This window comes from Schistocerca serialis, chromosome 2 (genome assembly GCF_023864345.2).
Source record: "Schistocerca serialis cubense isolate TAMUIC-IGC-003099 chromosome 2, iqSchSeri2.2, whole genome shotgun sequence".
NCBI classification, from domain to species: domain Eukaryota; kingdom Metazoa; phylum Arthropoda; class Insecta; order Orthoptera; family Acrididae; genus Schistocerca; species Schistocerca serialis.
In genome coordinates, this window is record NC_064639.1 from 824,014,188 (window position 1) to 824,086,276 (window position 72,089).

Consider the following 72,089-nt stretch of genomic DNA (forward strand, 5'->3'; position numbering starts at 1 on the left):
CATGATGCCCACCAATCCTTAAATAAGAATTTCCTAGCTGGAGTATTGCATGAAAGGAAACAGACTGTTGGACAAAAGAATGGACAGCTCCCTGCATTTTGTGTTTCCCATAGCGCCTACTATAACAATCTGGTGTCATATTATGCTTCGGAACCTTAAACTGTCTATTTTTTTACTTCATACTAAAAGAAAAGTTATGAAATGTGATGAGGAAACGACTTATATGCTTCTCAGAAACTTTAGATTTTCGTGTTTATTTTCTCACTTCATACTAAAACAAGGGCGTTAATATGAGAAGAGGAAATGAAATATACGCTTCCAAGACATAATATTTCCTTGTGTGCGTCTGCTGCATACATGAAAACCCTGCAGTTAATCTTTGTATGTTGGATAAATTTTGATACCACCTCACATTCCTCTGTGAGAAGGTTCCTATTTTCTTGGGATTCAAATAGAGTGGACATTTCATTACTGGTTAATATTCTGATGACTAATGACATGATACCCGTTGCAATTGCTCCATGATACCTGTGAGTAGAGTCTCACGTTGGTTACGATAAGAACACGCAGGCAGTGATATCCGCTCACTGCAGTCAGAGCCAAGGTGATATCTTTCTGTTTATGGCGAAGCATCTGCTGCAGTGTCCACGCTCAGCTAATATAAACAAATCGCGGCGGCATTGGGCACTGCTAATCGCTGCACTTGTTGCGAGCATCGACAACAAGAGCGCACTATCTCTGCTAATGATACTATGGAGTTAATACATCCTACTTAACGTAATATGTAGGATGTAGGTTGGGTAAAAATTCAGTTTGTAACTTCCCATCGCAATAAAATACTTTACAGTCATATTTGAAGCAATACTTATTGTTGGCTGATTGTTCGTGAGTACGAACACAGACACACACACACACACACACACACACACACACATACACACACACAAACAGTCGCTGATTCCAGGAGGGTGACAACTATTGTGTGTTGAACGACACATGCACCAATCAATTCCTCAGTTCCCGTCCAATGGATGAGATTTTTCAATTACCTTGCATTGCAAGAATTGTAGGGAGGAGACTGAACGGAAATGAACTTGTATGCTAAAGAGCTGCGACAAAGAAAAGCTTGACCGATTATCAGATAATTGTCCACATGGGTTTTGTGGACGAGTGTCATTTTAGTAACCAACCCACCCACGATCATTACGTAAGATTTCGCGAAGGCGTATGGGAATTGATTTCATTAAGTCGTCGACAGCGTAGCGTGATGGTTTACTTTCCACCATAGGTTTTCTATATTCTTCCAAAGGTCGCTTGCATGTGTAGGTCCACATGACAATGACCTTGTTACCTCTGCCCACATATTCTCTATCTGGTTGATGTTCAGTGATCGTGGAACAAACTGCAACAGCTTTATCGTCTCTTGGCCCTGAAACCAATCTCGCACTGCTCTGCTATAATGGATGGGGCTCTGTTCCTGTAAATAAACTGTTATCTCGTTAGTTCATATATTTATGTTTAAATAACGTATTTGTAATAAGCACATTGGATTATTATTTTACACAGTGTTTAAGAATTCAGGCCCGGTCATAGATAAGAGATCTAGATTCAACAGTCCGATTAAGAATGTGGATTACCCTGTCTATCATATGATGAGAGTCGTAGTCGAATATCCACATTAAAACTGACCGGCTGAATCCGATTAGAACGATCTGGTATCGAAATGAAATTACAGAAAAAAATTACTGAATCGAACAATACACATGTATTTAAGTGGTGGGAAGATACACCATAACGGATTTGCTGATTACATAATGACAATAATAATAATAATAATAATAATAATAATAATAATCCCGTGTGGAGTTGATAGTCTCCCATCGGGCGCCTCCCCAGGTGGCGGATAGGGGAATGCTCTCCAGATATGGAGGGTACCGGGGAAATAAAATACCCGGGGTGGACCAAAACTATCAACCGAAATCCACTAACGTCTGCCTGGTATCCAGCGGTTAGGGGTCAGCGTCTGTTCGCCTAGAAGGTGCGGCTGCAGCAACCTTCTTGATCTCAACAATCAAGTCGTATTCCTCGTGATCTTTCCTCGGAAGGACCACCACCAAGTTAGTTTTCAACTTGAAAACCAAACATGATGATAACACAAGGAATGAATCCACTACCCCGGGCACCAGTCGCAAGGCTGGCTTTACCTGGTCATCGGATTCCGGGGGACCAGGAGCATCATGTTACGCCTAAGGTTGAGAACCAGACGACGTCCAAATTATTACACACAAAACAAAGACACTTCATCGGTACACTTAATACTAATACTCTTTTCAAACTGGGCAAGATCAAACAACTTACAGACGTGCTGCAAAAATTCCAGATCAAAATCCTTGCAATCCAGGAAACACGATTTACGGACGAAACCCATTTTGATACAGACAACTACAGGATCTACAAAGGAAAACCAGCAGTTAAAACTAATGAGAAAGGACTCAAACAGTTTGGCACAGCATTTGCAGTCCACAAATCTATCAGTGACTCTGTCATTGACTTCCAGTCTGCCTCAGAACGTATATCAACGCTCTCCGTCAAATCGGCCAACAAAGCATATACCTTGATCAACGCACACGCACCCACAAATAACTATAACAAAAAGAACTGCCAGAAAGTGGATGACTTCTGGAATGACCTTGAAGAGACGACAAACAAAATTGCCAAACACCATGTAATAATCTTGTTAGGCGACTTTAACGCACAATTAGGTAAAGAGAAAAAATACAGGAAAATCACCGGAATCCATACAGCTCACAAGAGAACTAACAAGAATGGGGAAAGATTGATAAGCTTTTGCGAAAATTTCGGCCTCGTAATTATGTCAACACAATTCAAAAAACCCAACAAGAAACTGTATACTTGGAAGTCGCCCAACACAATGTTGGGTGAATTCCAGATAGACCATGTGGCCATCTCCAAGAGTAACACAGCAGAAATTCTGAATGTGAAAACGAGAAGAGGATTTTTTGACTCAGACCACCATCTTCTACAGATAAAGACCAGATTACAACCCAATAGAAAAAAACCAAAACTAAACAAAGTGCTGAGACCAGACCCCGAATACATAAAACTCAACAAGGAAAACATCTTACAGGAAATTAGTCAGACAAACACCACAAACTGGACAGAACTTGTGGACGTCCTCAAATCCACAATGAAATTGGGTCAACCCCCGAGAAGGAGAAAACACAGGTGGTGGAATATAATATGTGACCAAGCAATAGAAGAAAGGACCAATGCCTGGAAAAACTTCAATAGTCACAAAACATCAGAAAAATGGCAACAATTTCTAGTAATCCGAAAACAAACATCGAAAACTATTCGGAGGGAAAAAAGAAATTATGACAAACGGCGACTAGATGAGATAGAACAAGACTTTAAGAAGAACAACACTAGGAATTTTTATAAGACGTTTAAAGAACATATTGCAGGATACCAGCCACCCAATCTTTGCTTCAAGAAACTGGATGGTTCACTAGAAACTAACACGAAGAATAACTGCCAAATCCTCGCAGACTATTTCAACAAACTTCTCAACTGTGAAAGACCTAGAGAGGACATTCACTACGAGACGTCTACACCAAATCCTGACGCTAAACTGCCAACCATCAACGAAATTGTAGAAATTATCAAGACACTGAAAAACAATAGAGCCCCAGGAGAAGATGGAATTATTGCAGAACTATGGAAACTAAATGATGAAAGATTAACAGGAAAAATTCACAAAATCATATTAAACATTTGGGAAACAGAACAGATCCCTTCTGAATGGAAATGCGCACTCATCCATCCACTCCACAAAAAAGGGGACAAAACTGAACCAAATAATTACAGGGGTATCTCACTCGTACCGGTCACATATAAAATCCTATCAAAAGTTCTCATGAATAGATTAGAAGAACAAGCTGACCCACAAATAGGAGAATACCAGGCTGGTTTTCGCAAGGGACGATCATGCATAGAGCAGATCTGGAATCTGAAAATGATTCTCCAGATGAGAAACACCCGAAACACAGTGGTTACTTTTGTAGATTTTAAAAAGGCCTACGACTCAATAGACAGAGTAGTGCTCTGCAAGACGCTGGAAGAATTCAGCATTGACAGAAAGACAAGAGCAATCATTCAGGAAACATTAACTGACACAGTCTCCAAGGTTAAATTTATGGGGGATATCTCGGAACCATTTGTAATCCAAACTGGAGTGCGACAGGGTGACGGACTTTCACCATTACTCTTTAATATCATTCTTGAAAAAATCATCAGGACATGGGAAAAAGAAGTCAAAGGAATCCAAATTGGCATTAGAAAAGATAATAGATTCAATGTGAAGTGTTTAGCTTTTGCAGATGACCTTGCAATCCTCACAAATAATAGAAAAGAAGCCACTAAAGCCATAGAGAAGTTACACGAAATTGCACAAAGAACTGGCCTGCAAATCTCATATGAGAAAACCCAGTACATAGAAAGAGTGCCACAAGACAAATTGCCTATTGTGACAACCCATGGGAAAATCATACAAGTACCACATTTTAAATACCTGGGAGAAATCATTCAGCCATCAGGGATCAACCTAAAGGCCAATGAGGAAAGAATAAAAAAATTACAGAAAGCATATAAACTCACGTGGAACTATTATAACAAAAAGTCCATATCCACTAACGCAAAATTGAGGCACTACAACACTGTCGTACTTCCGGAGGCACTGTATGCATCTGAAACAACACAAATAGGTGGGCAAACTAAAATCAAAGAAATAGAGAAACAAGAAAGGAAAATTCTCAGGAAAATTTTTGGCCCGATACAAGAGCAAGGAATCTGGAAGAAGAGACCAACATCAGAATTATATAAATACACAGACAAGATTACAGATACAGTAAGGAAAAGAAGAATGCAGTTCTACGGACATATCCACAGGATGAATGAAAACAGAATTTCAAAGCGAATTCTTAAAGTCATCAACTCAGGCAGGGGAAAAACAAAATGGATAAAAGAAGTTGAAGAGGACCTCAGACAAGCACAAATAACAGTAAACGATGCAGAAAACAGAACTGAATTCAGGAACATCATCAAAAAACATAAATTTGACACCACAACACAGAAGAGACCAGGATGCAAATGGACAGCGGAGCGAAAGAAACAACACAGTGAACACATGAAGAAAATTTGGGCTCAGAAAAAACACAAACAATCATCATAAAGGAATTCAAGTTCAAACGCTCTCTTAAATGGGAATAATCGAAAATAATAATAATAATAATAATAATAATAATAATAATCCCGTGTGGCGGATAGGGGAAGCCGTCCCCCATATGGTTGGTACCGAGGAAATCAAATACTTGGGGTGAACCAAATACTAAAACAATCCTGAACGGCTACTCAATCCGTTGAACCCAAAATCCAGACACGTCTGAGTGAAAATCACCGCTACTATGGTCACCGTCTGTTAGCTCAATGAGCTTGGGTGAAAATATTTGCTTCCAAAGGCTTCAACACCCTCTGGTCCTGTCCGGTCCTGATATCACCCAAGCCAAACCAATGAAACACAAGCAAACATGAACCCTGCAAGAAAAGTCAACTTTATCCCAGGTGGTACACAACCCGTCTTTCGACAGACGGCAGTTGGATTTTCGGATTCTGGGGAGTCCAGGTTAGCACGGCAGAGAATACCGAAGATCACTGGTAAATTTCCCTACAGGCAGAAAACATACATTTGAAAACTAAACATCGATACATTGATCCAAACTCGAAAACTATATAATCTCACAAAAGAAATCGACCGACAAAAAATTCTCATCCTTGCTCTTCAAGAACCGCTACTAATTGACTATGAAACCTTGCATTACGGAAACCATTGCATTTTCAAGAGCAAAATATAACAAAAGGTAGCGAAAGAAGTAGAAATCTTCGGCACTGCATTTCTCGAACAGAGACCTATCAACTCTGTCAAAAAAAGTTACACCCATCAACAATCAAAAGGTTCAAATGGCTCTGAGCACTATGGGACTTAACAGCGGAGGTTATCAGTCTCCCAGAACTTAGAACTGCTTAAACCTAACTAACCTAAGGACATCACACACATCCATGCCCGAGCCAGGATTCGAAAACGGGCGACCGTAGCAGTAGCGCGGTTCCGGACTGAAGCGCCTAGAACCGCTCGACCACCGCGGCCGGCCCATCAACAATCGACTTATGACTATGCTCATTCAGAGCCCCAGTAAAAAATAATACTTACCAATGCACATGCCCTCACCAACATCGAAAATAAGAAAAACACCGAAAATGTCGAAAAATTCTGGAACACACTCGAAAATACTATGAGCAAAATTCACCAAGATGACGCGAAAATACTAATGGGAGACTGAACTCTCTATTTGGGACAGAAAAAACCTGTAGAAAAATCATTGGTACAAATTCAACACACCGAAACGCTTAGACCAGCGGCACACGTCTGACTGACATTTACCAACAATTCAACCACAAAAGGATGTCTTCCCACTTTAGGAAAAAAACAGTTCCCAGGTAACATGCTTGGCTACCAGATGCAAGCTGCTTTCGTTCCCCTTTCGAGACTCGCTGAAAGCCAGATTTTTAATTCTTTTGTAGCAGAGCTACAAGCAGGCAGATACAAACTCAATAAGGGAATCGTAAGACAACGCTCCAGCAAAATTCGTCTTGCTACTTTCAGTAACCCTTAGTGTCAGAGCGAAAACCTTACGGTACTGCCAAATTCATAATGCCACTTTTGTTTTCTGCCGACATATTTTTTGTTGTTGTGAATACATAATTTTATCTATGAAATGCCACATTTTCATAATACTTGCGAATGATACAAGAAATGAAGTAAATACAGATCTTTTCGAAGTCAAAAGTCGGTAATATCCTACTAATTCGTGTTAAAATAGGCTCAGTCGTCTTACAGACACTTAATGCTTTATTAAGATAGACTGCCGTCGTGATGTTTCTGTAGTAAGCTGAATTTAATTTGTATTAGTACAGTGAATATTTTAATTGGAATTTGCATTAGTTTACTATACGCAACAGTAATCATCAAAGAGAAATTAATCAGCAGCAGAATTTTCTTTCACGATATCTAAAACGATCTGACACTGCTAAAGTTGTTTACAAATTCTACGCCAGTAAAAACCTACTGGTTCTGACGATGTCATTAAACCAGTGTAGTTTTAAGAGTATTTTCGCCTCGAAATGAACTGCCTTGACGGTTGATCGATCAAGAGCGGGAAAGGTAAAATTTTACGAATATATGACGAAAGGGACAAGTTCTTGAGAGAGGACTTCCCTATCAATGCAAGTGCCAGAGAGACGCCTTTCCTATCAATCTCCTGCATAGTTTTGTTTCTAAAATCAATAGAGTGCGTTGTCATGCAGTAGCTCAGGTTATGTAGTTTAGTTGCTCGATTTTCTTACACTGCGACCGAAAGGTGTCTCAGTTGTTGGCAACAAATTCCAGCTGTGATGCACACACACCATGGGGCAGAATTCGTAGCCCAAAACACACTTTTGGAGCTATCAGATGTAAAATATTATGTTCACACTACTCTTTGCTCGAGGTTACGACTTTTGGTGGGGCTCAGCCTTTCATTTCTTCTTAGAAAGTTAACGATAAAGGCATCATAACACGTCACCAGTAACAGTACTGCGTAGAAATGCTCAGTGAGCGACCTGATGACGTTCAATAATCGTCACTCCGTTGATTTTTGTTCTTTCGAATTAGAGCATGCAGTACTCCTACACAAGACTTCCGAACTTTGCCTGTTGAATGCAAATGTCGCATGATGGTAAAATGTAATCTGTCACATATATCAGTAGTCGAGACTTCCATAATGTGGAAAATCATTCATAAGCACTCGCTCCACACACAGTTCAAATCTTTCTAGCTGCTTCCTCCGCATTCACCCCTCTGTTATACCAAAAGTAAACGTTGTGTTGCAGATGTTACACCTTTTTCCACTTGCGACTCAATTTAATACAGTGCTTAACTGTAGTTCACGATTTTCAAGTATGCAAAATCCACTGCTTAACTGCAAAATGATAACTAGAACTTCAAATTCGAAAATGGCATTGATACATACACTGACAGCGTGGCGCCGCCCTCACATGGGCGGCGCTGGATTTCAGGCGGCGGGTGGCGTCTGGCCGGTGGCCGGTAGTCGCTGCAGCGCGAGGAAACGCTCGAGCGTAAGCTCTTACGATCGCGACGCAGCCACGAGCGGAATTGTTTCTTGAATACTTGTTATTGCTGGTCGGTAGAATGTTAAGCGAATTATCTTCGATGTTCAATCACACTCATAACTTCAGATCGAAATGAGGTAAAAAAAAAAAAACAGTTGGACGCGAACAGGCGACTGTAAGTTCACAATGCACGACGATTACCAATTTTTTAAAATTTTTTTTTTCATTTTTTTTATTTTTTTTAAGAAACCCTTTAATAAAATGGAACTAAAAAAAAGGGCAAGTGCCACCGCCACTTTTCATCCTATGACAAAAAAATCTGGGCCACTTCAGGCGTTGGCTCCTGACTAAACCTACCCCAGAGAGCTGCCTATATACCAGGGGAAATATGGGATATCAAGGTTAGGGCTATCCGTACAAACAAAACAAAATCTTCCTTTTTCTGAATTTTATTTTTATTGTTTATTTTATTTTATTTTATTTTATTTTTGTCGTGTAATTGATCAGAGGCCTTCTGCGCCCCGCTGGTAATATGTTGAGTCACGTCTTCTCGAAATTGATATGTTCCGTTCAGTTGTTCAGAAATGTTCATTGGTTCAAACAGGAAACCTTCTTCTCTCTTGGCTTAACACATTCCAGCTGCGAGGCGGCTCGTGGAAAGCACTCCCAAGGAAGTTCGAGAAAAATTGTCTGTATTTTGGGTGACGGACAACGACATAATGACGGTCATTGAGGTATGTCCAAAAATCGAGTAAAGAGTTTACAGTTTGTCCAAATAAGTAGTGAATGGCATGTCCGCGAATCCAATTCACAACATTGGTCTTTGTCCGAGGAAAATAGTCACGTTCCGGAAATAATAATGAAAGGGGAGTAATCCGATCCGGAATGTCCCGCGTTAGAAAAGCCACAATACGTCGAACCAAGTGCCAAACCTCCGCCGCCGGTCCGCAAACAAACCGATGTTCATCATTGTCTGGCACTCCACACGTGGAGCATAGAGGTGATTGGGCGAGGTGGATACGATGAAGGCGAAATTATTTGATTTGCTTACCATTGACAGTTAGGTACCAGACAGATTGAACATTCGTGTCAAGGTAACAGGCGAACACCGCGCGCCATACATGACGCCAGTCAACCTGGGGGAACTTTTGTTCAATCGGGTTAGGTGGACGACCTAATTGGAGTACATTGTATACTGCCTTCGTCTTGAGTAAAAGCTGTCTTGGTAAGGTGAGGCGTAGATAACTGAGTTCCAGAAAGAAGTACCGTATATAATGGAACTGGGCTGGAACATCCGAGATCATCACTGGGGCTGACAGTGAGACCGGCGAGTATGACGACAGGAGGAGACCAGTGAGCCTCGTTGGGCAACGGGTCCATACCGTCAACTAGGAGCTGACAAATAGGGCGCGAGCTCTATCCGGCACGTGAAACAGACCTATCCCACCTCGTTCACGGGGAAGAGTAAGGGTTGCATAGTTTGAACAACAGACCAGAGCTGACGGAAGATGCCATCGCTGCCAACATGCGACGTGCCACAGTAAGCGGGAAAGGTAGAACTTGTGCTACATGGGGAACTCGGGATGCGATATATATATTGACATATCGTGCTCGTTGGAGAATATCTAGGGATCGAAGGCGATGGTCCATAAGACCTGCTCTGATCATTAAAGGAGGCGTCGGCAGTTGATGGTGGCTGAACTCCGGAGATCAGATGAAAAATCTATTCCCAAACAACGAATGGTATCAACGGTGGTGAGAGGTGTAACGCGCTCCACGGGAAGTCCCGTGCCAATGAACATAACTTGTGACTTACGTACGTTTAAAGAGCTACCCGACGCCTCACCATAAGTCGCTACCCACGTCAAAACCGTTCGAACCTCGTCGGCATTACGTAAACAGATGACTACATCGTCAGCATTGGCCGTGCAACAGAATCGGTAGCGATCTATGGACAACCCTACCAAACGTTGTCTTAGTCCACATAGCAAGAATTCTAAGGAAAAGGTGTACAAAATTGCTGATAGAGGGCAACCTTGACGTACGGATCGACCTATTATTACCGGTGGAGTGAGTCTGCCATTGTACATAATCCTGGATGAGGCACCCCGCAGAAGGCGCATCACTACCGTGATAACGGCGACTGGGAAACCCATATGGTGGAGAACGGCTGTAAGGAACGAATGGTCAACCCTATCAAAAGCTTGACTAAAGTCCAAAGACGCAAGTGCCCCAGAGAGGCGTTGTGCCTGGGTAACGGCTATCATATCCCTGTAGCGGCATAAAGCCGTGCGGATATTATTATCCCCTCCCAAAGATGCTTGGTCTGGCGACACAACATATCGGGCAACGTTTTTAAGTCGTGCTGCCAAAAGGCGAGTGAAGATTTTCATATCACTGTTAAGGAGGGTGAGGGGCCGATAATCACTGATATTGTTGCCACCGTGCGGTTATGTACAGGAATAATAATTCCTTCCATGAAAGCGTCCGGCACAGGTACTTCTGGAGACATCAGTTCCCGACAGATGGAGGTGAAGGTGGACTCTAACAAATCACGGAAGGTGCGATAAAATTCAAGGGGAAGACCGTCGGGTCCTGGGGAGCGATTGATGGTTCCTGCCCAGATCGCATCGCGGACTTCCTCATCAGTCACCTCTGACATCAAGTCAATCGCCGCATCTCCTGGGATACCACCGAAGTTGAACTGTGAGACTTCCTCGATCAACTCTGGGGAATGTGGAATTGCGGCGTAGAGCTGCTGGTAGTGGGCGTGAAGAACATTCCCTATTGCAGATTGGGTTACGTAGCGACGCCCTTCTTGATATGTTAGGACGTGAATCAATTTTCGGCGTCGATTTTGTCGTTCTTGGATGATATGGTACATCGACGGATGTTCATGAGGCATGCGATCAGCAGTACGAGATCGTACTATCGATCCTTCCAAATGCCTTCGCATGAGATTGGAGATTTGGGCCTTAGCTTGGTTCATCCTTGTATGGCGCCCAGGGGAGACTGGCATCGTGGAGCATTCTCGTAGGATCCTGTAGTAAAAGTCCACAGTGCTCTTCCTCCAGGCGACAGCATCTTTGCCATACCGGATTAAAGTTTTTCGAAGAGCAGGTTTTACACACTGGATCCACCAGGATATGGTAGACGGATACGTGGGTCGGCGTCTATTACATGTGATCCAAGTGTCTTCTATTAAAAGTCGACAGTCAGGTGAATTAAGAAGTGCCGTGTTCAGTTTCCATAAACCACGTCCGTGCCATACTGCCCGTCTTGTGAGAACAACATCACAGAAGTAAGCCTCATGATCTGAGAAAGCAACAGGCCAGATTTCAGCCTGTCGGTGTGTTGAATTAGGGATCGCGAGATGTAGATGCGATCCAGTCGGCTAGAGGAGTGCGCAGTGTAGTAGGTAAAGCCCAAAAGATCACCGTGAACATGTCTCCACGTGTCGACAAATTGCAGCCGCGTGACGACTGTTTCCAGAGCTGCGCATGGTGAGTGACGCGGCAATTGATCCTGAGGTCGCTGGGTGCAGTTGAAGTCTCCACCCATGACCCAGTCATCGTGTGGTCCCATAAAAAGGCGTGTAACTTCATTCGCGAAGAAGGCATTGCGTTCACGACGGTAGCTGGAGCCCGACGGCGCATAAACGTTGACGATGCGTACACCAAAGAGAGTAAGGGCCATACCTCTGCCGTTGGGGAGGTATAGGGCATCTTCGGCAGGAAGACCTTCGCGTAAGATGATGGCAACACCACTACCGGTGTCCGAAGCGGGAGAAAGATGCACCGTGAAGCCATGTGGTGGTGAAAAATCGGCGACATGCACTTCCTGAAAAAGCGCAATATCTATGTCCGCATCATAAATCATATCGCGGAGCAGCGCTAGTTTGTGGGGCGCACGAATGGTCGCGAGGTTAATCGTTGCGACACGATAATGCTGGTGTTGGAGTCCCACAGGCACAGTTGTGGCTTCTTCTTCAGGAGCGAGAGGTCGTCGATCTTGCCGGTCTGCTGAAGAGGCTGCTATTGTGGAAAGTTTGCGGGCGCGGGCGCAACCGATAGGGGTGCCCCATCATCAGCAGCGTCCACCCCAGTCCCTTCGATCTCCACGTCGTCTGCCCAGGAGACTGATACTGCGGTAGGGCATCGGCTGTGCACTTCATCCACGTGGAGAGGAGACGTAGTTTTCGTGTCATCGGATAGGCTCTCTTCAACGTCGACCTGTGGGGGCGACGGCGCCAGTAAGGAGGGGTGTTCGTTGCCAGTGGTCGCCTATGGCGGGTCTTTCGCATCAGACTTTTGTTCATCAAAGAGCGGTTTGTCGTCCGTCTCCGGGTCTGCATCCCTGGTATCCATCCGTAGAATGGATTCATCAGGGGGTGTACGGCTACGTTTCTTTCTCTTTCGTGTCGACCCTTGTTTTCGAACAGGTCGTTCAGAGTCCGATTGCGGGTGGCCTTCGTCTGTCTCCGGACCAGTCTGAAGGAAAGCAGAAGTAGGTACCACTCCCGGATCAACGTCCATCTCAGTAGCATTTTCAGTCACAGTGCTGCAATGATTCGGCAGGTCAGGAGCTGGCGTCTGTGGCACCTCAGAAGGAATCTCAGGAGCGGTTGCATCTACCTGATCAGACGACGTCAACGGAGCAGGAAGACCGTGTGGAGGTGCTACCTTCCTGGGCAACCTTGGCGTATGTGACTGGGATCTGAGTCATCAACGCTGGGGACGCTTCCTCGCCGACCGGCGTCTGGATCAGGCGGCGTCTCATGCAGGCGGACCTGACGTGGCCTTCTTGTCCACAACCCGCACATGTTGGGGGTTGGCGGTCGTACATGACAATGGCTCGCACCCCGCCAATGGTCAGGTATGATGGTATATGTTTTTTCAGTTCAATTTTGACCTGACGCACACCATTAAGGACATGGTAGGTCGTGAAGGTTTGCCATTTTTTCTCTACGTAACCGATGACGTTACCGTATGGCTGTAACGCAGAGACAACTTCGTCCTTCGCCACTTCAAAAGGTAGTTCAAACACCCTAATCGTGCGTTGACCGTACTCTGCGAATTCAAGTGTTACAGCTCCGACGTGACCATCAGAGTATTTGAACTTAAGTCCATTGGCATGGCGGCGAATAACATCTTCACACACCTCGGTGTTTGTCATTTTAATATGAACGACACTACTCGTGATCGAAAAATGGATTCCGATAACGTGGTTAGGATCTAAACGAACTTCTTCACGTATGAATGTTTCAACTTCATGTGCACGAGGTCGCGCATGTTCAGCTGGGAAGGAAACTTTAAGGGTCGCACGGCGGTAAGCGCTCGACATGTTGTTCACGGTGGACGGACACAAGCCTTAAAGCTACGACGCGGAAGTAAACAACGCCTGCAGCGGAGCACTGGCCGGCGCGCGGGGCCGTCCGCACGCTGCCACGGCTGAGAGCCGACTGTTAACGGGCTCACACAACCCGAGAACATTTCGGAGGTAGACAACACTTCCTCCTAACACTTCCACATCTTACAGTGTTGCTAGATTGTGCAGATGACCGGACTTAGAGTTGTCAGGGGCGGTCAGTTTTATTGGCCACCTTAAATGAACGACTCGGACTCAGTCTCTGTGGCGTCCGGCCGGCGGTCAGTTTTCATGTCTAAGACTGTACATGAACAGAAGAAACAACGCAAAACTGATAAAAATGACGATCGTACATAATTTATCATAACATGGTCCACGAGTCTTCCATAATCGATTTACTATCGCACGTTCGATATGTATCGTTTGGAGCCCTCCAACTTCGATAGGCAACCATTCTTGGAAATTACCGGCTATTGGTACACCAGTCTTTCTTTGACCACACCCGACGATTCCTTCGCCCGAAGTACGATTGACCACACAGTCTCCTGTCCGAACGCTCACGTAGGCCCCGATGTCGTGCACTCGGCCCAGTACGCCGCTGAAGGCGGTCTCCCAGGTTGTCCGCTGGAAGTCGAGATGGCGCTCTTGTTGCCAGCCGGAGACTTCTTTCTTGACCGCCGTACTGAGCCTCCACTATGCGAGCCCGGTACGATTGTAAAAGGCTCAGAACTCGCCACACGCAAAGCTGTTGCTCGGTAACGGCCCAAAAGCATACCCATGCACGATATACATAATGCCGTAGGCACACGGACCGTGTTGGTTCAAATGGCTCTGAGCACTATGCGACTTAACTTCTGAGGTCATCAGTCGCCTAGAACTTAGAACTACTTAAACCTAACAAACCTAAGGACATCACACACATCCATGCCCGAGGCACGGACCGTGTTGTCGAAAGTCAACATTGAGCGTGATGTGTTCGACGCGCTGCTGAACACTCAGAAACGATGTCACCTGTGCATACGGTACGTCGGCCCTAACGTAGTACACGCGATCGCAACGCGCTCCAGCGGCAGTTGTCGGCTGCATCTGACTCGCAAACCGCACTGTTCGTTTACGAAATCGACGGGCGTAAAAGTCCTGTATTAGTTCCGTTAAAACTGTTTTCCTCCCTTGTCCATATGCTAGGCAGGTTGTTCTGTCTGTACTAAAATAATACACTACTGGCCATTAAAATTGCTACACCACGAAGATGTGGTGCTACAGACGCGAAATTTAACCGACAGGAAGAAGTTGCTGTGATATGCAAATGATTTGCTTTTCAGAGCATTTACACAAGGTTGGCGCTGGTGGTGACACCTACAACGTGCTGACATGAGGAAAGTTTCCAACCGATTTCTCATACTCAAACAGCAGATGACCGGCGTTGCCTGGTGAAACGTTGTTGTGATGCCTCGTGTAAGAAGGAGAAATGCGTACCTTCACGTTTCCGGCTTTGATAAAGGTCAGATTGTAGCCTATCGCGATTTCGGTTTATCGAATCGCGACATTGCTGCTCGCGTTGTTCGAGATCCAATGACTGTTAGCAGAATATGGAATCGGTGGGTTCAGGAGGGTAATACGGAACGCCGTGCTGGATCCCAACGGCCTCGTATCACTAGCAGTCGAGATGACAAGCATCTTATCCGCATGGCTGTAACGGATCCTGCAGCCACGTCTCGATCCCTGAGTCAACAGATGGGGACGTTTGCAAGACAACAACCATCTGCACGAAAAGTTCGACGAAGTTTGCAGCAGCAGGGACTATCAGCTCGGAGACCATGGCTGCGGTTATCCTTGACGCTGGATCACAGACAGGAGCGCCTGCGATGGTGTACTCAACGACGAACCTGGGTGCACGAATGGCAAAACATCATTTTTTCGGATGAATCAAGGTTCTGTTTACAGCATCATGATGGTAGCATCCGTGTTTGCCGACATCGCGGTGAACGCACATTGGAAGCGTGTATTCGTCATCGCCATACTGGCGTATCACCTTGCGTGATGGTATGGGGTGCCTTTGGTTACACGTCTCGGTCACCTCTTGTTCGCAATGACAGGACTTTGAACAGTGGACGTTACATTTCAGATGTGTTACGACCCGTGGCTCTACCCTTCATTCGATCCCTGCGAAACCCTACATTTCAGCAGGATAATGCACGCATGTTGCATGTCCTGTACGGTCCTTTCTGGATACAGAAAATGTTCGACTGCTGCCCTGGCCAGCACATTCTCCAGATCTCTCACCAATTGAAAACGTTTGGTCAATGGTGGCCGAGCAACTGGCTCGTCACAATACGCCAGTCACTACTCTTGATGAACTGTGGTATCGTGTGGAAACTGCATGGGTAGCTTTACCTGTACACGCCATCCAAGCTCTGTTTGACTCAATGCCCAGGCGTATCAAGGCCGCTATTAAGGCTAGGGATGGTTGTTCTGGGTACTGATTTCTCAGGATCTATGCACCCAAATTGCGTGAAAATGTAATCACATGTCAGTTCTAGTATATTTGTCCAATGAATACCCGTTTATCATCTGCATTTCTTCTTGGTGTATCAATTTTAATGGCTAGTAGTGTAAAAGTTCCATTACAAATAATGCGATACAAATTTACAATAGTTCTCCACATAAGATATAAATAATGTCTTCATTCTTACTTTTTAGTAAAACCGTAAGGTCATTCTTACTTGAACACTGCCCCTACTTGTAGCAGAATCTCGACAACATGTGAATTACAGAACTTAAAAGAAAAAAAGGGCAATATAGCTTACTGCATGTAGTGCAAGATGTCCTGTAGACAAAGCCAATCCAACAAACTCACTCCTTAAAAGAGCCCCTAGATTTACATAACATCGAATATTATGGTATGCACTTATATTAAACTAACAAGAAAGTATCAGAACGTAGGAAAAGCCACCGTACACATCATACAGTCTTTTTGGAAATCTGTGTTGCTTTTTTTATATATCTCATCTTGTTGTATGTTGTTCGTTGAATTTGTTCGGGGCGGACGTCCAATGAGACCCTTTCAAGTTCTTCGTTGATTCGTTCACTCAGGTTTTTTTTATTACAGAGGGTAGCTAACCCTCTGATCGAAGACGGCAAAAGCTGAAAATAACGGAACTGACAAGGCATTATGCGCAGAAAACAGACAACTTTTCTAATAATTTCCAACACAATAGAGAAAAGAAAGAATGGAAACAAATTAAATATTGTATATACAAAGGAGCAGTAAAGAGATTTGGGGAAAGTATACTCAAAAACAAGAGACAATGAATAAACCAGATGCTTACTGAAAACACAAGATTATGCAAAAACGCAGTTGACTAACAAGGAATATCTGGAGACAGAAAACTACGGAACTTAGTCAGCAGAGAAGCCACGAAATCAAAAGGAAGATTCCTTGAGGAAATGTGAAGAGAAGCGGAATAAATTTCTAAATGGGAGAACTGATATTATCTACAGAACATCAAACATATTTTCAAACAAATGCAAAACAACAAAATGGTTCAAATGGCTCTTAGCACTATGGGACTTAACTTCTGAGGTCATCAGTCCCCTACAACTTAGAACTACTTAAAGCTAACTAACCTAAGGACATCACACACACACCCATGCCCGAGACAGGATTCGAACCTGCGACCGTATCGGTCGCGCGGTTCCAGACTGTAGCGCCTAGAATCGCTCAGCCACCCCGGCCGGCGCAAAACAACAATTATGGATAGAATAGAAGACAAAGAGGGAGGAATTGGTGAAGACTTAGTGAAGAGACGGAAAGTATACGGTAGGAATTGTATGACGGAACACTGTTATTAGAGGACGTTTAAGAAGAGGAAGCAGACGAAGATGACAAAACAGACGACATCCTGCTTGAAGAATTTGAGAACGCTCTGAAAGTTCTACAGGAGAGATAAGCAACGGGTTCTGATGACATTCCTGTCGAACTAAGCAAGAATGTGGCGACAGCATGAAAATGCTGCTAAAACTGATTTGGTTCAGCTATAGCACAGCAGAAGTACCAACTGACTTTCAGAAATGCACCATAGTTCCCATACCGAAGAAGGTGGCAGCTACAAAATGTGAACAGTACCGAATCTTAAACCTAATATCAAACATATCAAAAATTCTCATTAGGATATTTCTGAGGACGGTTAAAAAAGAGGTGAAGGATATGGTAAGGAAAGATCAGTTTGTATTCAGGAGAGGATTAGGATGACGAAAGGCGATGCTGGCATTGAAGCTTCTTATTGAATAGGAACTATAAAAACAGAAACTAACTTAATGTTGCCTTTGTAGACCTTCTATGAGAATGCAGTGGCTGTGATTAGGAATTTTCATAAGGAACAAGAAACAAAAATCAAGAAAGATGGCCGGCCGAAGTGGCCGTGTGGTTAAAGGCGCTGCAGTCTGGAACCGCAAGACCCCTACGGTCGCAGGTTCGAATCCTGCCTCGGGCATGGATGTTTGTGATGTCCTTAGGTTAGTTAGGTTTAACTAGTTATAAGTTATAGGGGACTAATGACCTCAGCAGTTGAGTCCCATAGTGTTCAGAGCCATTTTCAAGAAAGATGTGAGATGCTCACATCCAGGAAGCTAAAGACTAAGTTCGCGCAGCAAGTGAGGGTGGATCGAAATTAATGGACTAAAGAAAGACTTGCTGCGTTATGCAGATGTTGTTGCTGTGTTCCCGGAGAACGAAAGGAGATGTAGAAATGGTTCTCAGCAAAACGGAAAGGACTTTCTGTAATTAATATGCTATGGTAACACAGGCAAGAGAAATACTACAGTGAGTGGAATGTAAAGACAGTCCAGAAATCTGACACGGACGCTACACCTAGCGGAGGTAGGACTGTCTTACTCCCATAGATTTTTTTTCTCCAGGTACTAAGTCACATTTTTACCAGATTTGGTTGAAACATCTCCAGGCATTCCGGAGCTATGCTTGCTCTTGCATTCCACTTTTCTCCAACACTCATCCCTAAGATTTTCACATATTGAAAATATCTTTTTCCTTGAGTCAAGGCGTATAAGTATTAAATTCGGTTAAACTGCTTCAACCATTTCAGAGTAATGCACTTTCTTTGACTTGTCACTCCCTTCCCTGACGCATCCCCATTCCTAGGGGTGGTAAGAGTTTGTCATACTGCGGGTTGTTTATTTTTCTATTGGTAGTAAGGGAAGTGTGTACCCAGTTTGGTACAAATTACTACAGGCGTCCCCTCCCTCGGTATTATCCATCTTCCAGCGTATCTCAGCCACACAGTATTATTTTCAATACAGCATGTCATTTGCGTAAAAAGTTTCGTTAAAATTGCTCTAAGCATTCAAGAAATTTATGGAAATAAACACACCTACATGAATACGTGTGTAGGGTACAGATCGTCGTTATTATCTCTGTGGAAGTGACTCGTAGGGAAATGGAAAATATTGGTGAGTTCTGACAAGAAATATGCTTCTCCTGATCTCCTTGATAAACGAGGTAACTTTCTCAGAGTATTTGTCAGCCGAGATTTTTCAGGACTTGTCTTACTCTCTGTCGCCAGAAAAGCGGCATGTGGCCCATCCTGCTTCCTGTCTTTATTCGCTGACGGTGATCTCGTTCATCCGTACAATATTCCAATATCAACAAGCGAAGCCTTTAATGTTTTTACGTTTGATGACCCGCACAAATTACGTTTATGCTCAATTTCTGGTGAGTCCTAGGGTTTTCTTTGCTATTGGTCACTTGTGCCTCCGCTGCCAATGATTGTTATTGTGAAAGCCCGAGTTTTTCCAGTGAAACTGTAAGCCCCTTAGTAATTTAGTTTAAAGTTGGGAGGAGCCAACTGCCTAACACTGTGATGTTGACGACAGGTTTATCCTTATTTTAAGAAGTAGTTGATAGTCTTTGCACCGCGGTGATATTTTATCAAGATTGGTTACGATGCTACAGTTGGAGCTTTAACATTTGAACGATGGAAATCCGAAAGGGACCTCTTGCCGAAAAACTGGATTTTGAGCTATTGTAATTATTACGTTCAGTTTTGAATTCTGAAAAATTTGTAAAAAAATACATTTATCCCTCTGAATTTGAATGAGTTATGACAGCCTGAATATTGGTGACGGAAAATAGGTATTTTGAAGTAATATATTTCTGCATATTCAAATGTCTTTTGTCAAACAATACAGATTTTTCTAAGTAAAAATTACATATTAAGTGGTTAAATCCTTCAGACCTGTAGCCCGCTGCGGTGAACAAAAATTTAATACCAAATAAACTGGCCGCAAATTGAGGAAAATTAGAGTAATCTACACAGTTCATTTTATTTTGTATTATGGCATCTTTTAGACCAAACTTTGATTCTGAAGCCATTAATAGGCCCAAAACCACATCAGATTTTGAATTCGGAAAAGTCCCAAATTATATTACTGAGATCCCATATTTTATAGTGGCCAAAGGATTTGATTTTCTACTTCTAAAATACATGTGTGTGAAATGGTTCAAGATCGTTCACAAGCACCGTTTTCTCCTCTTCTTCTATGATTCTGGAATATCTGGAGGGTCAGGCTCGTCTTCGGTATCCTCATTGTCACTAACTTGAAATTCTGGCTCAGGATTTGTTTCTACTTAAGGGCATATACTGTCTTTCTATTTCTCTTTGCAGTAGGTCGTGGTGTTTTTAAAAAGACAAGTTTTTCGTTGTCTTGTCATTCCTGCTGGAATTACTGCGCCAGGAAACCCGACGGGTCTGTTTTCTTAGGGAAAGATGCAGTGCACAAATTAATTTCGCTCAATGTTCATTTTGCCATGTCCACTACATTTGTAGCTAACGATGAACTCAAAGTGGATGTATTTAGTTATGTGAGGCACCATGTTAGTATCACTATTCTTGGAGACATTTAGCCAGTCATATGCATTCACAGCAACATTTCTAGCAGCAACAGCAGAATTAACATATGTTATAGGTGTAACCTTTTTTTTACTACAGTGTCGTCAGCTGTCAGCTGGTGCTTCAGTGCTTCCAACTGCAAATTAATAGCATCTGTAGGCATATATAACTGTCATGTAAAAAGAGAGCACTTCTTTGGCTCTGAGCACTATGTGACTTAACTTCGGAGGTCATCAGTCCCCTAGAACTTGGGACTACTTAAACCTATCTAACCTAAGGACATCACACACATCCATTCCCGAGGGAGTACTCGAACCTGCGACCGTAGCGGTCGCGCGGTTCCAGACTGAAGTGCCTAGAACCCCTCGGCCACTCCGGCCGGCGCATTTGTTTATTCTGGAATTATTGTACTCACAAAACGTTCTTCTTTTCTATACAATTACTCCTAGCTCCTTAAAATATCTATAAATTAGGATTGATACTGTTTTGCGAAGCATTACATAAACAGCTGCGTGATTTAAGAAAGAGGCCTCTTGTCGGACTAATGTGTTTTCCCACAGCGAAAAGAGGCTCGTTTTCGGAAGACTGACAAATTGCCTTTCTTGATATTATTGACTCCTGCTCGATTCAAATAGTTTTTAAATCGATACTAGCGTGTACAGCATGAAATAAATTACTACACTAAACAGTAAAACGAAAGCAAATATTTTACACATTAGCGGAGGTTTGTGCTTGTAACTGTGGCAACAGTTGAAAAGGCTACCACTAAAGCGCCGCGTGCAACGAACGGAGGAAGTCAGAGAGACAGAGGGAATGGAGCAAAGTTGTCGTTGTGTTGAAAGCCATCCGACAGCGACCAGAGTGAGTAGTGTTCCTGGCGGGAAGCCGCTGCATATATCTGTCCACAGAGCACCGGCTGCGAACTCAGCACGGACGTCGCGGTCACCTAGCAACAAGTGGGAGCGATCTCTGACGTCTAGCGTTACTCGCCTCTCCGAACACTTCCGAGTTTACTACTACAAACTAATAACTGCAGCGTCCAGGGAGGATTCCCACTGCTTTGCTGAGTTATTTTCCGACGTTTTGAACACTACTGACCATTCAAACTGCAACATCATGGAGGATAGCAAATAAGGAAATTTTCTTTGTTGCCTGTATGCAGAATAGTGGGGAGCACACATGACTAAATTTTTAGGCCATTTGGGTGTACAAAAAGCTGTCAAAAACGACAGATGGCTGTGCGACAAGCTGCAGGAGGGCGTTCTTGACAACCTTTGATACAGCTGACGTCCTCGTACGTTTCAGCCCTTCTTTAAGGACACTGTCGCACAGCCGAACTGGGAGGTCATGGAGGAACCCTTGAAAGACGATTACAGTTAATGAAGTAAAAGATCCACGCAGTGGACACCAAATGAAAAAGCTACTCCTTATGTTTCTGATCTAGACTGCCATAAAAATGTGAAGGAATTGTTAATCAGAACTCAGGGAGAAGTTGTAGTCTAATTCAAAGTCGAATTATTGATCTTAAACAAGACAAGACAACAAAATTATTAAAGAATCATCACACGAAAAAATATTTATTTAACAAAAGCCTTACTAAAGTGGGATCTATGGTAGACAAAGTGATCTGCTGGGGATCGACATACGACACTAACCAGAACACTACTCACTTTATCTCACTTCATACACGTGAATCCAGGTTATGGCATCAAACTACGCCACCATCAAGCATCTATATTCTACCATACAAAAAAAAAGGAAAAATATGGTTCGAAAGAACAGGGTGCTGAGAAATACATATTATAGCGCTATGTTGCAGCAGCGAATACTTTACCATCCTACTGGTCAAGGCGGCACACTACGATGCGTTCGACGACTGAAGTCATGAACGGCGGAAAACTGTTATTAAATGTGCGTTCCCGAAAAATGCAAGTACGCGGTCTGGCGTTCGGTTAATTCAGAACGTAGGTACTTCCCTAAGAGCCTCTGAAACCCCAACATCTTCCAGTGTGCAGGTGGACCCGTTTGCTGGTCTGCCAAACCAATTTGACTCCATGCCACGACTGTGCGTGTTGGAATATGTCAAATGCTTAGACAGCCGACTCAAGACAAATAAGTACACCCACACGTCACTCGTTGCGACCGTGATGATATAAGCAGTGCCTCTGATGGTTCAGAAGGTGACTGGCACAGGCTCTACGTTGCGCCCTAGCAAAGGACACAAGTCTCACCGTTTAGGTAAAGACCTGCAGTTCTTTACTAGCGAAGCGCCAGTACAAGAGACTTGTACAAGAGTCACGATCTCCGTTATCTGTGTTGCTTCCTCAGCTCGGTTCCAAAAGCACATCTCTCTTTTTTGACTTCTCCCAATTTCGCACAAGCCAATCACGAGCTGGAGCCCGGAGTTCTAAGCTTGGAGAATGGTCTTTGCACTGCAAACCCATTCGACCAATCAGAGACTTTAAAGTTAATTGGCAGAAAACGGAAAAAATTCAGCTTCGCGGCCTCTTTCCCACACGTTTGCGTGTCTTTTGCTAACACAATACAGGGTGGAAGCACAGCTTGTTATCTCCCATGTTGCGTCCACTTCAAAGTTTGCAGGGAATGGCCATAAAATCGCATTGACAAAACATGTTTTGAAACAGAGTCTGCACGTCTGCGTGCCAGTTTTCCTGTCCCACGGACATTTGCAGAACGTTTACATTTCTTTTGGCCGCTTGCTCGCTAACAAGGCTTACAATGCGCTGTCGGCGACTTTTCGGCGATAGGCCATATACCTGGACGTCTGCCCATGTCCATTGCGCCAAGGTTAATGTGTTTCTGCACAATACGACCATGGCACGAGGCCGTCTGGAAATGTTTCTTTAACGTTCTCCAGAAGAAACGCGCTTTGTCACCCCACCAACGCCATGCTTTTACTGCAGTCGTTTAAGTTGGCAACCTGATCCTTTGAATGCATGTAAAGCTTACCGTATTTCTTTCCCTAGAGCACGCAAACAATACCATAAACTGGTGCCCACCATTTTATCACAATGCATGAAGTCAAATCGCCGTAGATCGTATTCCCTACACCAAATCAGAAGTGAGAGTGCCCTGCAATCTCTCACCCTTTACCATTTTATTGATGTACATGTTACTGTTACACTCCCGTGTAATCACGCCACAGGAGTGTGAAAACAGGAGGGATAAAAAGCGTAAATACCCTTTGATGCTTCGAATCATGTTCAGATTTCGTCAAATGGTTTTGAAGGGTCGGTAGTGATTCCAACCTATACATGAAAGCAAAAGCTGTGCTGCACTCCAAAGGAGTTCAACCACGTTCAATGGGGATGTGGCCTCATAATATTCTTAGAGAAGGGTTGAATCTTAGGAGGGTGTCAGCAGTGTCAAAGGTTGCCAGGAACATCTTCCTTTTGCTCATTGCACTGCAAACTGTTGTGGTGTGTATGAAATGTTTCCCTACGCCACCCATAAGAAAACCACATGCTTTAAAATCTGTGTGTCATGGTTCTCACCTCCATCACAGAGATGTCGGAAGAACGGTTGAAACTTTGATAACGGGGACTGCGACGACCTGTACATCGTGTGGCACGTCCACGGCGATGTTGGACAGAATTGTGATGAAATTTCGTGCCAATGTGTCATAGTTAACCCACATCACAGCTCATGTGAACTTTAAAGCTGTGGCCTTCTTACCTTATGTGTCGAGGCTTTTGCTATTTGAACCATCACCAAGACCATGGATGACGTCGCAGGGCTCCATACTTTTTCACTGTTGCAGAGGAAGGTTGTCCACATTTTTCAACCACATTTAGAGTTATGCGTCTTAATAGGAGACAATCACAGGATTTCGAAAAACTGGTTCTCTAATTCTGTTGCACAGTGTATTTCAGTGCTATGCCAGAGTTCGTCAGTAGTAGAGGTAGCCAGCTATCGGCAATCCATGACCAGATGTTTTCAGTGGGTAAGAGATCTGGGGGATGTGCTGATCAGGGCAACAGTCGAAAACTCTGCGTATTGCGGTAGGCAAGGAAATCATGGGCATTATAGGGCTTGCGTTATCTTGTTAAAAGTTAAGGTGACAGAGACCTCTAAGCTAAAGCACAACTACCAGTCTTTAAAAGTCATAGTCTGCCCAAATTACCAGCTATGGGAATCAGAGTTTTATACCAAATGGGGCCCAGTACCATCATGCCAAGCTCTGGGTCCAGAAATGGAATCAGGCAATGTTCGTCCTCCTTGTATAGGTCCACTGTGCAGTACCGGGTCTGTCTTAAAAAGGGGTCGTGGTGCCACCCTGTGTCCTGTGTTGTCGTTGAGTGCATCACCATTGGCCTGCCTCTCTCTGCTGCCGCGTGAAGGAAAATCGGAACATTGTTCATCGTGTTGACAGTCAATCGCTCTCTCCGTGAAGATGCTTGATTTGTGGCAGACAAGCCCATTTCCTGACTCAAGGTACGTGACGTGGCTGTACGATCCTGCACGACTCGGCGAACAATGTCTGTTCTCTCAAGCGCTAGTCCTATGAGGTCGTTAATATCCTGTATGCAGTTGAGTATGGCTCTCCTGAACCCAGATTCCATATTCGCCAAAGTGAGCATATGTCGGAGAACAATAAACCACAGTCTCGATAGGCCACCATCCTGGGCCACTCACGAATTGCCACGCGTTGTTAGCAGATTCTCCTCATACGAGGCATTACACGATCTTCTCACAAACAAACAATCTTCAGATGCGAATTCCGAATGAGAAACGTGCTGTGTAGTCTTTCTTTATATATAATATGGAGATGGCGTTACTCCTACCGATTGGGTGGTTATAATTAAAGGGCAGCTACTGACAGAGGTCCAGTGCGGGCTATTATTATCGTATGGCAGCGAAACTTGGTAGTATTCTAATGCGTTAAAGCGGAACTCACGGGAATAACGATGGGAATAACTCATTTCCAGGTTTGGTCAACAGGTGGAAATCTGGTGCTGTGAATGCAAGGAAGACGCGTAGAAATGAACTGGGAACGGGACATGGGCAGAAAAGGTCAAACAAGTGTGAAAGGCATAACGCTGATTTTGTTATTAACTGCTGCTGGCAAATCTTTCGGAGTATAAGGTAGTGGTCCACGAAACTCTCCTGTCCCTAACGTTTCGTCCAGAACTGCGCTGGACTTCTTCAGAGGCGTTGCTCCTCCGTCGAGTCTTGGCGACTGACGTGTCGGACGTCTGAGGATGTATATACTGTAGACAAAAGGGCTTGGTCGGCGTTACACGTGATGAGCAGAGATGATCCGTGACAAAGATAAAAAAGCTGTTTAGCGATTTTGCAGAGATACTGTCCATACTTGCTAAGTTTCATGGTCTCTGCTTTCCTATTGAAATTATCCCTATGTTTATATATTTCAATGGCTTCTCTAAATACCTGTGAGTAGTAGTTAGTCGTCGCATATAAAATTATTGTTACATGAAACTTCACTTAGTGACTTCCTACCTGAAGAGCATGCTCTGCTACAACCGATTTGGCTATTTTCCCTAGCCGGCAAACTTTTGTGTTCCTTTATCTGTGGCAACACGTTTTGTATTATCGCGAAATATGGGAGAGAGCGTCACAGAAATGATACAGGATTAGGACTGGACATCATTAAAAGAAAGGAGTTTTCCGTTGCAACGGAATCTTCTCACGAAATTCTAATCACCAACTTTCTCCTCCGAATGCGAAAATATTTTTTTGACATCGACATACGTAGGGAGAAACGATCACCACGATAAAATAAGGGAAATCAGAGCTCGTACGGAAACATATAGGTGTTCTTCCTTTCCGCGCGCTATACGAGATTGGAATAATAGAGAATTGTGAAGGGGGTTCGGTGAACCCTCTGCCAGGTACTTAAATGTGATTTGCAGAGTGTCCATGTAGATGTAGATATAGATGTATTCACGCTTCTCTTGTTTGTTCCAATACAAACTTTACACCTACTCAAAAACGGTTTTACTGCTTTAGACTTGGTACCAGGCGATCATGTGATTCGCCTCCGCACTGTACAGAATTTCTGCCAAGCATACTGAAGACAATATCAACACGGAGGTCATGAACATGCACGGAAGCAGCCTTCGAAAAACACTTTCATTCAATGTGATCGATGGATCTCAATCACACACCTTGCTGCTCAACTGGGCATCTCTTTTGGTAGTGCTGACACGCTAATCCACAGTTAGGGTACGCTGGATTCCTCGTCGCCCAAAAGAAGACTATAAAGAGCAACGAGCATCGTCACACGCGATGAAATATGGGTATCTTTTTGGCGTGCTGAACGTGAAGTAAAAGAATAGTGTGAAAATTTATCAATAGGTGGCCCTATATGTGTCAGAATGCGTAAATGAAAACACCCGTTTATCAAAACTAGACATGATTATCTTACTAGGATAGCCGCGATCGTTCTTTGAATAAAAATATGGCATTTCAGTCTCTGATCGCTATTTTTTTATTTTAAATAACCAGTTTCAGGCAAGCTGCCCATCTTCAGATCATACATCGCAGTTACAGAGTAACCTGTCAGTACAGAACGGTAAATTCAATGACTGTACATTCCAAGAAGTAAATTCAAAGTGAAATGTTGTCGTGGACTAGAACAAGGATATAGGGGGCGAGGATAGGAGCTATTCCCAGTTGCAAAGTCACTAAATGTCCAGTAGCAGACTGAAAATAAATATTATATTTATTGTATGTTAGATGTCTCAGTGCTTATGTTCTGTACTAAAAACATGGCTTCGAGATAAGCAAATTAGAATTCACGATCAGAGTCGGAGTGGACCCTTTCCGCAACAAGGGACATCAATAGGAAGCCCACAGCGACTATCAAAAGCGACTCGTCTTATAGGCAGGCACTCCACTAATGGAAGCCATGGCAGTGTTGTGGTGTCAATGTGCCATTGAGTTGTACAGAATCACGGTAATATGGATCGACGTGGAAACGTGAAAGAATGGTAGGAAGGGGTATTGTGTTTGGACATGCCAGTTGCCCCACAGTGAATGATGTTCCCCCATTTGTTGGTAGGTCAATGCGGTCTGTCCAGCGTGCATTCAAGTAATGGTGTACTACTCTCACCCTTGTAACACGACGTAAGAATAGTGGTTGTAGGAAGATACAAACCGACAAGGGTCAGAGACGAGTGACACGCCGTGCAAGTGACAGTCGGTTTCACACTAGACAGAAATTACCGCCGTTATTGAATGCAGGTCGATCTCAACCAGTTTGCAAACAAACATTCCGAAGAGAACCGCATGAAACGGACATTTGGAGTCGAGTACCTCGCAAAATGCCACTGCTCAGAACTGGACATAAAGCTAAGCGTCTTCATCTGACCACATGCTGTGACAATGGTCAAAATCTGACTGCAGGTGTGCAGTCTCATCCGACGAGTCGTTGTTTTGCTTCCTTTCAAATCACGGAAGGCGTCGCTCGCGTTGACGGCCCAATTAAGCGTTTAATCCGTGGTGTATGTAGAGGGTAGTTTCTGTTAGAGATGGTTCGTAGTGTTCTGGACTTTTATTTCGTACCGTAACTTGATCCCACTTACTAATGTTGTCATGAACATGAACTGGTGGTTTATTTGAACTTTCTTGGTGATCAAGTGTTCCCCTTTGTTCTTCATCTTCACGATGGGTATTTGTGCAATTATCGTCCTACATGATGACAACAACCGTGTTTACAGGGCTGTATGCACACTTTCCTGGTTTGACGAATGCTCAGATAACTTATCGCATCTCGACTTGTCCACTAAATAACTCGATCTAAAATGTCTGGAAATACGAGGGCATTCAATAAGTAAGGCAACACCACGCTGTTCCCCGTTCTTTTGGCTACAAAATCCTGTTTTTCAACATAATCTCCGTTCAATGCGGCGGCCATACGCTACTTTACTGGGGGGGGGGGGGGGGGGCCTATATGCCGGCATGGTACCATTCTACTGCCCATCATCCACGTACCGTACCCTGTACACTTACTGCTTCCCGTGGAGTAGATCCTTCATTGGACCAAACTGCTGGAAGTCGGAAGGTGCGGCTTTGAACTTTTCCATCAGAAGAGATGTGTTGTGGCACCACTCCATGGTTTGCCGTTATGTTTCCGGTTCGAAGTGATGAACCCATGTTTCATCGCCTGTGACGATGCTCGTTGCTCTTTATAGTCTTCTCTTAGGCGACGAGGACTCCAGCGTACCCTAACTGTGGATCAGTGTGTCAGCACTACCAAAAGAGATGCCCAGTTGAACAGCGAGGTGTTTGATTGTGATCCATCGATCACCTTGAATGAGAGAGTCTGAACGTTCCAACGGTGTGCGGACATTTGCCACGCCGGACATTTGCCACGATTTTACCTGCTCCAAAGGGTTGGGTCCCTTGTCTCCACCACTTCCTCCTCCTCCTCCTCATCGCTTACTGAGCCTTTCCGCTGGTTTACTTAACATAGAACCAGAATCTCTTTGGATTTTCCGCCACATTTCTAGAGAGAGTTTCATCGTGGAAACTATTAAATGCATCTCGCATTGAAATCGGCACCAAATTTCGAGTCTCAGTAAAACTTCACCAGTCTGGGAGATTTTGCTTTCGTCTAAATTATACTTGCCTTTTTCGGGGCTCCTGTAGCAGCTTTCTGTTGTGTTTTGTGTACTCTGTGGGATCAGTTCCGTCTCTTATTAATTTATTTGGTATGAATCTCTCGTGTGCTGTTGATACTATTTCTATGAATGTAAGCCACATATGGTCTTCACTTACATAGTCTGGGAGAATTGGAGACTCTCTTAGAAAGACGTCAACCGAATTTTTGGTTGCTTTTATAAATAGATATATTCCGCGTTTAGTTTTGGTGAATTTCTTTGTTACGGAATTGAGCCTCGTTACGTCTGTGTATTCACTAATCCCTGTATCCGTCGCGATGCTCAGGATTATTTGTGGCTAAGAGGTCAAGTGTGTTTTCGTAAGCATTTATAATTTTAATGGCCTCGTGAACTAATTGTTCAAAATAATCTTTAAAAAAAGCATTTAGAACAATTACGGAAGTTGTTTTCTATCTACAATAGGATCTGAAAATGTATTTTTGTCAACATACGGAAGGTAGATTGAAGGCACTGCCAACTATAAGTGTATGAGTAAGGTACATATTTGTGATGAAACTCAAGTTTGGTTTGTTTGTTTTTTTTTTACGGTTCAGCAACTGTTTCATCTCAGACCGGGGGGAGGGGGGGGGGTCGGTTATTAATTTATTCCGGTTGTCGAATATAACCTCTGTCCGTACTAAGTCACAGTGCTTCCATGTCGCTTGTGAGCTGTAACACACATTACATTATTTTTCCTTAAATTGTGCTTCTTGTTTCGGTTGTAGTGCAGATCATTACAATTACGGCTTTTCCCTCCAAAACCTAGGATGCTTTCTCTGTGACCCTGTAAATACCAGAGCTAAACAATGTAGAACAACAACGTACGCTACAAGCATAGCGTTCTGTATTACTTCATTTCCTTATTTCTAACATTTTAAAAATGTACGTCGACTTTAGATGACATGTCAGCCATAGATGTTCTTATCTCTATTTAGTGAACGTATTTTCAGTCATGTTTTGAACATTGTCCCCATACACATTATTAGCTAATGTTTCACCGCAAGGGATATCGCATTTTAGAGAGTAAATTAATATGGAGTATGTCGTTCTTCTTTTCAAACATTCACATATCCATTTTTTCTTTCCCTATTGTCTTTTGGGCATGCAGTTGTTGTAATTAAAGTAGGTACAAATGCAGTGATCAAAAAGAAATGATTAGCGTGCATATCAAAAAGAAATGATTAGCGTGCATTTGCATTCTCTTTACATCGATCCTTGCTTGTTGTTCCCATGGCGATGGACTGTTTCTATGGCAATCAGTAAGCGTGAAAGGAATGTACCGTACAGACAGAGGAATCTATATTTATATTTGGCAGAACTAATTACATACTGACATAATCGTCGGTATTGCTTTCGTTTCCCAAAAGTTATAAATATTTCGATTTCGGAAAATAAGCTCTGTATTTGGCCAATATGTCGAAGAAGAAGGTCGCTTACGTACTTGTACTGGTTGTATCGAGTAAGATGTGGAGTCGGCGGTTTGAAAGCGGACAGAAGAAGTACGAGGAATGGCGTCCCTTACCTGAGGGATCGCTACCTGGCGAAGGCGCAAGTGTGGCAAATGTCCGGTGTGGCAAATGTCCGGCATTCGTTCCAACATTGCAGGAGTCACACCCGTGCGTGGCCGACTGGCACGCGGGAAATCAGACAAGTTTGCGCTACCTTGTTGCGATGATAACAGTCACCTCGCCCGATGACTCACCGTGCTTTTGCTCACTGCCAGCTCTCTATAGACATTCTGCAAGCGCTGATACGATGCTCTGGTTTTCCACCAAAAGAATGTCAATGACAGTTCTGTGCCTGGAAGGCACCTCCATTACAGACGCCATTTTGAAAGCTAAGTATGGCGCTGCCACCTATCAGAATTTAGCGTAACTACATGGTGTAAGGGGTCTGTAGGCCCTTACTATCACTTTGCACTCGGCACAGGTCGATAGGGCGAACAATCGATTGTGACGTGTTGCGAGATCGAGTGTTGAGTTGCGCCAGAGTGGTTAGCGGGATTAGTGTGTGCGTGAAGGCCATTGTTGAAATACAGGGCTTTAACGGAGAAGGGTGTCGCCATCGCCGTGGTTAGACCCCTATGTAATAGATTAATACCGGGAAAGTGAAGAAGTATCATTACGAAAGTGATCAGTGACGTTACTAGTGCCGATATTTGGTTTCGCGTCTACCGCGCCGGCCTAACCTTGGATTGCAGTGTTGGATGCGGTGATGGATTAGCGTGTGACGATAATGGAAAATGAAGAAAGCCTGTGCTGAGATTAGCCGTAATTAGATATGTATGGCGGAGGCAGTGGCTGTCTCCTTTTTTATGTTTTGAGAAGAATATAAGTTCGTAATTAGTAAAACTGTGTTGGTGTTCCTCATTACCAGACATTCAGTATTATAGTATTGAGCAGAACGAACTGGAATATAACAACTTCCGCAGCAGTCAATTCCGATTGCCAGCCTCATTAGGTTCACGGTCGTGTTAATAATATATATTGGCCTGCTATTCGATCAGATCAGGTCGGGATAATAAATCGGAGGTGTTACAAGGGGCTGAAGCTGGAATAACAAATTACGCATTTTTTCAACGGAAACCGGCCTAGAAAAAAATGTGATGCATTACTTACTGAGCGCCTCTGTATTTCGAGTATCGGGTGAAATGTAGGAATGAACGTCCCCGCAGTTTGGTAACTCTATGCCATAGGGGATCTAATCACCAATTAGCGGCTTCAGATGGATGTGGCACATCCGAAGTGAGTCCATTATCAAGGTTAGAGGCAGTGTTAGACGCTTTTAGTGCAATACCTCCTCGGAGTGACTAAATTTATTATCCAGCTCGCTTATATCTTTGAATAACAGATTGTTTCCTAACGTGTCTCAGCTGCTCTTAGTCCTCGTAATGCTCAGACACTGAAGGAGCGGAGATCAGCTTTGAACAGAAAAGTTTACTGCAGAGGATTCAAGGCCAGCTCAGAAATTTTGAAACGTATTATACACTCTAAGACAGACAAAACAACGCAGTACGAAGGAATTATCCGAATGAGACGGAAATATGTAGATGTGATGTACCTGTGCAAACAAACAAATGGTTGCAATTTTATAAAATTTATTCAAGAGATAATAGCTTCACAAATCGAGCAAGACAATAACGCATTAGGCCACCTCTGACCCTTTAGCAGACAGGTATTGGATTTGGCACTGATTGATTAAGTTGTTGGTGGTGTTCCTGAAGGATATCGTACTAGACTCTGTCCAATTGGGGCGTCAGATCGTCCATGTCCGTGATGGCTGTATAACCCTGCCCATATTTCTCCATACGTTCTCAGTGGGGAGAGAAATGGAGACCTTGGTGGGCAAGGTAGGGTTTGGCAAATACAAAGACAAACAGCAGAAACTCTCGCTGTGTAAAGGCAGGCATTATCTTGCTGAAATATAAGACCAGTATGGCTCGTCATGAAGGGCAACAAAACAGGGTGCAGAATATCGATGACATACCGCTGTGTACCGCTATGCTATAAGGGTGCCGCAGATGACAACTAAAGGGTTCTTGCTATGAAATGAAAAGGTACCCCACTTTATCAATCTTGGTTGTCGGATCGTATGGCGGGCGACAGTCTGGGGCGTCTCCAGACACAACTTCGCGGGTTATCTGGGCTCGATTCGAAGCGGGACTCATCACTGAAGATCATTCTACTCCAGCAACTTTGCGCATCATCGAGGCTCAGTTCGAAGCGGGACTCATCACTCAAGATCATTCTGCTCCAGCAACTTTGCGCCTCATTGGGGCTCAGTTCGAAGAGGGACTCATCACTGAAGATGATTCGACTCCAGCAACTTTGCGCGTCCTTGGGGCTCAGTTCGAAGTGGGGCTCATAACTGAAGATCATTCTACTCCAGCAACTTTGTGCGTCATTGGGGCTCAGTTCGAGGCGGGACTCATCACTGAAGATCATTCTACTCCAGCAACTTTGTGCGTCATTGGGGCTCAGTTCGAAGCGGGACTCATCACTGAAGATCATTCTACTCCAGCAACTTTGTGCATCATCGGGGCTCAGTTCGAAGCGGGACTCATCACTGAAGATCATTCTACTCCAGCAACTTTGTGCATCATCGGGGCTCAGTTCGAAGCGGGACTCATTACTGAGGATCATTCTACTCCAGCAACTTTGCTCATCATCAGAGCTCAGTTCAAAGAGGGACTCATCAGTGAAGATCATTCTACTTCAGCAACTTTGCGCATCATCCGGGCTCAGTTCGAAGTGGGACTCATCACTGAAGATCATTCTACTCCAGCAAATTTGTGCATCATCGGGGCTCAGTTCGAAGCAGGACTCATTACTGAGGATCATTCTACTCCAGCAACTTTGGGCGTCATCGGGGCTCAGTTCGAAGCGGGACTCATCACTGAAGATCATTCTACTCCAGCAACTTCGCATATCATCGGGGCTCAGTTCGAAGCGGGACTCATCACTGAAGATCATTCTACTCCAGCAACTTTGCGCGTCATCGGGGCTCAGTTCAAAGTGGGACTCATCACTGAAGATCATTCTACTCCAGCAACTTCGCATATCATCGGGGCTCAGTTCGAAGCGCGACTCATCACTGAAGATCATTCTACTCCAGCAACTTTGCTCGTCATCAGAGCTCAGTCCAAAGAGGGACTCATCAGTGAAGATCATTCCAGTCCAGCAACCTTGCGCATCATCGGGGCTCAGTTCGAAGCGGGACTCATCACTCAAGATCATTCTGCTCCAGCAACTTTGCGCCTCATTGGGGCTCAGTTCGAAGAGGGACTCATCACTGAAGATGATTCTACTCCAGCAACTTTGCGCGTCCTTGGGGCTCAGTTCGAAGTGGGACTCATCACTGAAGATCATTCTACTCCAGCAACTTTGTGCGTCATTGGGGCTCAGTTCGAAGCGGGACTCATCACTGAAGATCATTCTACTCCAGCAACTTCGCGTGTCGTCAGGGCTCAGTTCAAAGCGGGACTCAATACTGAAGATCATTCTACTCCAGCAACTTTGTGCATCATCGGGGCTCAGTTCGAAGCGGGACTCATTACTGAGGATCATTCTACTCCAGCAACTTTGCTCATCATCAGAGCTCAGTTCAAAGAGGGACTCATCAGTGAAGATCATTCTACTTGAGCAACTTTGCGCATCATCCGGGCTCAGTTCGAAGTGGGACACATCACTGAAGATCATTCTACTCCAACAACTTTGTGCATCATCGGGACTCAGTTCGAAGCAGGACTCATTACTGAGGATCATTCTACTCCAGCAACTTTGCTCATCATCAGAGCTCAGTTCAAAGAGGGACTCATCAGTGAAGATCATTCTACTTCAGCAACTTTGCGCATCATCCGGGCTCAGTTCGAAGTGGGACTCATCACTGAAGATGATTCTACTCCAGCAACTTTGTGCGTCATCGGGACTCAGTTCGAAGCAGGACTCATTACTGAGGTTCATTCTACTCCAACTTTGGGCGACATCGGGGCTCAGTTCGAAGCGGGACTCATCACTGAAGATCATTCTACTCCAGCAACTTCGCATATCATCGGGGCTCAGTTCGAAGCGGGACTCATCACTGAAGATCATTCTACTCCAGCAACTTTGCGCGTCATCGGGGTTCAGTTCAAAGTGGGACTCATCACTGAAGGTCATTCTACTCCAGCAACTTCGCATATCATCGGGGCTCAGTTCGAAGCGCGACTCATCACTGAAGATCATTCTACTCCAGCAACTTTGCTCGTCATCAGAGCTCAGTCCAAAGAGGGACTCATCAGTGAAGATCATTCCAGTCCAGCAACCTTGCGCATCATCGGGGCTCAGTTCGAAGCGGGACTCATCACTCAAGATCATTCTGCTCCAGCAACTTTGCGCCTCATTGGGGCTCAGTTCGAAGAGGGACTCATCACTGAAGATGATCTTACTCCAGCAACTTTGCGCGTCCTTGGGCCTCAGTTCGAAGTGGGACTCATCACTGAAGATCATTCTACTCCAGCAACCTTGTGCGTCATTGGGGCTCAGTTCGAAGCGGGACTCATCACTGAAGATCATTCTACTCCAGCAACTTCGCGTGTCGTCAGGGCTCAGTTCAAAGCGGGACTCATCACTGAAGATCATTCTACTCCAGCAACTTTGTGCATCATCGGGGCTCAGTTCGAAGCGGGACTCATTACTGAGGATCATTCTACTCCAGCAACTTTGCTCATCATCAGAGCTCAGTTCAAAGAGGGACTCATCAGTGAAGATCATTCTACTTCAGCAACTTTGCGCATCATCCGGGCTCAGTTCGAAGTGGGACACATCACTGAAGATCATTCTACTCCAGCAACTTTGTGCATCATCGGGACTCAGTTCGAAGCAGGACTCATTACTGAGGATCATTCTACTCCAGCAACTTTGCTCATCATCGGAGCTCAGTTCAAAGAGGGACTCATCAGTGAAGATCATTCTACTTCAGCAACTTTGCGCATCATCCGGGCTCAGTTCGAAGTGGGACTCATCACTGAAGATCATTCTACTCCAGCAACTTTGTGCGTCATTGGGGCTCAGTTCGAGGCGGGACTCATCACTGAAGATCATTCTACTCCAGCAACTTTGTGCGTCATTGGGGCTCAGTTCGAAGCGGGACTCATCACTGAAGATCATTCTACTCCAGCAACTTTGTGCATCATCGGGGCTCAGTTCGAAGCGGGACTCATCACTGAAGATCATTCTACTCCAGCAACTTTGTGCATCATCGGGGCTCAGTTCGAAGCGGGACTCATTACTGAGGATCATTCTACTCCAGCAACTTTGCTCATCATCAGAGCTCAGTTCAAAGAGGGACTCATCAGTGAAGATCATTCTACTTCAGCAACTTTGCGCATCATCCGGGCTCAGTTCGAAGTGGGACTCATCACTGAAGATCATTCTACTCCAGCAAATTTGTGCATCATCGGGGCTCAGTTCGAAGCAGGACTCATTACTGAGGATCATTCTACTCCAGCAACTTTGGGCGTCATCGGGGCTCAGTTCGAAGCGGGACTCATCACTGAAGATCATTCTACTCCAGCAACTTCGCATATCATCGGGGCTCAGTTCGAAGCGGGACTCATCACTGAAGATCATTCTACTCCAGCAACTTTGCGCGTCATCGGGGCTCAGTTCAAAGTGGGACTCATCACTGAAGATCATTCTACTCCAGCAACTTCGCATATCATCGGGGCTCAGTTCGAAGCGCGACTCATCACTGAAGATCATTCTACTCCAGCAACTTTGCTCGTCATCAGAGCTCAGTCCAAAGAGGGACTCATCAGTGAAGATCATTCCAGTCCAGCAACCTTGCGCATCATCGGGGCTCAGTTCGAAGCGGGACTCATCACTCAAGATCATTCTGCTCCAGCAACTTTGCGCCTCATTGGGGCTCAGTTCGAAGAGGGACTCATCACTGAAGATGATTCTACTCCAGCAACTTTGCGCGTCCTTGGGGCTCAGTTCGAAGTGGGACTCATCACTGAAGATCATTCTACTCCAGCAACTTTGTGCGTCATTGGGGCTCAGTTCGAAGCGGGACTCATCACTGAAGATCATTCTACTCCAGCAACTTCGCGTGTCGTCAGGGCTCAGTTCAAAGCGGGACTCAATACTGAAGATCATTCTACTCCAGCAACTTTGTGCATCATCGGGGCTCAGTTCGAAGCGGGACTCATTACTGAGGATCATTCTACTCCAGCAACTTTGCTCATCATCAGAGCTCAGTTCAAAGAGGGACTCATCAGTGAAGATCATTCTACTTGAGCAACTTTGCGCATCATCCGGGCTCAGTTCGAAGTGGGACACATCACTGAAGATCATTCTACTCCAACAACTTTGTGCATCATCGGGACTCAGTTCGAAGCAGGACTCATTACTGAGGATCATTCTACTCCAGCAACTTTGCTCATCATCAGAGCTCAGTTCAAAGAGGGACTCATCAGTGAAGATCATTCTACTTCAGCAACTTTGCGCATCATCCGGGCTCAGTTCGAAGTGGGACTCATCACTGAAGATGATTCTACTCCAGCAACTTTGTGCGTCATCGGGACTCAGTTCGAAGCAGGACTCATTACTGAGGTTCATTCTACTCCAACTTTGGGCGACATCGGGGCTCAGTTCGAAGCGGGACTCATCACTGAAGATCATTCTACTCCAGCAACTTCGCATATCATCGGGGCTCAGTTCGAAGCGGGACTCATCACTGAAGATCATTCTACTCCAGCAACTTTGCGCGTCATCGGGGTTCAGTTCAAAGTGGGACTCATCACTGAAGGTCATTCTACTCCAGCAACTTCGCATATCATCGGGGCTCAGTTCGAAGCGCGACTCATCACTGAAGATCATTCTACTCCAGCAACTTTGCTCGTCATCAGAGCTCAGTCCAAAGAGGGACTCATCAGTGAAGATCATTCCAGTCCAGCAACCTTGCGCATCATCGGGGCTCAGTTCGAAGCGGGACTCATCACTCAAGATCATTCTGCTCCAGCAACTTTGCGCCTCATTGGGGCTCAGTTCGAAGAGGGACTCATCACTGAAGATGATCTTACTCCAGCAACTTTGCGCGTCCTTGGGCCTCAGTTCGAAGTGGGACTCATCACTGAAGATCATTCTACTCCAGCAACCTTGTGCGTCATTGGGGCTCAGTTCGAAGCGGGACTCATCACTGAAGATCATTCTACTCCAGCAACTTCGCGTGTCGTCAGGGCTCAGTTCAAAGCGGGACTCATCACTGAAGATCATTCTACTCCAGCAACTTTGTGCATCATCGGGGCTCAGTTCGAAGCGGGACTCATTACTGAGGATCATTCTACTCCAGCAACTTTGCTCATCATCAGAGCTCAGTTCAAAGAGGGACTCATCAGTGAAGATCATTCTACTTCAGCAACTTTGCGCATCATCCGGGCTCAGTTCGAAGTGGGACACATCACTGAAGATCATTCTACTCCAGCAACTTTGTGCATCATCGGGACTCAGTTCGAAGCAGGACTCATTACTGAGGATCATTCTACTCCAGCAACTTTGCTCATCATCGGAGCTCAGTTCAAAGAGGGACTCATCAGTGAAGATCATTCTACTTCAGCAACTTTGCGCATCATCCGGGCTCAGTTCGAAGTGGGACTCATCACTGAAGATCATTCTACTCCAGCAACTTTGTGCATCATCGGGGTTCAGTTCAAAGTGGGACTCATCACTGAAGGTCATTCTACTCCAGCAACTTCGCATATCATCGGGGCTCAGTTCGAAGTGCGACTCATCACTGAAGATCATTCTACTCCAGAAACTTTGCATATCATCGGGGCTCAGTTCGAAGCGGGACTCATCACTGAAGATCATTCTACTCCAGCAACTTTGCTCGTCATCAGAGCTCAGTCCAAAGAGGGACTCATCAGTGAAGATCATTCTACTTCAGCAACTTTGCGCATCATCCAGGCTCAGTTCGAAGTGGGACACATCACTGAAGATCATTCTACTCCAGCAACTTTGTGCATCATCGGGACTCAGTTCGAAGCAGGACTCATTACTGAGGATCATTCTACTCCAGCAACTTTGGGCGTCATCGGGGCTCAGTTCGACGCGGGACTCATCACTGAAGATCATTCTACTCCAGCAACTTCGCATATCATCGGGGCTCAGTTCGAAGCGGGACTCATCACTGAAGATCATTCTACTCCAGCAACTTTGCACGTCATCGGGGTTCAGTTCAAAGTGGGACTCATCACTGAAGGTCATTCTACTCCAGCAACTTCGCATATCATCGGGGCTCAGTTCGAAGCGCGACTCATCACTGAAGATCATTCTACTCCAGCAACTTTGCTCATCATCAGAGCTCAGTCCAAAGAGGGACTCATCAGTGAAGATCATTCCAGTCCAGCAACCTTGCGCATCGTCGGGGCTCAGTTCGAAGCGGGACTCATCACTCAAGATCATTCTGCTCCAGCAACTTTGCGCCTCATTGGGGCTCAGTTCGAAGAGGGACTCATCACTGAAGATGATTCTACTCCAGCAACTTTGCACGTCCTTGGGGCTCAGTTCGAAGTGGGACTCATCACTGAAGATCATTCTACTCCAGCAACTTTGTGCGTCATTGGGGCTCAGCTCGAAGCGGGACTCATCACTGAAGATCATTCTACTCCAGCAACTTCGCGTGTCGTCAGGGCTCAGTTCAAAGCGGGACTCATCACTGAAGATCATTCTACTCCAGCAACTTTGTGCATCATCGGGGCTCAGTTCGAAGCGGGACTCATTACTGAGGATCATTCTACTCCAGCAACTTTGCACATCATCAGAGCTCAGTTCAAAGAGGGACTCATCAGTGAAGATCATTCTACTTCAGCAACTTTGCGCATCATCCGGGCTCAGTTCGAAGTGGGACTCATCACTGAAGATCATTCTACTCCAGCAACTTTGTGCATCATCGGGGTTCAGTTCAAAGTGGGACTCATCACTGAAGGTCATTCTACTCCAGCAACTTCGTATATCATCGGGGCTCAGTTCGAAGTGCGACTCATCACTGAAGATCATTCTACTCCAGAAACTTTGCATATCATCGGGGCTCAGTTCGAAGCGGGACTCATCACTGAAGATCATTCTACTCCAGCAACTTTGCTCGTCATCAGAGCTCAGTCCAAAGAGGGACTCATCAGTGAAGATCATTCTACTTCAGCAACTTTGCGCATCATCCGGGCTCAGTTCGAAGTGGGACACATCACTGAAGATGATTCTACTCCAGCAACTTTGTGCATCATCGGGGCTCAGTTCGAAGCGGGACTCATTACTGAGGATCATTCTACTCCAGCAACTTTGCTCATCATCAGAGCTCAGTTCAAAGAGGGACTCATCAGTGAAGATCATTCTACTTCAGAAACTTTGCGCATCATCCGGGCTCAGTTCGAAGTGGGACTCATCAGTGAAGATCATTCTACTCCAGCAACTTTGTGCGTCATCGGGACTCAGTTCGAAGCAGGACTCATTACTGAGGATCATTCTACTCCAGCAACTTTGGGCGTCATCGGGGCTCAGTTCGAAGCGGGACTCATCACTGAAGATCATTCTACTCCAGCAACTTCGCATATCATCGGGGCTCAGTTCGAAGGGAGACTCATCACTGAAGATCATTCTACTCCAGCAACTTTGCGCGTCATCGGGGCTCAGTTCAAAGTGGGACTCATCACTGAAGATCATTCTACTCCAGCAACTTCGCATATCATCGGGGCTGAGTTCGAAGCGCGACTCATCACTGAAGATCATTCTACTCCAGCAACTTTGCTCGTCATCAGAGCTCAGTCCAAAGAGGGACTCATCAGTGAAGATCATTCCAGTCCAGCAACCTTGCGCATCATCGGGGCTCAGTTCGAAGCCGGACTCATCACTCAAGATCATTCTGCTCCAGCAACTTTGCGCCTCATTGGGGCTCAGTTCGAAGAGGGACTCATCACTGAAGATGATTCTACTCCAGCAACTTTGCGCGTCCTTGGGGCTCAGTTCGAAGTGGGACTCATCACTGAAGATCATTCTACTCCAGCAACTTTGTGCGTCATTGGGGCTCAGTTCGAAGGGGGACTCATCACTGAAGATCATTCTACTCCAGCAACTTCGCGTGTCGTCAGGGCTCAGTTCAAAGCGGGACTCATCACTGAAGATCATTCTACTCCAGCAACTTTGTGCATCATTGGGGCTCAGTTCGAAGCGGGACTCATTACTGAGGATCATTCTACTCCAGCAACTTTGCTCATCATCAGAGCTCAGTTCAAAGAGGGACTCATCAGTGAAGATCATTCTACTTCAGCAACTTTGCGCATCATCCGGGCTCAGTTCGAAGTGGGACTCATCACTGAAGATCATTCTACTCCAGCAACTTTGTGCATCATCGGGGTTCAGTTCAAAGTGGGACTCATCACTGAAGGTCATTCTACTCCAGCAACTTTGCTCATCATCAGAGCTCAGTTCAAAGAGGGACTCATCAGTGAAGATCATTCTACTTCAGCAACTTTGCGCATCATCCGGGCTCAGTTCGAAGTGGGACTCATCACTGAAGATCATTCTACTCCAGCAACTTTGTGCATCATCGGGACTCAGTTCGAAGCAGGACTCATTACTGAGGATCATTCTACTCCAGCAACTTTGGGCGTCATCGGGGCTCAGTTCGAAGCGGGACTCATCACTGAAGATCATTTTACTCCAGCAACTTCGCATATCATCGGGGCTCAGTTCGGAGCGGGACTCATCACTGAAGATCATTCTACTCCAGCAACTTTGCGCGTCATCGGGGTTCAGTTCAAAGTGGGACTCATCACTGAAGGTCATTCTACTCCAGCAACTTCGCATATCATCGGGGCTCAGTTCGAAGTGCGACTCATCACTGAAGATCATTCTACTCCAGAAACTTTGCATATCATCGGGGCTCAGTTCGAAGCGGGACTCATCACTGAAGATCATTCTACTCTAGCAACTTTGCTCGTCATCAGAGCTCAGTCCAAAGAGGGACTCATCAGTGAAGATCATTCCAGTCCAGCAACCTTGCGCGTCATCGGGGCTCAGTTCGAAGTGGGACTCATCACGAAGATCATTCTTCTCCAGCCAATGAGTTCCAGCCCAAATGTGCCAGACACCTCTGCAGACTGGCCTGTTGGTGTGCAGAACCGGTACAAGCGCCGCTGTGAGCCTAGCCCCATTTCTGTGAGCCGCCTATTAACTGTCCTTGTTGCTGAAGCACAAGCTGCACGTCGGGGCTCTGTTTGCCTGTCTGACGATTGCTCGGTCCTCTCGTTCTTTCGGCTCTCTAGGTCGACCGCTTCCTTCCTGATGCTGTCTGTGTTTGATCATGGTTCGCCAAATCCTGCCACTGTTGTCGAATAGTGGTATTGCTCCTATTCAAATGTCGCGTGATTCGACGATTACTCGACCGAGCTTCTTTGAGCCTAACTACACTTCCTCTCTCAGATACTGACACTTTCGTATATTATTCATGTCTGCAAGTCATAGTTACAGGAAACTTTACGTCTGAAGAATTAATTGTGACATTGAAAGAATAACGGGGATAGTTTCATATCTGTTTTGAGGACATTTGTAGTTTTACATCTGTTTCGAGATCGTTTGCCATTTCAGTCGAAAACGACCCTGTGCGTGTGCAGATGTAACTGACTAATCTGCAGCATAATTCCAGTTTTAAAGACAAATCCTTTTACTTTAAAAGTGTCCAGGACGTTTACATTGGTTTCCTCAGTTAGAGTTCCCACATCTCCATAATGAGGCTGCAAAAAATGCTACATTATTTGGATCAACATACATGTGTCTGAAAGGTGTTTTTTCGATTATGAAAATAGTCACATTTACGTGACGACCTGAATGTGAAAATCCGTAGGATTGTCTACATTTGCCCGTATGCCCACAGTTTGTTCCAGGTAAAAATTATGTCTTCAGACCATCATATATATAAATAAACAATACTGAAAACTCGTTTCTTTTGTGATCTATGTTGTTGGGAATCGTGAAATATAAAAGAAGTCGTACGCAGTGTGACTGCACTGCCATTTAAATACAGCACGGTCGCAGTTTCGCACTCTTTCTCCTCATCACGATGACAGAGTGGCGTGGCAGTGGGGGAAATGTTCAACTTGGTTGAGCACTGTGGAACACACGGCAGGGTACGGCTTGCGGGCCGAGTTCTTGGTCTCCACCCCTCTCTATAGTGAAGCACTCTAACGGCTCTGCTGTTCCCTGGTAATGGCTGGGACTGCAACTCCAACTGTGAGTGCTAAGACTTCCTCCGACTGTCGTTCATGTACCGCTTTTTCGGGGTCTTGGAGGAATTTCACTGACATTGTTATTTTCCCCTGCTCTTACTGAAGGTCTTTTTAATTACCAAAATCTTTCCAGAAGATACTCGAATGTCCTTGAGCAGCCGCTGGTGAAGCATCAAAAATGGTTCAAATGGCTCTGAGCACTATGGGACTTAACTTCTGAGGTCATCAGTCCCCTAGAACTTAGAACTACTTAAACCTAACTAATCTAAGGACATCACACACATCCATGCCCGAGGCAGGATTCGAAACTGCGACCGTAGCAGTCGCGCAGTTCCGGACTGAAGCGCGGTGAAGTATCAGTGCAGCGGTAGTGCAGCAGCAGTGCAGTAGCGAGTCGCATGTTTAACTTTCATATTTGTTTTGTAGTTTGATTCTTAATTTCTTTCCGAGTGTTTGTGTGCTTGCATATTTAATTACATAAAATCCTTGCGTATTCTCGCATTTGAGAGGAGTTATATTGCTTATTGATAGCTGTAAAGTATAAATTCGTGGAGTCGTTACTCAGTTGTTTGTTTAGGACAGCCAGTGCTTTCTTTTTATTTCGTAGTGTCAGTTAACAGCAGACAGGGGCCAGTGCAGTTTCATCTGTGCTTGCAGAGTGACGTGTGCGAGTAGCAGTAGCAGAAAGCCGGCCGGAGCGGCCGAGCGGTTCTAGACGCTAGAGTCTGGAACCGCGCGACCGCTACGGTCGCAAATGGTTCAAATGGTTCAAATCGCTCTGAGCACTATGGGACTTAACTTCTGAGGTCATCAGTCGCCTAGAACTTAGAACTAATTAAACCTAACTAACCTAAGGACATCACACACATCCATGCCCGAGGCAGGATTCGAACCTGCGACCGTAGCGGTCACGCGGTTCCAGACTGAAGCGCCTTTAACCGCACGGCCACACCGGCCGGCGCTACGGTCGCAGGTTCGAATCCTGCCTCGGGCATGGATGTGTGTGATGTCCTTAGGTTAGTTAGGTTTAAGTAGTTTTACGTTCTAGGGGACTGATGACCTCAGAAGTTAAGTCCCATAGTGCTCAGAGCCATTTGAACCATTTTGAACCAGTAGCAGAAACTAGTCGTATATTCAGTTTTTCGTATTAGTTCCGCAGGTTTAATTCAAATTACTTTGTGTGTTTGTGTGGTGAAATTTTTCGGATCTTTGCGTATTTTCGAATTAGAATTGGGTAGTATCAAATTTTAATAACGCTAGAGTGTAACACCGTCTAGGCGGTTGTCATTTGTACCAAGACAGGGGTAGGATCGCATTGTAATATCTGTACAGTGGCGTAGTCGTGGTCATTTGATTGCTTGGTTCGTAAGTAATTGTTCATATATCGCAGCTCAATCTGGCGCTGGTGACGCAACTGTGCAGTCGCGTATTGCCGTTTTATTTGTCGCAACTCTATACGTCCATATATTAGCAGTAGGATGGATAGGGTGTGTGCGTGCTGTGTGCGGGGACAGGAGGAACTGGCCGCGGTTCGCGAGCAGCTGAGCGTGCTGTTGACCACGGTCAGCCGCGTTCAGGCTGCTGCCTCGAGGTGCAGCGACGGCGGAGGGTCTGGCGCGTCGCTTGAGATACCCCAGGTATCGCTTGCTGCGTCCACTGACTCAGCCGCCGAGGCACCTTCTAGTGTACCCGGCGCGTTGGGTCCGCCCTCACCTCAGGGTGAGTGGAGGACTGCAACGCGTTCGCGTCGTTCGGGGCGGAGGGCCAATGTGGAAGCTGTTCATCCTGTCAGTGGGCAGGTGGCTGCTCCTTCAGCAGGGCCCGAGCAGGCACACGGGGGCAAAGGCTTGCTGGTTATTGGGAGCTCCAACGTTAGGCGGGTGATGGAGCCCCTTTGGGAAATAGCGTACAGGGCTGGAAAGAATTCCAACGTGCACTCGGTTTGTCTGCCGGGGGGCCTCATCCAAGATATGGAGGCGGCCTTGCCTGCGGCTATCGAGCGTACGGGGTGCAGTCGTCTGCAAGTTGTTGCTCACGTCGGCACCAATGATGCCTGTCGCTTGGGTTCTGAGGCGATTCTCAGTTCGTACAGGCGGCTGGCGGATTTAGTGAAGACCGCTGGCCTCGTACGCCGGGTGCAAGCAGAGCTCTCTATTTGCAGCATCGTTCCCAGGGTGGATTGGGGTCCTTTGGTTTGGAGCCGAGTGGAGGGTCTCAGCCAGAGGCAACATCGACTCTGTGACGGTCTTGGCTGCAGATTTCTAGACTTGCGCTATTGGGTGGGGAATTGTCGGACGCCCCTAGATAGGTCACGGATGCACTACACAAAGTAAGCGGCTACTCGGGTAGCAGAGTACTCGTGGCGTGCACATGGGGGTTTTTTAGGCTAGGCAGTAGTGCGAGGTGTCCTGATGAACACTCACCAGTCGACGTGCAGGCAGGGAAATCAGGACGCTCTCAGTGTAAAGACACTTCAGCTATCAAGATGTTAGCAGTAAATTTTCAGAGTGTTCGGAATGAAGTTCCTGAATTTACTGCCCTCCAGGAAGCGTGTGGCGCGCAAATTATTCTCGGGACTGAGACCTGGTTGAACCCTGAGATAGGAAGTTCTGAAATATTTAGTGAGGGTTGGAATGTGTATCGGAAAGACAGATTAGACACCGTAGGAGGTTGTGTCTTCATTGCAGTTGACAAAAATATTGTGTCTACTGCGGTCGAAGTAGAGTGTGATTATGAAGTTATCTGGACACGTTTAACAGAGCTAGGAGAAATAAAGTTAATTGTTGGGTGTTATTACTGGCCACCAGGTTCCATCGTGACAGTTCTAAAATCATTCAAAGGGACTCTACACTCTGTATCGCAGAAGTACGGGGATGATGCTATATTAGTCAGAGCCAACTTCAACCTACTTAGTATAGACTGGGATGTCTATGGATTCATTACAGGTGGTACAGACAAGCCGTCGTGTGAATTACTTTTGAACACATTATCCTAAAACTCTCTTGAGCAGATAAACCGACAGCCAACGCGTAGTGGAAATATTTTAGATCTGGTAGCCACGAACAGACCAGACCCCATCGACGGTGTCATTGTTGAGACAGGGATTAGTGATCATGATGATGTCATTACGACGACGGTTACGAAAGTTAAAAAGTCGGTCAAGAAGGCTAGGAGAGTATTCTTACTAGAAAGAGCAGGTAAGCAGTTGTTAGCATCCCACTTAGTAAATGAATCGATTTCGTTTACTTTCGGTACGATGGACGTGAAAGAATTATGGGCAAATTTTGAACACATTGTAAACCACGCATTGGAGAAGTATGTGCCGAAGAAGTGGTTACGGACGGAAAAGACCCACCGTGGTTTAACAGCGCAATTCGGAGAATGCTCAGGAAGCAAAGACAGTTACACTCGCGATACAAGAAAGATCGGGAGAATGAAGACAGGCAAAAGGTAGTAGAGATTCGTGCTGCTGTAAAAAGAGGGATGCATGAAGCATACAACCACTACCACCGTCACACTTTAGCAAAAGATCTTGCTGAAAACCCAAGGAAACTCTGGTCTTACGTAAAATCGGTAAGCGGGTCGAAAGCTTCCATCCAGTCACTCATTGATCAGTCTGGCCTGGCAACGGAAGAGAGCAAAACGAAAGATGAAATTTTAAATTTAGCATTTGAGACGTCTTTCACGCAGGAGGATTGTACTAACATACCGCCGTTTGAGTCTCGTACAGATTCCCTTGTGGAGGACATAGTCATAGACATCCCTGGGGTTTTGAAGCAGCTGAATGGGTTGAAAATAAATAAATCGCCAGGTCCTGATGGGATTCGAATTCAGTTTTACAGAGAGTACTCTACTGCATTCGCTCCTTACTTAGCTTGCATTTTTCGCGAATCTCCTGCCCAACGTAAAGTCCCGACCGACTGGAAAAAAGCGCAGGTGACGCCTGTACATAAGAAGGGTAGAAGGACGGATCCTTAAAATTACAGACCAATATCCTTAACATCGGTTTGTTGCAGGATTCTTGAACATATTCTCAGTTCGAATATAATGAATTTCCTTGAGACAGAGAAGTTGCTGTCCATGAATCAGCACGGCTTTAGAAAGCATCGCTCCCGCGAAACGCAACTCGCCCTTTTTTCACATGATATCTTGCGAACCATTGATGAAGGGTATCGGACGGATGCCATATTCCTTGACTTCCGGAAAGCGTTTGACTCGGTGCCCCACTGCAAAATCCTGACTAAGGAACGAGCATATGGGATTGGCTCCCAAGTATGTGAGTGGCTCGAAGACTTCTTAAGTAATAGAATCCAGTACGTTGTCCTCGATGGTGAGTGTTCATCGGAGGTGAAGGTATCATCTGGAGTGCCCCAGGGACGTGCGGCAGGTCCGCTGTTGTTTTCTATTTACATAAATGACCTTTTGGATAGGGTGGTTAGCAATGTGCGGCTGTTTGCTGATAATGCTGTGGTGTACAGGAAGGTGTCGTCGTTGAGTGACTGTAGGAGGATACAAGATGACTTGGACAATATTTGTGATTGGTGTAAAGAATGGCAGCTAATTCTAAATCTAGATAAATGTAAATTAATGCAGATGAATAGGAAAAAGAATCCCGTAATGTTTGAATACACCATTAGTAGTGTAGCGCTTGACACAGTCACGTCGATTAAATATTTGGGCGCATCACTGCAGAGCGATATGAAGTGGGACAAGCATGTAATGGCAGTTGTGGGGAAGGCGGATAGTCGTCTTCGGTTCATTGGTAAAATTTTGGGAAGATGTGGTTCATCTGTAAAGGAGACCGCTTATAAAACACTAATACGACCTATTCCTGAGTACTGCTCGAGCGTTTGGGATCCCTATCAGGTCGGATTGAGGGAGGACATAGAAACAATTCAGAGGCGGGCTGCTAGATTTGTTACTGGTAGGTTTGATCATCACGCGAGTGTTACGGAAATGCTTCAGGAACTCGGGTGGGAGTCTCTAGAGGAAAGGAGGCGCTCTTTTCGTGAATCGCTACTGAGGAAATTTAGAGAACCAGCGTTTGAGGCTGACTGCAGTACAATTTTACTGCCGCCAACTTATATTTCGCGGGAAGATCACAAAGATAAGAGAGATTAGGGCTCGTACAGAGGCATATAAGCAGTCACTTTTCCCTCGTTCTGTTTGGCAGTGGAACATGGCGAGAAGATGCTAGTTGTGGTACGAGGTACCCTCCGCCACGCACCGTATGGTGGATTGCGGAGTATGTATGTAGATGTAGATGTAGAATCGCCCCACCTGGGTCAGTACTCAGTTGCTTTGGATTCTCTTAAATATACGTCTGTTACGCTAGGGCAGCGGCTGTGACTGGTCTGCACTACTTGTACTATGTTTGGTCTTCTTCTCTCCCACGCTTATTGTGTCTTCTCAGAACTATGCCTGTTTGTGGTGTTAACTTTACTATTTAATCACATGTCTTTTCACTAGCGTCCCAGACACTTCTTTCATTAATAAACCTTGACAGTCATGACAACCTTAATTTGTGATACGCCGATGGAGCTGTGCGTGAGTATTTGACCAACATTTTCTAGTTACAGAAAGAGACGAAGCAAGAATTAATTACCTGTAAATTAGTTTTCTGGGATTACTCGGGAAGATTTCAGCCACGAGCGCACGATGTACAGCTTCCTCCAAGCTGGCACGTGGAGTGGACAATGGCGCCGTCTCACAGGAAGCCGCCGGTATCCGCTTCCGACGGATTCCGTGTCAGCGGCGGTGACAAGACAGTCAGCGACGTCTCAGCGGAGGTGTTGGGCGGAGAACACGAGGCGGCGCAGGAAGCAGGATATTGTAGGCCCATCAGCCGGCGCCGCACAATGCGCTCCCGCCTCGCATAATAAGCCACGCACTCCAGGAGATCGCCCGTCCCCTAGGCTGCCCTCCGCGCTCCACCGTCTTAATGGAAGGTCCCGCCCTCGGAGTCATTACTCAACCTTCCTCAGACGATTGTCCCTCTCTGCACATCGATATGCATGAATCGTCTTAACTGTTTTTACCAATGGAGTTTCCCTTGTGCGTTGTTATAAAATGAGGTGACAAAATTCAGGAGTTAGGGATTAGCACGTGTGCAGATGGCTGTAGTATCGCGTACGGTAGTTATGAAAGGGCAGTGCATTAGCGGAGCTGTCATTTATACTCAGGTGATTCATGTGAACGACGTTATTATAGCCGCACGACGGGAATTAACAAACTTTCAGTGTCGAATGGTTGCTGGAGCTAGACTCATAGCACATTCCATTGGGGAAATCATTAGGGAATTGTCCACCCCCGGTAGCTGAGTGGCAGTCTGCCGCCGGCAGTACTGCGAGGCGGTCACGCGCCAGAGCGCTGCGGGCGAGGCGCGCACGGTGTGTTTGTGTTTACTTCGGCCGCTGTAAGTGCCGTTTTCCTTCTAGACCACCATGGCGCACAGCTATCGGAAGAAGACATTACGTTTCAACTTTTGTTCCGACTTCGCTCGACCCAAGGCCCTGGAGGTAGAACGACTTATACGCGATGAAGTTAAAATACCACTAACAGATCTAATTGGTATCCACTTGTCCATAGTTAGCAGTACCGTCTACGTCAAAATGATCAACGATGCGGCGTGCGACAAGGTGCTTCAAGAGGCAAAACGTGGACTGCGCTTCTGTCATTCCGACGGCAACGTCGGACCCGTTACCGTCGATCACGCAGGTCTCGGCACACGGACGATAAGGATCTTCTAACTGCCGTTCGAACTACCTGCAGACGTCGCAACGAGGCGCTCCGTCCCTATGGCAACGTTCTGGAACATGTTGCCGAACGATGGGTCCAATTTCAGACCTATCCAGTTTTAAACGGTGTTAGACAGGTCCGCATCGAGTTGCAGAAACACGTGTCTTCCTATCTACGTATCGGAGGCTGCCGTGCCATTATAATGTACGACGGCCAACCTCGGACCTGTTCCGGTTGCGGGAAAGAAGGTCACCTACGGTCTGCATGCATTCAACGACGTGTCGCGCAGCTCCCGTTGTCGGAAGCGTCCGTCACACCCACGATGACCGCCCTACCGGTCACTTACGCAGCGGCTCTTGCCACGTCTACAGTTTCGTCCAGTCCGTCGCCCGGTCCTTCCGATCGGCACGTCCCACCGTCCCAGTCACCAACGGACGGTGCAGACGTCCCACCTGACAACCTTGCCGCCGAACAGGCTCCCGCACCGGACGCTGAGGAGACCAGTACATCTTCACAACACCTGTTTGACAATTTCATTGTACCCACAGACGCCTTCGAACCAGGTCGACGCTCCTCCTTGCCGTCGTCCGACACTGAGGAACACGTGCGCAAACAACGCTCGCCACGTAGTCGCAAACGCCGTTGCCGTTCACCCACGGGCTCTCAGAGCGTAGCCACCCGCGACGACGAAGACGACACCCAAGCAGCCGACATTTCCACGCAGGGGTCGGCGGACAACTTTCACGATGAACAAGATGTTTCGCTGGACGGGACCACTATGGAGGTCGCCACGCACAATGTAACGATCGGTGCGCCGGTTGAGACGCCTGTCTCCCCGCCGACAACTCCAGATCTCTCTCACCACGACGCAATTCCCATGGACATTGGACAGACCCACGGCACAGGAGCATGGGCCACGACATTGAGGAAGGTACGCCCCCTCCTCCGGATGAGTTACCTCCGCCGGACGAGGCTGCCTGTTAACATCAAAAGCGAGGCATTGCAGCTGGGAACTTCCTGTCGGTGCCCTCCTCTTACTTCCCTTGGTGATGGTAGATGCGCGTCCACCACCACTGAAACAAACATACCGGTTTGCCACACTGAACATCAACATGATCGGCACTGCACCCAAGCTGCAACTCCTATATGACATGCTTCGGGCCTCTGACGTCGACGTCGCCCTTCTTCAGGAAGTACGCGTTGCCACGCTACCACCAGTCTACGGCTACGACTCATACACGTCCACATGTGATCAATGAGGGCGTGCAGTGGCTTTCTACATACGCGAAGGAATCCCACTCACGGACACGACAATCCTTCCCTCTGGTAGGGGCATGGCTGTTACCATCTCCGACACGCGCGTCATCAATATCTACGCTCCGTCTGGCTCCACGAACCGTCGGCAGCGGTCCACTTTCTTCGGACATGACGTGGCGCCTCTGTTTTCTGGACGCTATGATCGCCTTATCATGGGAGGCGATTTCAACTGTGTCCTCCATCCGCAGGACCAAGTACCTGGTTATTCGCCATGCCCGGCGCTGCTCACCTTAATCGAAGATTTTCATTTAGTGGACGTTTGGGAGAAAATTCATGGCAATACCCCCGGTTTTACCCATTATACAGCACATTCTGCGAGCAGACTGGACCGGTTTTATGTCTCTGCTCACCTCGGCAATGAAGTCGCCCAAGCTGAACGATGGCCCCTTGCATTTTCGGACCATTGCGCCGTCATTTGCTCCCTGGCTCTGCCACCTCAGTCAGTGTGGCGCAGCAGAGGTTACTGGAAGCTGAATACCTCCCTCCTTAATGATCCACACTGCTGACAATGTATTGCCACTACATGGGCGTCTTGCGAAAGACGCCTTCCGCAGTACACATCAACGTTCCATTGGTGGCTCAAATGTGCCAAACCTGCGATCAGAAAGGCCTTCATACAATGTGGCAAGGAAGCAGCAGCATGGCATCGAGACACCACAAATTTTCACTACGCCGTCCTCCGTGAGCTCGATGCGCTCCCTCCATCACCTGACACCCACAGGGAACGACAACGTACTAAAGCTCGTCTCCTCTCTCTTCAACGTGCACGACTGCATGGTGTCGTGGTGCGTTCCCAACGACAAGACCTCCTCCACGACGAAACACCATCCACAATCCATGCCGCATCCGACCATAGTCGTCGACGTCGGCTTTTCGTCCCCAATATCACGACCTCCAATGGTGTTCACTACACAACACAGGCGGCGGTCGTGTCCGCCTTTGCTGAACATTATCGCCAATTTTATGATGATGAACCGATGGCGACGCCCATTCCTGATGATCTCCGTCCTTCCCCTGTTCGGACCCCCACCGTAGCGGAGTCAACGTCCATGATGTCCGCAATCACCGCAGAAGAGGTGGTAGATGCGATCAACAAAGGGGCCAAGAACAAATCACCCGGACCAGATGGTCTCCCAGTGGAGTTTTACCGGGCGTTCACCACGTTAATGCTTCCTCGCTGGGCGGAAATGATTCAGGAACTCTTTACTCCGTCCTTCCCAATTCCACCTGAATTCGTCACTGGCATTCTTCTACCTGTGCCTAAACCGAAGGGAGGATCTCATGTCTCTGCATATCGCCCCCTTACACTACTGAATGCAGACTATAAAATCTATACACGCCTCTTAGCAGCGCGCATACGCAGCGTCTTACCTACGGTCCATTCACCTGAGCAGACTGCACGTGGTTGTGGGGCCACCTTACAAACAGCCCTAGGAGAATGCCGTGACCTCATTGCACTGGCGTCGGTTTGTCGCCTTCGTGCAGCACTGGTATCCGTCGATTTCACGAGTGCCTTTGATCGCGTTCGACACCCATTCCTCCTCATGGTGGCGACACGTATGGGGTTCCCATTGCCTTTTGTCGATGCCATTCGCCGGTTACTCCTTCCCGCGGTCTCGATGGTACAAGTCAATGGGAGGCTTGTAGGACCGATTCCTATACGCCGCTCTGTGCGTCAAGGATGCCCTATGTCTACTTTACTATATGCCATTGCACTTGAGCCCCTCATCACTGGACTTACCTCTAGACTGCAGGGTCTCACTTTGCGTGACCACACCTTTCACTGTAGAGCTTATGCGAACGATCTCCTCTTTCTCACCTGCTCTTCCACGGAACTCAATGACGCCATCCAATGGATCCACCAGTATGGACGTCTTTCTGGTAGCATTCTTAATGTCCGTAAATCGACTATGATGCACATCGGGCGCGGCCTCCCGGCTATGGTGCCGACCCCACTCCCAGTTAGTGCCACCCTTCGTTACTTGGGTTACGAATTTACGAGCTCCACACACCGCACAGTGGCCCTGGCTTACCGGCGGCCTTTGCAGTCGATTCGGCACCATGTCCGCGGTCAAGTGCACCGTAACTTAAACCAACTCCAACGTGTGTCCTATGTCAACATCTATGTCGCCCCTAAACTGGTACACGTCGCCCAGATCCTCCCAATGCCGTTACTCCTTGGCCGCCGCATCCAATCAGCCTTTGGATATTTCGTGTCAGCAGGGGCACTTTTCAAAGTCCGCTACAACACTCTAACACTGCCTCCTGCAAAAGGTGGCCTCGGACTCATCAACGTGCGGGCACGCTCTTCTGCACTCTTTGTCCACACTCTGTTGCGGCACTGGCCGGGGCCGGTCCCGTCTTTAACACGCAGTCTCTTAGATATCCTCCGACCAGCTTCTCTAGATCCACCGATCAATGTGGCACCTATTTCTCCATTATTGTACTACGTTGCCAATTGTTTCATAGAACTCAGCTACGTTCGGGCCGATCTTCCAGTCACCCGTCCTCCCCGTACAAAAGATTATTATCGTTTGTTTATGCTGTCCAACCCTTGCGATCCCATGGTGCTACAGCATCCTGACATTAACTGGCGCACGGTTTGGGGGTGTGTGCATGCACCCTTTTTACCGTCGTCTGTGTCTGCACTCTGGTATGTTTTAGTCTATGGAAAATTCCCGACTAATAGTCGACTTTATCGCATAGGACTGGCCACCTCCCCACTCTGCCCTGACTGTCAGCTCGAAGACACCGACGAGCACCGTCTTACGTGCCCCCTGAAACAAAACGTATGGCTCCTCATCCAACGAATCGTGGGCTTTTACCTCCGTGCCCCGCCGACGACGGTAACCCCGGATTTCCTGTTGTTGCCCCAGACATTTTACTACCCTCTTGCTAAGCACCATACCCTAATCTGGTTTCGAGGACAGGCTTTAGAATATATCTTTCGTAGTGGTCCGCATACAGTCCTTGACTTCTGGTACAAAGTTGTGACCGCGCATAGCACCCTCACCCGAAAACCATCTTACCGACAAACTTTTGCCGGTTATCTCCGCAGCGTCTTCCTTGACCCCCCTCAAAGTTGGGGTGTACCATGCCTACCTGTCACATGATGCAACACCCTTATCCACGTTCTCATGCATCGACCAAAAACAAACACAATTTTTTTTTTTAAAGGAAGAAGACAGAATATGTTATATTTTGTTGTATTTAATGTTTTTCTTTTTTAATATTTTTTTTGTTTAACTAACAGTCATTTGTATATTTTTAAATGGTACCTAGAAGAACTCTTGCATAGTGAATATATATGTACTTTTAGTTTGTTCAATACAAATTTTTAAACAAAAACAGAAACAAAAAAAACAAAAAAAAAGGAAAACAGGATATGTTCTAATTTGTTGTATTTCATGTTATTCTAATAATTTGTTTACCTAACACTCATTTGTATATGTTTAACTGGTACCTTGAAGAACTTTTGCTTTGTGTATATATATATGTACTCTCGGTTTGTTCAATAATAAAGATTACAAAAAAAAAGATGGTAGAGCACTTGCAAAAAAAAAAAAAAAAAACAAAAAAAAAAGTGGTCAGCGCGACAGAATGTCACTCCTAAGGGTCCGGGTTCGATTCCCAGCTGGGCCTGAGATTTTGTCCGCTCAGGGACTGGGTGTTGTGTTGTCCTAATCATCACCATTTCATCTTCATCGACGCGCAAATCACCGAAGTGGCGTCAAATAGAAAGACTTGCACCCGACGAACGGTCTACCTGATGGGAGGCCCTGGTCACACGACATATTTTTTTGTAATTAGGGAATTAAATATTCCAACATCGACAGTGTCAAGAGCGTGCGGAGAATACAAAATTACTAGCTTTACCTCTCACCACGGACAGTGCAGTGGCCGCCGGCCTTCACTTAACGACCGAGAGCAGCGACGTTTGCGTAGCGTTGTCAGTGCTAACAGACAAGTAACACTGTGTGAAATAACCACAGAAATCAATGTCGAACGTACGGCGAAAGTATCCTTTAGTGCAGTGCGACAAAATTTGGCGTTAACGGGCTATGGCAGCAAACAAACGACGCTAGTGCCTTTCTTAACTGCATGACATCACCTGTAGCGCCTCTCCTGGTCTCGTGACCGTATCGGTTGGCACCTGGATGACTGAATAACCAATTTCAGTTGGTAAGAGTTGATGGTAGAGTATAATGTGACCCAGACCCCACGAAGTCTTGGACCAAAGTTGTCAACGATGCACAGTGCAAGCTGGCGGTCGCTCCATAATGGTGTGGGTTAGAATGGACTGTGTCGTCTGGTATTACGTTCGAGTACAATGACGTTTCTGGAGACTAGAAATCTACTCTGTAGGAATCAGCATGGGTTTCGAAAAAGACTATCGTGTGAAACCCAGGTCGCGCTATTCGTCCACGAGACTCACAGGGCGATAGACACGGGTTCACAGGTAGATACTGTGTTTCTTGACTTCCGCAAGGCGTTTGATGCAGTTCCCCACAGTCGTTTAATGAATAAAGTATATCTCGCATATGGACTATCGGACCAATTGTGTGATTGGACTGAAGAGTTCCTAGATAACAGAACGCAGCATGTCATTCTCAATGGAGAGAAGTCTTCCAAAGCTATAGTGATTTCAGGTGTGCCGCAGGGGGGTGTCGAAGGACCGTTGCTATTCACAATTTATATAAATGACCTTGTGGATAACATCGGAAGTTCAATGAGGCTTTTTGCGGATGATGCTGTAGTATACCGAGAGGTTGTAACAATGGAAAATTGTACTGAAATGCAAGAGGATCTGCAACGAATTAACGCATGGTGGAGGGAATGACAATTGAATCTCAATGCAGACAAGTGTAATGTGCTGCGAATGCACAGAAAGAAAGATCCTTTATCATTTAGCTACAATATTGCAGGACAGGAACTGGAAGCATTTAATTCCATAAATTGTCTGGGAGCAGGCATTAGGAGTGGTTTAAAATGGAATGACCATATAAAATTAATCGACGGTAAAGCAGATGCCAGTCTGAGATTTATTGGAAGAATCCTAAGGAAATGCAGTCCGAAAACAAAGGAAGTAGGTTACATTACACTTGTTCGCCCACTGCCTGAATACAGCTCACTGGTGTGGGATCCGTAACAGATAGTGTTGATAGAAGAGATAGAGAAGATCCAACGGAGAGCAGCGCGCTTCGTTACAGTATCATTTAGTAATCGCGAAAGCGTTACGGAAATGATAGATAAACTCCAGTGGAAGACTCTGCAAGACAGATGTTCAGTGGCTCGGTACGGGCTTTTGTTGAAGTTACGAGAACATACCTTGACAGAGGAGTTAAGCAATATATTGCTCCCTCCTACGTATATCTCGCGAAGAGACCATGAGGATAAAATCAGAGAGATTAGAGGCCACACAGATGCATACCGACAATCTTTCTTTCCACGAACAATACGAGACTGGAATAGATGGGAGAACCGATAGAGGTACTCAAGGTACCCTCCGCCACACATCGTCAGGTGGCTTGCGGAGTATGGATGTAGATGTAGATGTAGAATACTCTGTACAATTTGAGCGAATGATTTGGCCAGCCAGTTCGCCCGACTTGAATCCCATCGATCATTTACGGGACACAGTCGAGAGGTTAATTCGCGCACAAAATCCTGAACTGGCAACATTTTCGCAATTATCGACGGCTGTAGAGGTAGACTGCCTCACTATTTCTGTAGGGTCTTCCAGCGACCTGTTGCTTTCATGCCACGTCAAGTTGTTGCAGTATGCCGGGAAAAAGGAGGTAGGAGACGATATTAAGACTTTTGTCGCCTCAGTGTAATTTTTGAAGAAACAGACTTGCGTGTCTGAAGGACAAGTTATAAGTAGCGGTAGTCTGCGTGGATGTGTCTTCTGTGCAATAGTAATGTCATAATAACTCGATCTTCTTCAGCGTTAACTGCTTCACAGTCACACAGGGTGGTTTAATAAAAACGTCATAAGTCACAAATTTTTCGTGTTTTATGAAACCACACGTTGTATTTCGGAGCCTGTGGGTCCATCTTCAAGTGTAAAGCTCCTCTTATGAGAAAGTAGCACGTCAATGTTCGTAATTTCGTGAACTGAGTGCTAAAAAATATGGATAAAATTAACAAACTTCATTTTTCCTCGAATTACTGGTATTTTTAGATATCTGCTCGCTAATGTATGGAAACTGTGGATAAGAAGACGATGCACCAACTTGCAAACAGGCGAAGCAGCCATAATATTCTAAGCTTCCACCCCTTTCATCTTATATTTCAATGGATATTAGCGGCTGAAAACTGAAATAAAGGTAATAGGAAATTGGTTAATTGCAGGACGTGGTGGGAGAGCTTGCACACGGGTAAACAAGGGTAGGTTACTAATAATGAATGAAAAGCGCTAGTTTGTGAACTACCGCTTTTCATCTATTATAACCCTGTTCCACCAAGAACCGACGGAAGATTCAGTTAACATGGAAGGTTACTAATTCATGTCATCGTTTCGATCTTTTAATGCAGTTTGGTTAATGTTCACAGCAATTTTAATAGATGGCAGTATACACAAAGTTTATATTCAATAATTCTGAAGTTGCAAAGAACATAAAATAGGCCACCGTTATTACATAAGCATTTCAGCTCTAAGAGGATCAATTGGCACTCGCAATCTGGAATAGTAACGAAATTGATTAAAATTTAGCTGAAACACCATTTTAGGCAATTAGTACTTCTCATTATCCACGTGCGACTGTTAAAGATAATCATATTACTCACCTTAAACTCGAACGGCTTATTACCATCGTATCCTCTGCATCAGTACTTAATATTCTTCCTCTGACTAGCCTTCCACTGGGCGCATGAAAATAAACACACTGATGAATTCAGATCTTCTTATTGACACTACTACAGCCACCGAGCGAGGTGGCGCAGTGGTTAGCACACTGGACTCGCATTCGGGAGGACGACGGTTCAATCCCGTCTCCAGCCATCCTGATTTAGGTTTTCCGTGATTTCCCTAAATCGTTTCAGGCAAATGCCGGGATGGTTCCTTTGAAAGGGCACGGCCGATTTCCTTCCCCATCCTTCCCTAACCCGAGCTTGCGCTCCGTCTCTAATGACCTCGTTGTCGACGGGACGTTAAACAACACTAACCTAACCTAACCTACTACAGCCGTCAACGAATATCTATAAGAACTTGGGCCCTGAAGATCTGGTACTCCTACAGTTTGTAATATCACGTCTTACTCATCTACAAACAGGCAGCTTTGAACGGAAAGAAGCAATGACAGAGCCACCAGAGGGGAGTTGCTAAACACGGCATACCAAAATTCCTTCATCAAAGAACACGAAGTAAATATTCCAGAATTCGAATCAAGAACAGATGCCAACATAAATAACTTAGAAGTAGATGTTATCGGCGTAACGAAGCAGCTTAACTCACTTAATGAAGGCAAGTCTTCCGGGACAGACTGTGTGCCAGTTATGTTCCTTTTTCTTTCAGATTATGCCGATATAATAGCTCGACACTTAGTAATAATTACACAATCGCTCGGTCGACGAAAGACGCCTACCTAAAGACGGGAAACTTGCACAGATCACATAAGTTCTCACTAAAGGAAATAGAAGTATTCCGCCGAATTACTGACCCAAATCACTGAAGTAGATTTGCAGTACGATTTTGGAACAGATGCTGTGTTCCAACATTACGAATCGCCTCGAGTAAAGCGATCTATTGAAACACTTCTCAGCATAGATTCAGAAAATAGCGGTCTTATGAAAAACAGATAGCTTTTTATTCGCAAGAAGTAATGAGTGCTGTAGATAGGGGATCTGAAACTGAGTCAGCTTCCCAGAAAGCTTTTCAGACCGTTCCTCACAAGATGTTACTAATAAAATTGCGTGCATGGTTTCGTGATTTCCTATAAGAAAGGTCACAATTAGTAGTATGTTCTGGAAAGCCATAGAATAAAGCAGAAGTGATAAGGAAGTGTTATGGACCCTCTGATGTTCTAATCTGTATAAACGATTTGGGAGAAAATGTGAACAGCCCTCTTGATGATTTAGACAAGGTATCTGTATGGAGGGAAAAGTGGCAGTTGACCCCAAACAAGAAAAAGTGCGAGGTCCTCCACATGAGTACTAAAAAGAATACGTTAAATTTCTTACACGATACATTTTAGAAATTTAAAGGTTTTTGACTGAGCTAAATACCTGGAGATTACAGTTAAGAACAACCTAAAACATAGAAAATATTGTGGTGGAGGCGAACCAAAGACTGTCTATAATGGCAGAATATTTCGAAAATACAACTGCCTGAACAACGCTTTTCCATCCTTGCTAGAGTATTGCTGTATAGTATGGGATCCTTACCAGATAGAATTGAGGGAGGGAGTCGAAGAGGTTCAAAGGAGAAGAGCTTGTTTTGTTCTGTATTATCGCGAAATAGGGAAGACAGTGTCACGGATATGACTCGCGAGCGGTGGTGGTAATCATTAAAACAATGTCGTTTTTCGTTGCGGCGAAATCTTTTCACAAAATTGCAATCACCAAGTTTCTCCTTCGAGTGTGAAAATATTTTGTTAACTCCACCTCCGTAGGGAGAAACTACGACCCCGCTTACGCCCATCCCTTACCCTCTCCCCGCCGCGCTGTTCGAGAGGGAGCCGGTTGAGAAGTAGTCTGAATGTGGTTCGACCTTCAGCCGAGAATGTTGGCACTACCACTCATAATCTTGTAGCCGACGTCATGTGATTGACTGTAGTGCCCTCTACACTGCCCATATATTTGACGCTCCCTCGAATTCTGGTTGCTGTTCGCCGCTTAATTTCTGAAGATGTCTCCCACAGTCGGAGACGAAACGTTAGGAGAAAGTTTTATACATCGACCACGGACGATTAGCCCGGAAATTTTAAGTAAGTACAAAATACGTTAGGGCGATAGTTCTTTCGTGACAGCCCTCCAGTAAGCACTAGTAATACTTTAAAGGACTTACATAATAACAGTGTGGAGGGAGATTCTCTAGAAGACTCACTGTGGTTGCGTAACACTCGGTTTCTAGAACATGACTGCGGCAAGTGGAGGACTCACTCCATACTAAATTTGTACATAGGGCGGTAAGCGAACGGCCAGTGAAAGAGGAAACGCGGTCAGTAAGGTTTGAACCAGGCGTCTGGAAGTGAGTGACCCTTGATGGACAATTAGCAGGTTCGGATATATTTTGACCTGCATTGTGTGACAGCTTAAGGGGCCAATGAAGTGGACACATGGAAGCAGCAAAGTGTGGACGTAACAAATGCCTGACAAGAGGAACAATAGTTAAACACCATGGAAGACAGCGCCCCACAGAAATAGAGACAAAATCGCCTGTAGCAAATTTTGACGTAATCAGGCCAACACAATATAAGGGAATTTGCAGATTGGCGCCATTTCTAAGCCACTGACAATAATGATTTTGAGGCAACAGTTGAGACGTATTTCAAATGTCAGTTGTGGTAAGCAGGATGATGATTTTAAAATACACTCAAGTATTTAAGGCGACCCATTCCGTTTTACACAGAAAGCTCATGTTTGTTAATAGTTTTCCAATTAATTATAGGAACTTATATCATAAATTAAGAAACTTTTGGTACGGTATGCAAAGGGGAGAGACTGTGTGTATCATTGAATTTTCCCAGCCATATACTAACAACTCTTCTACAACGAAGGAAAGTGTTGCACTATAACACCTTGACCGACGTCTACCAAACAGATACTGCAGTATTTATGAGATATGTTGATTAAAAATTCATCCTTATGCGATCTTATTTTCAGTACAGATGAAGGGATTCTTACAATGAAAGACTTCACACTTCAGTTTACCATCCAATAGCCTTCAGAAATGTTCGAATTCTTGACTGACCTGCTCGATCCCTCGATTTGCCTCACCAAACACCATGTCTGAGATGCGATGGGAAGATGTATACTTTCAGCCAGCACTATTCATGAATTGACTCATCACGCATTTTAGGTTTGGCACGAATTTCCTCAAGATGGCGTTTGCAGATTGTTACAGTTCGATGCCACGACTCATACAAGAGGGAATTTGTACCCATGTGTGGTCACACCTCATACTATTGTTGATGACAGACATCAATTCCGAGTGGTGTGAAAGATCATCTGTCTGATGAACGTCTCCACAAAGTTTGATAAATGTCGGATCGGTGCTTTATAGTGTCACGTCAGTGCGTTGTACATCAAGAAAACGAGCAGCAATTCAATACCGCTTTTCCTGTATGTGTATAAGGTTGCAATGTGGCTAGTAAAGGTTATCTCTTGAGAAAACCACCCTGAATTATCGTTGTCATGACACTAAACTTGTATCATGTAACAATAGCTTTATCGAGTCTTCTGTTCTTCAACGTCACAAGCGTCTGCGCGCCCACAGAAGCGCTCACACATCAGGGACTTTATCGGCGTTAAAAATACGACGGCAATCAGCGTGGCTGAAGCGAGGGCACCTCACTATCAACAAGACGAGAGCCTGTAAAGAGCATTCCTGTCTAAAAACTCCTGTCTGCATGCTTCACCCACAGGTTCCTCACTGAGAGCTGTGCTATCTCGTATGATACCTCTGAACGGTCTATAAATATCCACTGTTACGTCTTTTATTTTATGATGAATTCTTCTTCATGGGTCAATTCATACCGAACAAGGTGCCGCTATGGATACCACAACTGACTTCCCAGACTTCCGAGTCGGGAGAACGGCGGTTCAATCCTTTCGTGAGATACTGTTTTCCTCTCGTTTTCCTGAATCGCTTGAGGCAAATGTCACGCTGATTCCTTTGAGAAAGACATGGCTTCCTTCGTCATCCTCCCGCAAACCAGAACTTGTGCTCTAATGACTTATTTGTCAACGGAGATTTTCATATACCCACATTAACAAAAGTTCTCATCATCCCGATGGTTGGTGCGGGTGTGTGCTGTTGTGGTCCCGTACCGATCGTAAGACTATCCCAGACGTTGTTTGTAAACATACACACAGTTGCCATGAGCGCTACCTGCAGGTAGAACGCCGCACTTAAATGAACTGCAGAATTTCAGTTGAAACTGAAGTACCAGTAGGGACGCATGAGAAACATCTATGAAACCGTAGAGCGAAAATCCAACAATCCACGAACGACTATCGTGACCAGTGATCGGGTCAACATCGTCACGTTACGAACAGAAGGCTTGTCAACCAGGGAAGTTGCTCAACGTGTGCACCAAGCCAAAGTGATGTGGTGCGGACATGGAGTAGTTCTAATTAGAGGTAATGTTAAGGACTTACACTGCACAGGCCGTCCACGTTCGACACCTGCACTGGATGATGTACGTCTACAACTTCTGAGTAAAACAGAAACCGTGGCTGAGTGCTCCAGACGTCATGTATCCCATGAGACTGTTAGGAGACGAATGCATGATGCGCATCTCCATTCCCGACGACCGCGGCGAGCACCACATCGTACACCACAACAGCATGAACTCCGTTACAGATGGTAAGAAATGATGCAGAATCGGCGTCCTGGTTTTACAGGTATTGTCGGGTGTTGTTTATGGTCGAAACTCGGATGTGTTTGTTCGCTGATAATCACAGAGAACGTGTTTGAAGAAAATGCAGTAATACCGAATGCCTCCAACAGTGCACCCCACACGTGGATCAAGGTGGCGATGGAATGATGTTCTGGATGGCATTACATAGGTTCATCTTATACCTCTCTTGGTTGCTGATGGTAATCTCACTGATCTACAGTACGGGAAAGAGATTCCCAAATCAATAGTGGGATCATATCGCCAACATTTTGGTGACAATTTCACCTTGATGGATGATCACTCGCGTGCTCATCCTGCTGTTCTCGTGAACGCTTTTCTGCTGCCACCTAGAACGACCAGAATGGAGTTGCCTGCCTGTTCCCTGAACATGAATCCAATCGAACGTTTGTGGTATCGATTGAAACAAGCTGCTTTTGGACGTTGACAACGATCAAGTATTCTGCGCGACTTAAGTTGAGTCGCCATTGAAGAATTGGACAATTTGGGCCAGGGCTGGCTTGATGATCTCGTCGATAATTACCCACGACGGAATCGAGCCTGTATCCGAGTAAGGAGACGTTCCATCACGTACTGATATTGCTCAGGAGTGCTGTGAAACCCCCCTACGGGAAACAGACGATTTTGTTGTTACACCATTTTTATCTGGAAGCATTCCCAGTGAAAATATACGCATTCCTTAGGAACAATTTTTGCTTTCCGTGCCATTAATTTCGAAGTAAAGGGATGACGCAAAACATTCATTGATGTGTGTGCATTACATACTCTTCAGTGATTGGAGTGTCATCATCGTAGTACCTAACGAATTCAATGTTTTTTTGGCGAAACTGGTCCACAAACGAAACATTATTACCTAAACAAGGAGACACCCCTGAGCCTATAGTTGACATTAATTACAGTAAAAATTAAATAATCGTAGATCGCTGTTAATGACTGGCGTAAGTCTCTATCAGAATGAAGTATCAAGGCTCTGGTGTCTGTTCAAGTGGCACGGACATGCATAAATCACAAGGTGACGAGATCAAGTGACTATTATGAATGAGAGAAACACTTCTGTTGGGCATTGGCCAGTCTTTTTCATTATATGTGCATGAGTAATTATTTCCCTGTACCTGCTAACGGTACAGAAGATGTATCCTTGCAGCGATCGACGCTTCTGTAATAGTCCACGACATTATGCACAGTCTTTAGTATCGATATGTGCGAAGTCAAGAGTTACATAGAAACTGAATTAAAGGTTTAGAAATATACAACGGATGCCCCTCGTTCCCAAAACTGATTAGCGCTAACCACTCTCAGTAAGAAGCTGGTAACAACACATCTGAAGCACTAACCAATTCAGTGACTCCCGTGCTAAGGTTTCAAAAATTGTTAGTACGTAATAAATATCGCATTATCTTTTTCTTATATTTGGAATGCTACCGGTCGAACCATAATTTAGGATGAACTACTTTCGCCTAGGTCAAACTCGTTCATCCTGTTACCGATAGGATAAAACAGTTTAGCCTAGGTCGAATCGGTTTAACCTAGTTAGAATTTACATGCCTTAGGATAAACTCGTACGTCCTAATCTGAACTAATTTCACCTAGTTTGTATCTTCTATAAGCTTTTCAAAGTAAACTGATTAAAGGAAGAGAAATAAAATAAACAGTATGATTCATTAAAGTTATTTCTTAACTAATCAGTAATTTCACATCTATCACTAGATCAACTTACATATATCCATCCACAGAAATCACCGTATCTGCAATTTGCTTATTTACTTATTTTTGCTAGGTTTACTTTGGTGGCACTTAGAATTGCAGAGTACTTTGTTTTTCTTACAATTGCATTTGTTTGTTGTGCAGTTTTTCATGCAACTGCACTTCACGAAACTTTGCCCTGATCCATCAGAATGTTTTGTGGCTGCAGTCCTTAAAGATATTTCAGTATCCTGGTTAATATCTCCCACAACTAAAAACTTCTGAATGCAGACGTAGAAATCAGTTCTAAAAAATTAAAAAGAAGTTAAAACAAATACTTTTTAATATTTTACTACAAAAAAGTATGGAAAACTTTAATAAATTATAGCTGCAGTAATGTTTTTGAAGTATCCGATGTTTGGTGCCAACTATGTAGAGGCCCTCATCAGTCTTTTGAAGTATTACTCCAATTATGTTTCGAAAGTCACCTCTGCCATTATCTACGTCTGGAATAGGTATGGTTACGTTGTCTCCAATGTCAGTTGGTGGATGGGATTTATCAGAGGGAGCTTTCATTCTTTTAGCATGTTTTTTTAAAATTTTCTGTCGCAATTTTTCTAGCATTTTGAATGTCGTTTGTGTCAATTTTCACAACGTTATCATCATCACTGTCTTCTTACTATTCAGTATTTCTTTCATCTTCGATTTCCTTCTTTAGGTCATCTTCATCCTGAATATCATTTTGATTTCTTGAGGCAACGAGGAAGTAGAAAGACCTACTCTAGGCTCGATTCCGAATAATGTTTTGTAAGGTCATTATTTTATGCCAGAATGGTAAGCTCGATTTTTCACGAATTGGACATACCTTAATCCTTCCGACCACTTCGTAGAATTATTGTCCTTTAACCAAGAACTTATCATATTTTCAATACCTTGGTTGGCACGTTCAACAGAACACTGACTTGGACTGTGCCTCGGTTTTCTATGCACCACTTTCAGTTCTGACCAAAGCTTTGCTAGTTCACTTATAACATTATTGACAAATTCTCTGCATTATCGGACTGAAGAATCCACGGCGCCCCTGCACTTAGGAAAATGTCATTCAAACGGTAAGCCACTTGTTCAGCCCTCTTTGATGTTAACGCACGAAGGAGAACAAATTTTGTGAGATGGTCATGGTAAACTAGAATGAATTTTAAATTCCCCTCTGGTTATGTTTGGAAATCAATTAGATCGACTTGGCATCTGCTATTCATTTCCGAATGGAGAACTGGCTTTGAAACTAGCCCTATTGTCTTTTTTGTCTTCTTTTTTTGACAAAATCACACATTGATAAATAGAGGCATATCATTTCCTTTGTGATATTGGCATATTTTTTTGATATCTCGGCTACCATCCTATCGCGACCACCATGACCTACATGAGCTGCGTCAATCACAACACGAGTTTTTTCACGTCACCAATTTTCAAAACAGCAAATCGTTTCAGTTTTCTTTTTTGTACTGATGTTATTTTTTCCAACTTTTCCGCGTCTTCTACTTGTTTAACAAAATCCGCATATTCGTCTACTCATAACACATTATAATGGGAAGACTTTTTTTTGTTTTCACTCTGCAAAGTTTCCTCCAGAATCTTTTCCCTCCACAGCTTTTGATTGGCTTGTCTACTACCCGAATGCTCATCCATGATGAAACGCCTCACAATAATTATACTAGGATTATAATAAAATATTTTAAACGCAACCAGTAACTTGACACGCGCTCTCGACGATGCAAAATACCTTTCAAAACAAAGAACAGTGCGAGCAAAGAGCGATTGACAGGCGCGAGGGACGAGCCAGAGATGATTCGGGGATTCCCTGTTCTTACAGGCAGCGACAGGAGTTCCGACTAGGCAAAATTAGTTCAGACTATAACGTACCAGTTTATCATAAAGCATGTAAATTCTAGCTAGGATAAATTGATTCGACCTAGGCTAAACTGCTTTATCCTATCGGTTACAGGATGGACGAGACTGACCTATGCGAAACTAATTCATCCTAAAATCGGGTTTTGCCGGTAAAAGATATAATATTGACAGCAGGTACAGCAGTTGCGGTAATGTTAGCTGTAATCAGTTTTGCATGATCATCTTTCAAGTTTAGCATATATATTTCTTTTATTGCTACTGTATGAGATGCAATCTAAGGAGAAGGGAAAGTACTGTTCGTGAATGAATCAATGCTACTAGTGAATATATATACTCGTTTTTTAATGCTATTCCGTAGCACTATGCACCTACGTAAGTCCGAATGTGTGGCTCTTGTCAGTCCCCGAAAAATTTTAGTTTTATTTTCTTTTAAATGACTTGTCAACTCAGCCACCTTCCCCTTAAAGGAGTTTCAACATTTGCCATTTACAAATATTCATCAATCTTAGTACTGCTCGCAAAACTAACTGTAGTACAATGAATTATCTTAATATTGAACCTCAATCGTAGATTTGTCTCAGTAGATGCGAACAGATATTTGTGTCCCTGACTTTGAATATGACTCGAATACAAAAGGACTTCGCGTTAAGAAGCTTGAAAATTATACTTCTTTACATAATGTAATTAACAAAGCGACAACTAAATTATTATGTTAACGATTTGCTTACTTCTTCCGGTTACCGCAAAACTGCATAACTTTATCCTGTCTTTTGGTCCTAAACGATTTCAACAAGCAAGCAAAGACATACTTTTTTCTCAGAGTCAGCGATATACTATTTACGTGTCTTTCGATATTTCGTTATAGTTAATAGAATTGTTGACCTCTTTTCGTTACCGTAATTAAAAATGTTCTCACACAAGAAACACAATTTCTCAGCCTTCGCGTCCTAAACTTTCTTTGCAGTGCATTCTTTCATATTGATTTGAAACTGTGTTCACTATAAATATTATCACTGTGCTCTTCTTATTAAGCGCCGTTGAGACTATTCTTCATTCATTTTCATTATTTTTTTATAATGTACTTCTACTACTTGCATGAATATTCCAAATAACTCATGAGATTTTTTCAATATTTTATGCGTAAAACTGACGAAGTCGGGAACCTTGGATTTATTTTTATAAATAACAAGTTCTTTATTTCTTTAACGCCATTATAATCGATCGCTGACGTGCACGAGCGCCCGTGAGCCCGGAAAGAACTACCCAGACGCTAAAGAGCCACAAAAATGTCGTCAGCGCCATATTGGCCTACATTAAACAATTGCCGGCAAAATCGCAGCCTCTTCAGACGTTGGCTCCTGACTAGCTCTGCATCCCGTAAACTGTTCAACATTTCGGACACTCGCCACAGATTTTTCCTTCAATAGTTTAATAGCAGTGTTCGTGGCTCGCCTTAATGGTTCCTTTACTATGCAAAATATACGTAATAAAATCAGGTGAAAACGTTATACAATTTTTGGCCATTTATGTCGTACTATAAATCAAAAGTTTGCTCAGTCCTCACGCTTTTCTACAACAATACACAAACAACAACTTGTAAATGCAGCAAAACATTTTACATTGTCAACATTCCTTTATGCCTGTATCAGTCTGTAGATTATTTCCGTCATTAGATCAGGTGACAAATTTGTCTATAACATCTACAACAGTCTATCAATAATTCCTTAAAGTTGTCCTATATCTCGAACTATCACGATACTATAACATGCACAAGATACCACTATCACTCCTGGAGAAAATTGTCTATTCAAGACAGCATATGGAATAAAATTTGGAGGAAAATTTTAACCTAGTCATTACAGGGATTTTCCACATCTTACCTATACGGCATGTTCGCAGCAGTTAATTCCACTGTTCAGCTATGTCTATGTCTGCAATTACATTTGCCACACGAAACGGGCGCCGAACGCCAGCTATCTTCTGTAGTGGCCTAGATGTACCTTAAGATATGCCCGTAAAAGATTGCTTTTCCACTTCAGCAGTTCTTATAGTCTCTAATGCTGCGTGACAGAGGAGGGCCTTCAGAGACTAAATACAGTGTGATGCTGCCTGTACAAGGTAATGAGTCGTGACGTAAAGTCATTACTGGAAGTAGGGAAAATTTTAATCGCCTTATCCCCTAATGAGACCGGTATTGACTTGTTTGTTCTACGTGGTAAGGGTTTTGTCACCCGGACACATGGCACCATTGATAATGCTGCGACAAGCCACGGCACAAAAGACTTCGCTATTTTTCGTGAAAACCTTGTCGCTACTAAATTCACTGACTTAGTCCTCCAAAATAAATGAATCAAATAAGTAAATTTCTTGTAATGTATGAGCGATGTCGGTATGTAAGAGAACAACTTTCTGTGTGACCCAGATCTGGAATATGGTTAACATCACTGAGATAGATATCGCGGCATATGAAAATTCTCAATCTTGGTTATACAAAAGATTTAACGTTTGTATCATTATTGAAAAAATAAATTTAAAGAAAGACGTGTTTGTGAAGTTCATTTGGTCCTACACAGTTCCTACTTGCGGACGTTTCTTTTCTCATCAACCAGATTTTCTCGTAGTTAAGAAACAAGACTGTGTCTGACCACATTAATTTCGATATAATACTTGCGATCCTCTAGTATTATTAAAAATACATACGCGTTTTTCCTTGTGACGATAATAACATAGGGAGAAACAAATAGAAATACAAGAAATGAACAGATCACGAGCGTCCGATGTTTGAGTTTACTGACGAACTGTATGTCAACTGGTCTGAATTCACATTTTAACAAAACTCGGTGGGCTAACTCTTCGTTTCAAACAATCGTATGTGTTAGTAGTAGGTCCCAACATGCTATCATATGATTCCCGTTAATTGTTTTAATAAACTACAGATTTTGAATCGATTAGATACAACGGTAAAGGTTGACAAGAGATTGTCAATGTTAATAGCTGTGGTTGTCGATGTACGGCAGTAATATATTAAAACAGCTGGCTAAAGTCTTCCTGCCTCATTTTACAAATTACGTGATTACTTTCCCTATTGCGTTTGCACACTCGACTCACTATTAATACAACTAGCAACCACAGCACCCTGCAACTGAAAGGTTTATTTTCATTGGTTGACAGTTAGAAAAATGAAGATAGTAACTATTTCTAAAGAACAGATACCAATGACGACCACCCAGCTTCACTACAAAGAAATGATAATTAATCGAAACCCTCAGCTGCCAACAGCTGTTATTGATATACCTCACTGCGGACAGCTGAAAATGTGTGCCTCGACCTGGACTCGAACCCGGCATCTCCTGCTTACATGGCAGACGCTCTATCCATCTGAGCCACCGAGAGCACAGATGATAGCGCGACTGCAGGGCCTTATCCGTTGCACGCTTCCCTTCCGCTTTGCCCGAACTCGTACGGGAATCGTCGCCTTAGTTGGCGCGAGTAATGAATGAGTAGGCAAATATCCTTTAGGAACATTACGAAAGCAGGTTGTGGACAGTTGGGAACGTGGGTCTCACGGGAAGAGTGCAAGGGATAAGTCCCTGCAGTCGCCCTATCCTCTGTGCCCTCGGTGGCTCAGATGGATAGAGCGTCTGCCATGTAAGCAAGAGATCACGTGTTCGAGTCCCGGTCGAGGCTCGCATTTTCAGCTGTCCCCATTGAGGTATATCAACAACACCTGTTGTCGGCTGAGAGTTCGAGTAATTATCATTTCTTACAGTTAGAAATATTGTTTCGATATTGATCGATGACGTCCGGTAAGTTATTGTATTATTTATGTATCCATAAAGGAAATCATCATCAGTTACGTCACAGCAAGTTCGTATTTGTCTTAACTTAACGTTTTAGCTGCTGCATCAGCCACAAGTTTTGAAACGAGTTGCGTTTAGAATGAAATCTTCACGCTCGAGAAAACCACCGGCGACCCTCCATGCCAAACAGTTGTCGCTGTCGTTGCGCTTGACAAAACTGGTGGGTGTTCCAAAATCTGTGGGGCTCCATGGCCTATAGAAATTCGTAACAGTGGGTGTAATGCAGGCGTCCTGTTACGTATTCTGATAACGCTAGTGCTTCTAGTAAGGGTCCAGAAAACATGCTGATGCAGCACATATTATTTAACAGGCTCTTTCGTGTCAAGTGGGACTGACACATAAATTTTTGTAGAGCACGGCGTGTGTTGTGACACTTTGGCGACTATGGACAAGTGCCAGAGTGGTCGCATGTTTTAACGTACGGGCCCGTCAGACTGAACGGACAAAAGCCACCTCGGATAGAATCCAGGTCGTTCGAGTCGATTATGACACACAACCTGAGTGTGGGTTTCTGAACATCTACTTACACTATGTGATCAAAAGTATCCGGGCACCTGGCTGAAAATGACTTACAACTTCGTGGCGCCCTCCATCAGTAATGCTGGAATTCAATATGGTGGCCCACCATTAGCCTTGATGACAGCTTCCACTCTCCCAGGCATATTTTTTCTTCACGGAGTGCTGCACTGAGGAGAGCAATCGATGTCGGTTGGTAAGGCCTGGCACGAAGTCGGCGTTCCAAAACATCCCAAAGGTATTCTGTAGGATTCAGGTCCTCTGCAGGCCAGTCCAGTACAGCGATGTTATTGTCGTGAAATGACTCCGCCACAGGTCGTGCGTTATGAACTGGAGCTCGATCATGTTGAAAGATGCAGTCGCCATCCCCGAATATCTCTCCAACAGTGAGAAACAAGAAGGTGCTTAAAAATCAATGAAGACCAGTGCTGTGATAGTGCCACGGAAAACAACAAGGTGTGCAAGCCCCCTCCTTGAAAAACGCGATCACACCATTGTAAACTTAGTACTTTCTTTTGTAATCAGGACTTTAATAAAAATGGCAAAGGTAATGTTAATCTGAACACAGGGAGGAGTTGTGATATAAATAACAATACATTTTTTTAATTCTTAATGTCACAAGAAAAAGAAATGCTAAAGAAACGTCACACAGACATTTTTATTTGACAAACGCTTTCACTAATATGGGTTCGATGGTGGACAAAGTGATCATCTGGGGATCGACACATGACACTAACCAGAACACTAATCGCTTTATCTGACTTCATACACATGAGTCCGGGGCATGGCACAAAACTACCCCACAATCAAGCATCTATACTCTAGTATTCCAAAAAGAACAATATGGTGAAAGAACAGTGTGTTGAGAAACATATATTGGAGCCCTACGCCGTAACAGCGAATACTTTACCCTTCTGCTCGTCAGAAGGCATGGACGGCAGCAATCTGTTATTAACGGCGCGCGCCTGAAACTGCAAGTACGCGGTCTCGCGGTCGGCTAATTCGGAACGCAGGTACTTCCCTTTGAGCTTCTGAAGCCCCGGTGGATTGCAGTGTGCAGGTGGACCCGTTTGCTGGTCTGCCAAATCAGTTTGGCTCCGTCCCACGACTATGTATGACTATGTATGACATGTGAAATGTTTAGACCGCCGACTCAAGTCAAATAAGTACACCCATGCATCACTCGTTGGGTGCGTGATGCTTGAAGCAGTACCTCTGACGGTTCAGAAGGTGACTGGCACAGGCTCTAAATGGCACACTAGCAAAGGACACAAGTCTCGCTGTTTAGGTAGAGACCTGCACTTCTTTACCAGCGAAGCGCCAGTGCAAGAGTGACCCCTTCTCTTTCTCTTCGCTCTCCTCGCCAGCTCGGTAGCGAAGCACATTTACATCTTAGACTACTCCCACTTTAGCACAAGCCAATCACGAGCTGGAGGGCCGCATTCGAAGATGGGACACTGCTCCTTGCCCTGCATACATAGATTTGACCAAGCAGAGACTTTGTAGTTAATTGGGAGAAAAGAAAAAAAAGATTCCGCCTCGCGGCCTCTTGCCCACGCGTTTAC